The following is a 72,089-nucleotide window of genomic DNA, read 5'->3' as shown; positions in this document are numbered from 1 at the left end:
TTAACATTTTATGTTGCCTTGTTCTTGATTCATAGCATTTGAGAACAAGTCCCCAACATTAGCCTCCTGGGACTAGTAATTGTATCACATTTGAGTCCCAAAGGATCGGGACGCTTCAGGTGGTATCAGAGCCCATAGGACTGGCCGTAGACGACAGCCCTGACCTTAAAAGTTGTCTTAACAAGAAAACACTTCTTACCCCTAAGAAAAACCTTCTCTCCTTTCCCCGATATTAACTGACCCTTCTTTTCTCCTACCAGATGGAAGGCTCTTGGGTCATTAGGACATCCTACTGCTCAGAGGAGGAAGGATTTCCTCACCTTCTACGGAGTTGCGCGCTACGCATGGGGATCCACAAGAAGCCCGAATATGTCTGGAAGGAATACCGTGAAAATGGAATGGAGAAGTGCTCTATGGCGGTCTACCTGGGAGAAAGCCGAAGTTACCCAAACCACCCTCCCTTCCAAGTCACCTTCATCGGGCACCGCTTCCCAGACACTTGCCAAAGTGTGTCCCGAAAAGCCCTTAAACAGCTATGCCAAAACTACAGCAGAGAGATCTTTGAAACCCCCCTTCGTTACTTCCCACCTAGCAACAAAAATACACCCACCTGGAGGAAAAGACTTCAGACCCTGTCAGGGAGAGACCCTACCGAGGATGACCCCACCATCGTCTACATGGCCAGATACCTCCACACTCTTGACAACTACTACGATGACCTTTTCTCCTACTACACCCACCTAAATCCCGGGTGGAAGGCTTAGAGCAGCAGGTCAAGGAACTTAAGAAGGAGAAGGCATCCCTCCAAGAGTGTCTTGATATAGCAGAAGGCGAGGAGGCCAACACCCGTGAAGCCTACCGAACCCTAAAGATGGATTACGATAAGAAGCTGAAGAAGCTCGCCCCCACGAAGAAAATCCAAAAGAAGACCAAGAACCAAGGAGGCCAAGCTGAGCGGAGGAAGAAGGCCCCTCCAGCACCAACTCCCGCCAGGATAGAGAATTTGTCCGACGTCGAGGATATGTCCCTGGCTAGCCTTGATGACCTTCTCAAGGAATTTGGGGACACTTTAGAAAAAGAGTTCAGAAGTACCTCAGGGAACGCTCACGTGTAGTACGACTTGTAGTAGCTGTATGCTTGTAATGTATTGGTGTAATGAATAAAATAACTTGGTTGAAAACAATTTGCATGTGCATAATAGTGACTCTCTCCCCCTGGCAGATGGCTTCGGATAAAACCACGCCTACCGCCTCCGAGATTGGAGCAGGGTTTCCCCTAAGAGCTGAAAGAGAAGCCGGTAGAGAAGAAAGTGAGACCCACCTCCCCGCACCTCCAGAACTACCTCTAGATTTAGCCCAAGTTCTAGCCAACCAAACCCGACTCATCGAGGTCCTCACTCGAAGTCTGGAAAATCAACGCCCGAATGGTGGAAGACCGCAAGACAGGATGGGAGATTTCCTGAGGCTCAAACCTCCCACGTTTGCCGGATCTAGCAACCCCCTCGATGCTGACGATTGGCTGCGCACGATTAAGAGGAAGCTGGAAGCCATTGGATGCCCGAAAAATCAGCGTGTTCAACTGGCTGCCCATCAACTTTCCAGAATGGCCTTAGCCTGGTGGGATACCTTCAATGCTGCCATCAGAGATGCTACCTGGGCAGAGTTTGAAACTGCTTTCCGAGAACACCATGTGCCCCAAGGGATCGTCCAGCTCAAGGAAGATGAATTCCGGGAACTGACTCAAGACGAAAGATCTGTCAGTGAGTACGTGCACAAATTCATGGAGTTGGCCGCTACGCGCCGGATGACGTCAGCATCGAAGTCAAGAAGATGGTCCGCTTCCTAAAGGGGCTCAGATCAGAACTCAAGACCATCCTAGCCAGCCAAGACTTCCTCAGTTTCTCGCACCTCTCCAACAAAGCCATGCAAGTGGAAAGGGCAAAGGAAGAAGAAAAAGGCCATCTCAAGAGGAAATTCCAAGTCCTCCGAGCTCAGCAGCAAGACCGGCACCAGAAAACTCGATCCTTTGGATTTCCACCCAAGGAACCAAGCTTCAGTAGACCAGCTGGACCCACCTCATCACAGTTCAGTCAGCAGAGTCAGAGCTCCTTTCATGCCCCCTCAGTTGCAAGCAACCAACCACCAGCGAATGCGTGTTGGCACTGCGGAGATCCCAGTCACTTCAAGAACAACTGTCCCCAGCTGAAGCCATCGGGACCTGCTTACTCCAACTCGGTGAATGGCCCCAAGAATACCTCAGCATCCGCCCCCAAGGCACCCTCCTCCATCAGCCAGCAGAACAAGAACCAGTATCAAGGAAGGGCACGAGTAAATCACGTCGATGCTCAGGAGGCTCAGCAAGCTCCGGGAGTAGTGCTCGGTGAGTTCCTTGTTGAATTTTCGATTCAGGAGCATCCCATTCTTTTATAGCCACTAGTTTTGTGGAAAAGCATGGCATCCCCTCTACCCCTCTAGAGATTACCCTGGTCACCCGAACCCCAGGGTCAGACCTTCTATGTTAGCTCAAATGCTCCCAAGTCAGAATCCTTTTAAGTGGGGTAGTGTTCTTGGCAGACTTAACTGTCTTGCCATCCCAAGGGATTGATGTGATCTTAGGAATGGATTGGTTGACCAAGCACAAAGGTATCATCAGTTGCGCAAACAAGACAGTCCTTCTCACCGACCACCAGTGAAACTCAGTTTATTGTCAAGCTCAGCCACCCGCCAATGATCCAATGATGTTTAATTTAGCAACAGAAAGCATATCAGTGGTAGAAGAATTCATGGATGTCTTCCCGAAAGAGTTGCCAGGAATGCCACCAGAAAGAGAAGTGGAATTCTACATAGATCTAATTCCTGGAACGGCACCCATCGCAAAGAGACCATACCGCATGGCCCCTACCGAGTTAGCAGAATTGAAGCTCCAAATCACAGATCTTCAACAAAAAGGGTACATTCGTCCCAGCTCATCCCCTTGGGGAGCACCAGTCCTTTTCGTCTCTAAGAAGGATGGAAGTATGAGGATGTGTATTGATTACCGATCGTTAAATGAAGTCACCATCAAGAACAAGTATCCACTCCCTCGGATCGACGACCTCTTCGATCAGCTTCAAGGGGCCAAATACTTCTCCAAGATAGACGTAAGGTCTAGTTATCACCAGCTGAGAATCAAAGAAGCAGATATTCAGAAGACTGCATTTGTCACCCGGTACGGACAGTATGAATTCACAGTGATGCCTTTCGGACTGACAAACGCACCCGCCTTTTTCATGAACTCATGAATAAGTTGTTTATGGAAGAGTTGGATAAATTTGTTGTAGTCTTCATTGACGACATCCTTATCTACTCCAAGAACCGCGAAGACCATAAACGTCACCTCCAGACCGTCCTCGAAAAACTCAGGGCACACCAACTTTATGCCAAGCTCAGTAAATGCGAATTCTGGTTGGAAAAGATAGCCTTCCTTGGGCATATCTTGACTGCAGAAGGAATAGAAGTAGATCCTTCCAAGGTAGAAGCAGTATCAAAATGGAGGCAACCATCCAACGTCAGTGAAGTTCGAAGCTTTCTGGGAATGGCATGATATTACCACCGCTTTATCAAGGGATTCTCCAGCATAGCAAGACCTATGACCGAGCTCCTCAAGAAAGACCATAAGTTTGCGTGGACCCCGAAGTGTGAAGAAAGTTTCCAGATCATAAAGGAGAAGCTCACGACCGCACCCGTTTTGACACTACCGGATATACATCAGGATTTCGTCGTCTTCTGTGATGCCTCGAGGCAAGGCTTAGGGTGCGTGCTGATGCAAAATGAGAAAGTCATTGCTTATGCATCACGCCTACTCAAGCCGCATGAGTGGAATTATCCCACCCATGATTTGGAGTTGGCAGCCATAGTGCATGCCCTGAAGATATGGAGGCACTACCTAATTGGGAACAAATGTCACATCTTCACCGATCACAAGAGTCTGAGGTATATCTTCACGCAGCCAGATCTCAACCTCCGTCAGAGAAGATGGCTGGAACTGATCAAAGATTATGACCTTGAGATTCATTATCACCCCGGTAAGGCCAATGTGGTAGCAGACGCCCTCAGCCGAAAACCCTTCGGGATAAAGGGGACCAACTTTTTAGAAGATTGGAAGAAAGAATCAGCTCAACTGAATGCATGTTTGGGAGACAACGACAGCCTCAAAGTCAAACCAATGCTGGAAGACCCCATATGCAAAGCTCAACGCCTAGACTAAGAGACAACAAGACTTGTGGAAAAAGCTCGCAAAGAACAACTTCCGGACCTCAGGACAGATGAACAAGGAGCCCTTTGGTTCAAGAATCGTCTGTGTGTACCAAAAGGGGAGGCACGAGAAGTCCTGCTCGAGGAAGCTCACAACTCAGCCTACTCCATCCACTCAGGAACTACCAAGATGTACCTAGACCTCAAAGCCATATACTGGTGGAGAGGGATGAAGAAGGAGATAGCATAGTATGTGGCCCGATGTGACACCTGCCAACGAACGAAGGCCGAGCACCAGAAGCCTGCAGGCCTATTGCAACCCCTCCCAGTGCCTGAATGGAAGTGGGAAGAAATAGGCATGGATTTTGTAACCGGACTACCCCGGACGCAAAAAGGGAATGACTCTATCTGGGTAATAATAGACCGTCTTACCAAGGTAGCCCATTTCATCCCAGTGAAAACTACCTTTGGAGGAGCCACCCTTGCCCGAATTTATCTCAAAGAGATAGTCAGACTCTATGGCATTCCAAGAAAGATAGTGTCAGACATAGGAACCCAGTTCACCTCAAAATTCTGGACAAGCCTTCAGAAAGCTATGGGCACCAAGCTAGACTTCAGCACCGCCTATCACCCTCAGACAAATGGGTAGACAGAAAGGGTCAACAAGGTCCTCGAAGATCTATTAAGAGCCTGTGTGTTAACGTTCGATAGAAGTTGGGAATCCAGTTTGCCTTATGCGGAGTTCTCGTATAATAACAGCCATCAGGCCAGCATCAAGATGTCACCGTTCGAATCATTGTATGGACGAAAATGCCAGACCCCTCTCATGTGGTCCAATGTAGGGTAAAAGGCATTGGAAGGACCTGCCTTTGTTAAAGAGGCTGAGGAGAAAGTTGCCCTGATCCGCAGAAGATTACTTGAAGCTCAGAGTCGGCAGAAGAATTATGCGGACAACAGGCGAAGAGAACTCAGATTTGAGGAAGGAGACTTCGTCTACCTCAAGGTCTCCCCGATGCGTGGTGTCAGAAGATTCCAAGTGAAAGGGAAGCTAGCACCGCGATTCGTTGGCCCCTATCCCATCATTGGCAGAGTGGGACCCGCAGCATACCGTCTTGAATTACCAGAATCCATGTCTGATATCCACAATGTGTTTCACGTGTCCCAGCTCCACAAATGCCTGCAAGTACCAGAAAGTCACATCGAAGAAGAGGCAATACAGATTTAGAAAGATCTTCAGTACCGTGAGAAGCCAGTAAAGATTCTTGACTCAGCAGTCCGGAAGACCCGCAACTCAGAAGTGAAACTCTGTAAAGTTCAGTGGAGCAGAGAAGGAGAAGAGGAAGCTACCTGGGTGAGTGAGGACTCTTTGAGGAGGGAATACCCTTATCTTTACTCAAATCCAGTCTAAATCTCGAGGGCGAGATTCCTTTAAGTGGGGTAGGTTTGTAACATCCCAAAATTTCAACCCAAGGTTTGGAACCCTAATCTTCCCCCCTTATCTTACCCCCCCCCCTTATCTTACCCCCCTTAACTCCACCCTTTAGGTCATCTCATCATATGCATACACTTTGATTGTTAGAGCACCTCACATAGATTTTTTTTCCAACACCTAAGATTATTTAGCTAATTGTTTGTCAAAGAAAAAGGAGATAAAAAGAAAATAGAAATAGAAAATAGAAATGAGAAATAGAAAAAGAAAAAGGAAAAACATTTTCTCTCCCCCCCTCGGCTGGGCCGTTTCTGGCCCAAGTCGCGCCCGCGCCCGCTTCCCCCCCTCTCCTCCCACGGCCCAAGCGGCCCAGTTGTGCGCGCCCGCGCCGCGCATGACATCCCGGCCCCACCGGTCAGTGGCTCCTCCCCTCTCCCTCTCACGCTGCTCTCCCGCTGGCAGCCCGAGCCCGCTTGTCAGGTCCCTCATCCCGCCCATGCCTTCACCGGCGCGTTCGCCGCCGACCACCGCCGCCCCGTCTCCTCGCCATTAACGCGCGCACCGGCCTCAGCTACCTCCCTGCCACTGTACCTGAGCCGTCCCCTCACCTCCCGCCTGCCTGAGCCATCCCGTCGCGTTTGCACCATCACTGCCATCATGGCGAGCTCGTCGGCGCTTGCCATCCCCCCTTCATTTCCCCCCGGCCACCTATAAAAGGGACCGCCCGAGCCCCTTGTTCCACCACACAAGACCTCAGCCACTCCACCTCCCTCCCTCGAGCTCAATCGGACTCAGCGTCGTCGTCTCTCCCCTCTCCGGTGAGCTCCGACCTCCTCCCTCTGCTAAGTCCCAGTCCAATTCATATGGTTCTTGAGCTTTGCCACTCCCTCACGAACGCAATGCACCCATCCCCACCTCCTATTGCGCTCGGCTGCCTCGCCGGCGACCTCACCGCCGCGAGCGCCCGCCACCACGCCATGGACCGGCCACCCTAGGCCTCCGCCGGTCAAATTGACCCCACCCCCATGAACCCCTACCCCCACCCGTGCCTCGCCACCACTTCCCCGTGGCGAAACCGGGATCCCAGTGGAGAACCGCCGCGGGCATCACCGGCGGTCGAGCCTACCGGTTCACCCCCCTCCATCGCACGCTCTGCACCGTTAACCCCCCTCCTCCCGCTGACGCGTGGGCCCACGCCCACGGCATCTGCCCGCGCCGCTCCTTCGTGAGCCGGCTGGGCCGAAACCCCCCCCCGGCCCAGCGAGCAGGAAATCCCTTTTCTTTTTATTTTCCCATTTCCTTTTCCCATTTTCATATATATATTAAATGCTGATATTTTATGCACCAAAAATAGTTTAAATAAATTATAGGGCACAAAAATAATAAGGTATAAGAATTAGCACACCCCACTAAAGTCACCATGATTGATGTATTGTTCTTATCTGTGCTTGTTAGCGGAAGAGGGATCCGATCCTCCGGAATTTGTAGCTCCGGAAGAAGGGCAGGAAACCGACCCCTCCGAGATAAATCTTTTGTGCTAGGAAAGCTTCGACGAAGGCAAGTCCATCCTTCCCTTGATGCATAATTTACCTATTCTCTCTACCACTACCTAAGCCGAGATTAAGGGATGGAATCTATTTGGCATGGTGAGCATGAGATAGCCTGCATTAACTAATACTTTTTGATCACAAGATATGGGATGGGCAATGGTTGTAACCAACGATGTTTTCAAAAAATGTGCGATGAAGGGTATTCACCCTCATCACCTGGTGAGTGGGATGATCAGGGACTCCTTGGTTTAGGGGAGGGCCTAAGGTGATGGCTCAGCTGGTTTAGGCATGAGCAGAAGGATTGTCCTCTCATATAAGGACCAGTTTGTCATCCTTCACAACCTATACTCATGAAAAGTACAGCCACTCGAGGCTGTGTGGGCAGTCACTCGATCTGAACTCATACGGTCCAACCCCAGGGTTTTGAAGGCTGGAGAGCAGCGGGAGGATAAGGAGGGGGAATGTTTTGTCCGGTTTGGACATGGTGGTGGCCTGACTCCTTCCGGTATAACCGTTAAGGTTAGGACGTGCGAGGAAGGAAAGAGATTCGGATTCGGATCTCATTGGCCATGAGATCGCAGAGCCGGACTAGTGGGTAAAGTGTACCCCTCTGCGCAGAGTTTAAACCTATTCGAATAGTTCGTGTCCACTGGTATGGACGAGTCTGGTGTGGTATGACAATTAGTGTTTCTACAACATCCGGGAACAGGGAAATACGTGTGTGTGAGTGTGTCTCTGGAAAAGAAAATGGTGCCACGGGAGCGGGAAGCTCAGTGGTGGTTAAGCAACGTGTTATTTCTATTTCTTCAGGAAAACCCTAAAAACAAGTACTGTCTTTCTCTAAGAATAAGAAGAGTGACTTCAACTCCACCATATGAAGCATGTATGATATAGGTCTCTTTCTCTTTACGGGAGCCGGGTGGGCTTGCGGAATACCTAGTGTATTCACCCAGATTTATTTATGTTTTTCAGCAGCTGAAGACTTCTTTTCTGCTATGCTTGATTGAGGGGGTTGTGTCTTCACCTAGTTCTGCCTGTGGCCTGGGCTAGTTTATCTTCCATTGTGTTTTATATTTCTGGCTCTCTCGAGCTTGTACCCTGATATTGTAATAACATTTATTCAAACTCTATACTATTTGAAGTAAAGAATGTGGTTACTAGCCTCCTGGGACTAGTAATTGTATCACATTTGAGTCCCAAAGGATCGGGACGCTTCTCCAAACCTCGGGATAAATCTTGTGTCTCTTGTGTTCTTGTTCATTGTGTTTGTTTGTGTTCTTCGTTCTCTCACTATTTCGTGGAAGAATTGTTCATATCCTTTTTGGTGTGTAGATTTTGGGAAGTTCCCTTCTCAGATCTACTACTTTGAACCTTGTGGATTATTTAGGACATCTCATTTACAATGTTAATTGGGTGAATTTTGAGATCAATTCAGTTTTATATCTCATTCTTTAGTTGAGCTCGTGCAAACCGGTTGAAAAAGTTTCCGCTTACCTATTCACCCCCCTCTAGGCAACTTTCACTGATGGATAGATGCGAGGACTGGGCTTAAGAGGAGCACTAGAGTCTCGAGGACTTGGTCGATCCGATGAGGAGGCTAATGACAGGGTTGTTTTAAACCTTGTTCCAAACCTCTAGAGCTAGTTGTTAGCCATCTAATATGTTGTTTGCTAGTTTTAGCTAGGTTGAGGCAACTAACTAATGGTTATTTGATGGGTATAGCTAATAACTAGCATGATAATTAGTTAATCTGTTCTAAACCTCTCAGCTAATTTTAGTAGCTAGCTATTAGTTTTAGAGGTTTAGAATAGGACCTTAGCCTATCCAAAACTTTTTTTCTACACTTGATAGTAAATAATCATTAGGTACAAGAGGTTATACAAATTTGAGGGAGGGGCATGACCCACTTCCCCCCCCCACCGGGCTCCGCCTCTGGTTTAGATTGTGATAACGAAGATTTCTAATTATTTTGATTTGTAAAATTATTTTAGGAACAAAGACCGTCTTCATGAAGTTGTTGAGTGACGTCATTTTGTCTTAGTGAGGAAAGAAAAACAAGAATATCTACAGCTTATACTACCTCCGTTCACAAATATATGACACCGTTGACTTTTTCGAAAACTTTGACCACTCGTCTTATTCAAAATATTTATTCAAAAATGTAAAATATTAAGTCAAGCATAAACTATCTTAAGTGATAAAACAAATCACAAAAAAAAACAAATGGCAACTCATTATTATTTTTTGAATAAAACGAGTAGTCAAAGTTTTTAAAAAAAAATCAACAATGTTATATATTTATGAACAGTGGGAATAATATTAAAGATAGTGCAATCCTAAACCATAGTAATTGTGTTCCTGCATGTTGGGAAGTCATAATTGCCTTCTATCATGCTTAGGGGCAGATCTAGTAAAGGGACATTGGTGTACCCCCAATAATTTCTAAAAAAGTTAAAAATCACTAGTCATCAAATAGCCAAATAACTTAGGGTCAGAGTTTGAGAACTCGATTGTCTATAAAAAGGTTTGAGAATTTGGTTTTGCATAGCAGACAGAAAAGAGAAGAGCATGGTAATACCAGGTGGGTGCTTTTCTCCGGTGAAGAGACGTGTGAAGGACTAGGGTGGCAATGGCGGCGATAGGCCAGATAACAGAGAGAGCAAGCGGTGTGAAGGTGACGTATGCAGCGGCGTCGGCGAGCGGGATAGAGGAACCTGAGGAGGAAAACGGAAACTAGCTTAGGGAGGTGGAAGATGGTTGTGCTTGATATAAATTTTCTCAATTGCTACTCCATTTTTTTCAAATTGTAAGTAGTTTTCTACGTACTAGCTAGTAGTCATACACGTTTTTATGGTTAATGTCGATATTCATATTTGGCAAAGTTTATTAAAGGGAATCCAAAATATGAGGAGAAAGTTCTTTGGAAAGTCGCCTAGAGGGGGTGAATAGGCGTAATCTGAAATTTACAACTTTAAACACACACTACAAGTCGGGATTAGCGTTAGAACTAAAATCAAGTCCGGGAGAGAGGGGAAAACAAATCAAATGAGAATCAAGCGGATGAACATGGTGATTTGTTTTACCGAGGTTCAGTTCCAAAGAACCTAGTCCCCGTTGATATGGTCATAAAGACCGGGTCTATTTCAACCCTTTCCCTCTCTCAAACGGTCACTTAGACCGAGTGAGCCTTCTTCCTTAATCTCACGGGTCACTAAGACCCCGCAAGGACCACCACACACTTGGTGTCTCTTGCCTCGCTTACAAAGCACTTGAGAGTAAGAATGGAAAAGGATGAGAGGCAATCCAAGAAGCAAGTGCCTCGCTTACAAAGCACTTGAAAGTAAGAATGGGAAAAGAAGAGAGGCAATCCAAAAAGCAAGAGCTCAAATGAACACAAAATATCTCTCTCACAAGTCACTAAGTGTTTGGAATGAATTTGGGACTTAGAGAGGCTTTGATCTTTTGAGTTGTGTCTAGGAGTGAATGCTAGAGCTCTTGTATTGAATATGATCTTCATAAATCTTGGATGCTAAAGGTTGTGGTGGTTGGGGTATTTATAGCCCCTAACCACCAAGGTAGCTGTTGGGAGGCTGCTGGCAATGGGCGCACCGGACAGTCCGGTGCGCCACCGGACAATCCAGTGCGCCACCGTACAGACACTGTTCAGTGTCCAGTGTGCTGCCATGTCACCCAACCGTTAGGGTTCGGAGCCGAGTCGACCGTTGGGGCTTTGTCCTTTTGCGACACCGGACAGTCCGGTGCCCCTCTGACTTCGCTGTTCTGACTTCTGCGCGGCACTGTTGCTCACTGTAGCTCCTGTTAGAGTCGACCGTTGCGCGAGTTAGCCGTTGCTCCGCTGGCACACCGGACAGTCCGGTGAATTATAGCGGAGCGCACCTGCGTTTTCCCAAGCCTGTGGCTGGTTGGAACTTGTACGGCCCAGGTGCACCGGACACTGTCTGGTGGCACACCGGAGAATCCAGTGCGCCAGTCTACAGCACACTCAAGTTCTTTGCTCCGATTCAAATTTAGTCCCTGTCGGTACCCTGAATCAGGGGTACCCCTTACTACACTATGAAGACGCGATGCCCGTACGTCGTTCCCTAGCCACACGGTGAACAGCGCTCGACCCCACCACATGGGCAGCTCAAGGGGCACCATGCGGCAAGGAAAGATGATACGTCCAGGATGTATCAGTCGAGCCGGACCTCCGCGAGGGAGCACCGGACCCCTGTACGCACAACCCGGACCCCCGATTATGGCCCGAGACTCCCGAGTAAGCATGCCGGGTCCCTTGGATGGGGTCCAGATCCCTTCGAGTAAGGTCCGGGCTGCAACAAGGTCCCGGGACACGGGAAACCCTGGCATGAGCAAGGGTCCGGTACTGACACGTGGCCGGGCCTTACTCTGCGCATGCGCTCCCCGCTCAGGCGGAGACCCGATGCGGCCACGTGGCTCGTTGCCCGTGACATAAGCCAGCGGGCGGAGCCTAACGTAAGGCCCCTAGACCGTGCGGACTCTGCATTTATTACGGAAAGGACGCGCCACCTGTCCACCCTGCTGACAGGCGATGTGCCCCCTCAGCATTTATTGTGTCCTATCCACTCCACTGGCAGGCGGCGCCAGGGCCATCCTGCAGACGGCGCACCTGTCCAGTCCGTTGTCAAACAGTACGCATGTGCTGCGCGGCGCACTGATCTCATCATCCCTTGTACGAGAAGCTTCCCCTGCACGCCGATGCTACGCAGATCTCGGATGTCAGGGCACAAGAAGATTGCTCCAGCAACAAACATTAGTAGCTCCAAGTACTACATCTGTTATGTTCCTGGGCCCACATGTCGGGGCTCAACACTCTTGTACATGCCCCCCTTAGCTATAAAAGGGGAGGCATGCAACGTTACAAGGGGAGGACACTTAGACCCAACTTAGACCCTCAATTCTCAAGCTTCCACAGCAATCCAACATACAGTGGAGTAGGGTGTTACGCTCTGGTGGCCCGAACCACTCTAAACTCTCGCGTGTTCATGTGCTTGATGTTCGCTTAGCAAGATAGGCAAAACGCTTAAGCCCCTTCCTCATCTTAGGATTTAGGGCGGGTGCACTCCGCCACCCGGCCGGAGAATTCCCTCTCCGACATTTGGCGCGCCAGGTAGGGGGCTAGGCATTAGGTTTTTGCTTGCATCCTCGCTCAGCATGATGGTGCAAATCGTGGAGCACCGCGCCGAGACATCAACGGATTTCCTGGTGGAGGAAGAAGCTGTTTCTTCCACGCCACACGTTCCCAATCGCCCAGTGCCGGGCACTGCTGCTGTGCACGCTGCACGGCAGCATACAACTGCACAGACATCCCGGACACCGTCGAGGGCAGCTCCGGGAGCGTTTTCAGCAGCCAGGGAGTTGCTGCGACACCCTCCAAGCTCCACGGCCTCACCAGGGGCCATGAAGCAGTGGCGGGACGACGTCAACCGACTGCTCGGCATGGCGCATTCTACCTCGACCAGGTCGAGGTCACGGTCATCCCAGCGCGAACATGAGGCGTCGGCGTCTGTGCGCTCACCCTCAGTAAGGGGCGCACAGACCAACGACCTCCGGGCCGAACTCAACCGCGGGCGCGCGGGAGAGGACGCCCGGATCTCTTTGGAAAGGGCGCGCGAGCACCACCAAAACATCGAGGGCCACAACCTCGATCAAGACTTCGCAGCGGTAGCACCGCAGGCCCCAATGGGCATCCGGTCCCAAGCGGGTGTCCCCTTGGCCGGCGTGGGCTGCGCCGCTCTCGCGGATCATCTCCACGCGGCATCATGGCCACCCAAGTTCCGGCCGCACCATTTTATTTTTCTTCTGCGCCAATTTCCCACCCGAAAGTAAGGTCCCACCATTTTATTTTTCTTCTGCGCCAATTTCCCACCGAATCGTCTCTATCCTAGCCTTCTAGTACCCACCACCTTTTCCTCTCGTTCCCCACATCTTCTCCCGGTGCCGCCAGTGGGCGCTTTGCGCCGCCGCTTCTCTTCGTCGCGACGCCGCGAGTACCCTTCCACAGCCGGTCCCCTTCGCCACTCCCTGTAGATTCTCGCCGCCAGGGCGCCTTCCACAGGTTTCAGGATGTTGCATCCAATAATCCTGCAGCAGTGGTTCAACAGCAAGTAGCGAACAAAGAAACGATGGCGCGAGGCTTCATTGCTGTGGAGTCCTCCGACGACGCAGTGTTTGTACGGGAGTTTATATGCCCAACACAAAGTACGGAGTCCTCCGATTAAATTAAAACAGATGGGCCCCATAAATAAAGTCAAATCAAATTTACCTTCCTATGTATGCCGAACCGTTGGAGACCAATCAATTTTGGACTCCTAAAATTAATATACCAACTTGCTAAACATCTATTTAAAGAGCTATTTTTTAAACAACTATTAGAGTTGCTCTTAGTCACTCAGTCACCCGATCACTTCGCCATTTATGTACTGAGGAATTCAGAACGAATTATAACTCATGCGAATGTGAATGTGAGTTTATATTTTATTGATATTAATGGCAAATAACCATAACCATCAAGAGCATTGTCGGGTACCGTAATTAGGGGTACCCCCAATGCTCCTAAACACGGCCGAAAAACATCTTCAGAACAAACCATACACGACTGATAAAGCACGGTTCAAGTCAAGGCCACGTCTACCAAGGGACGCGACCTCATCCGAGCCCAGCCTCGGACGGGAATAGTAGTCCCGGACAGATTCACGCCTCGTCCGAGGGTCCCCTCAGTCAGGCAGACGCACCCTCGGCTCACCCGAAGCCCAGCTCGGGCAGACTTTGTCGTGCAGCGACCTCGGTCGGATCGCCCTACCGACCGACCGTATCGCATGCGCATTTAATGCGGGGATCGCTTGACACCTTATCCTGACACGCGTGCCTCAGTCGGCAAGGTCGAAGTGACCGCAGTCACTTCGCCCCTTTACTGACCGATTTGACAGGAAAACAGCACTGTTCGCCCCGCTCCGGCTACTGTGCCAACCACCAGGGTAAAACTGAGTCACGATCTCCCACGAGTTTGGCCTCGGGCGCAACAGGGAGCTCCGCCTCGCCCGACCTCAGGCCTCAGCCTTGGCCTCGGGAGAAGGTCTCCACCTCGCCCGACCCCGGGCCTCGGCCTCAGCCTCGACCTCGGGAGAAGGTCTCTACCTCGCCCGACCCCAGGCCTCGACCTCAGTTCGGCCTCGGGAGGAGTCACATCCTCGCCCGACCTCGGCCTCGGCCTCAGGAGAAGTCTCCGCCTCGCCCGACCTCAGCCTCGGACTGACTATGCTACAGGGGAAACATCATTACCCTACCGCTAGCTAGCCATCCTTTGCTATGAAGGAACAAGACTGGAGTCACATCAAACTACTCCGATAGCAGGTAATGATGGTTCCCCGCGTGCATCCATGACGTCGAGGGTTCTCAGCTCCCTACGGAAGCAAGACAACGTCAGCAGGATCCATGCCGCCCGACAGCTGTGCTTCTACAGGGCTCAAGGCACTTCTCCGACGGCCACGTTAGCTCGTGTACAGGGCTCAAGGCGCTTCTCCGCCAGCCACGTTAGCACATAGCTACACCCCATTGTACAACTGGGCATCTCCTTGTATCTATAAAAGGGGATGTCCAGGGCCTTCCTGGAAAAAGGGGACGAGAGAGGAGGAGGTCCACGTTAACACACGTTCAGGTGGACATATGTGGACACACACGTCTAGGCGGGGCAGACGAGACAGGCAGAGACGGGTGCACGCCGGGACTCTCTCTCTCTCTCTCGCTCTCGCCCTCACTCCCTCACGACGCTTGTAACCCCTACTACGAGCACCCCGGTGCGAGATAACATAAGCCTCATTTCCCTCTTGTGTTCCATCTTGCATCAACCCATCTAGGCAGGGACACGCAGCAACAAATTCAATGGTCGGTTGACGGTCCTCGCGGGTCCGAAACGCTGACAGTTGGCGCGCCAGGTAGGGGCTCACTGCGTGTTAACGAACACTTTCCCGTTGAGTTCCAGATGGGTAGCCTCCAGTAGCCTCTTCAGCCGGGGACGGTGCTCTGCTTCGGGAGTCTCAATTTCATGTCCCTTGATGGCAGCTACGACATGGTACTCCTCCCCCCGCAGCGAGACAGCAACGACGGTCGTCGGCTCGCCCGGCAGCGGCAAACTCGACGACGACTCCCCACCGTGGCAGAAGAGGAACACCCGGGTTTGCCCCGCCACCCTCCTCGCCGAAGGAGGAGGAGACGGGGCAACCGTGGCTAGGCAGGAGGCGGCACCTCGTCGGCTGTCGGACCAGAGCGAGTCGACGACACTGGCACCCTTGCGGGGGACATGTCGGGTGTTGTCCTCGCACCTGAGACAACGACGGGTGTCGCTTCCCCAATTGGTAACAGAGCCAGTTTATGCCCAAGATCTTGTGCTACTACCTCGTGTCCGAGTCCATGGCAATGGTTCTGCATGGCGCCGGGGGGAGTTCGGTCTCCATGTCATACCCGGTGCTGTCGCCGGCGAGCTACACGGTGTGGGCGATCAAGGTGGAATCGATCCTCGACGCGCAAGGTCTCTGGGAGGTCGTGTCTCCACCAGATAATGGAGAGGTGAACGCGGTGAAGAACAAGATGGCACGGGCACAGCTTCTCCAAGCTCTGCCTGATGACATCTTGATGTATGTCTCCACCAAGAAAACGACAGCGGAGGTGTGGGCGAGCCTCAAGACTCGTTTCGTCGGGGCGGATCGGGTCAAGACGGCACGCCTCGCCACGCTCAAGGGGGAGTTCGACAAGCTGTACATGGAGGACGGGGAGGCATTGGATGACTATGCAGGCAAAATTAGCGGTATGGCGGCGCGTTACGCCGGGCTTGGCAAGACACTCGACGACGCTGCCATGGTGAAAAAGCTCCTCGACACCGTCCCGGATCGGCTCTTCCCCGCCGTCGCGGGCATCGAGCAATTCTGCGATGTCGAGACGATGGCGTTCGAGGAGGCGCTCGGCAGACTGAAGGCATTCGACGAGCGTTCCCGACGGCGCACCCGTGCTGGCGGCAAACGGCGCGACGACTAGCTCCTTCTCACGGAGGCCGAGTGGAAGGCTCGACAAAAGAAAAAGTCGTCGATCGAGAAGTGTTTCAACTGTGGCAACCGCGGCCAATTCGCATGGGACTGCCCCAAGCCGAAGAAGGAGGAGGCACTATTCGCCAACGCCGACGAGGAGGCGACGCTGTTGTGAGCAGCGGCGCCGGGTTTAAGGGGAGATTATTAGAAATAAACCCGTCGCTTACATGGTCACATTCGTGCGTGATCGTGCCATGAGTTGAGTCTGGTCACTGCATGTGTGTGCATGCGTTGTGTGTCTTGCTTGGCGTGTGCGTCACGTCGAGTTAGTTAGCAGGGAGTGGTTATCCGTTAGCAAGTGACTGGTTGGGCGTGGTCGCGTACGGGCGCGAGCTGCACGCATGGTCGAGTCATGCGGATCATGGCGAGATGGGTGGGATGGAGTTCGTGGCTCCATGTGTCCGGCCTATAAACTTTGATCAGATACACGGCAAGGAATAGAAGGTCCAGTGTGTGTGCGCTGGTGGCGTTCGGCGCCGTATCTCGTTTGTGTCTTCCAACTTTGTGTTCTTAGCGTTCTTCAGAGTGTGAGAGCACTTGAGAGTTCCAACATCCCTGCTACGTGCCAACCCCAAGCGGACTGATGACGCCAGCACCCTCGCGAAGGACTTGCTGGGTGTTAGCCTCGTACCTGAGATAATGGTGCATTCCATCCCCGACGCGACTCCGCCACCGTCCATCGACCAAAAGGTACCGTCCGTTTTCCACCCTGTCCCTTTTAGATTCAGCTTCAATCCACCAAGCGACCCCGCTTCGGTGAGCGCTTTCGCAAGGGCATACCCTGACCTTCCAGGGTATCATATGTGGTCATCTTGGGACCGACCGACGGTCGTCTCAACCTCCGAACCCGCGGGTTCCGAGGAAGACGACGACTCTGACTTCGGTTGGGATTTCTCCAGACTCAGTGATCCCAGTGCCATGCGAGACTTCATGTCCGCATGTGACTGCTGCCTCTCCGGCTGCTCTGACGATGACCACAGCCTCGGCGATGAGGGTTGCGACCCAAGTTGCGAGTGTTTCCACATCGATCAGGGGGATCATGGCGAAGACAACCACCTCAGCATGCCGCAAGATGACAACGCCCCTATGCCTGCGTCTCGCGTTGACATCCCGCGGGAGCTAGCTGTGGTCCCAGTCCTTGCGGGGGTCAGGACACACAGCTCGAGCAATTCCACGAGATGCAGGCCAAGCTCGACGAAGAAGCGGGGTGGCTTGTGCAGCTCCGACAAAACATCGAGCAGGAGTGGGCAGGCCGAGCACTTGCCGGAGGAGCGCGTCATCGAGCCCAAGACGTCCAGCGTCGTATCGTTGATGATGCTAGGGCAGGGCTGCCCCCGGCCTTCAGCGGGGTCAGCCAGAACCTAGCTGCAGCGGCGATGCTACTCCAAGCAATGCCGGAGCCATCCACCACCGAGGGGCGGCGTATCTAGGGCGAACTCAAGGGTCTCCTGGAAGACGCTGCGGTCCGACGAGCCGAGAGCTCTGCTTCCCGAAGGCAAGGGTGCCCCTCGGAGCATCACGCAACGCCCTCCCGACGCATGCGGGAGGCCTCGGTCTGCACCGAGCGCACACGGGACGGGACGCCCGCAGCCCCGGATCGCCTCGGCGACGAGCAGCACCACCGCGACCGTCGAGCGCGCCTCGAAGAGAGGGTGCGCCAAGGCTACCACCCCAGGCATGGAGGATGCTACGACAGTGAGGAGGACCGGAGCCCCTCGCCCAAACCGCCAGGTCCAAGGGTGTTGGGGACTTGTTCTCAAATTCTAAGAGTTAAGAACAAGGCAACATAAAAAGTGTTAAGTGTTAGGGTCCTTCGTCCTTCGAAGCATTATATCCCTTTGGGAAATAATGAGTCTCGGACGAAGGTCATGAGAAACATACCTTCGTAAACATAACAAATAATGACGAAGGACTCACATAAAGCATGAAATATGATATAAGCATCACCAAAGAATCATTTCTATTTTATTAACATGGAAAAACAGAAATGATCCCAAATTACAAATGTACCTTCGATCCTGAGAGAAGGTGGAAAGTACGAGCGTGACGCCAAAAGCAGAATGACAAGTCCGCGTGAACAGTACGGGAGTACTGTTCATCTATTTATAGACGCGGGACGCAGCCCACGTAAAATTACATCCATGTCCATTACATTTGTTAACGGTTTATGGAAATCTATTGAGGACCCCGAAGTCTTTTCATCTTAAGGTCGGTTCCCCCTTGCGCCATCGCGTCGAAGCTTCCCTGCGTACAGCTTCGGCTACCCCCGACCTTCGTCTGGCTCAGCCTTCGTCCTGGTCGTGTTCCATATCCATAATTCTGAATCCGAAAATACCTGTTCATATAATTCACTTGGAAAACATTGTCAAATCATGTTTTTGAGGACCTTCGGAGGACGAAGGCCCCCAACAGTAGCCCCTCGCAATATTAATTTGTAAATAATAAATTCAGATTGCGATATGGACGAAGGCCTTGAGCCGAAGGTCCGAAAAAACACCTTCCCTTTGCTAGAATAGCAACATTCACTGACAAGCGGGGCCTTTTAACTTTTAACGCCCTAGGCGTATAAATAAGAACACATTGTGAATTCATTTGGTACACACGCCTGCCTTTTGCTTCGGCCCACTAAAAATTTTTAGTTCTTGCTCATTGAGATTTGCTGGTCTTTTTGATTTCGAAGCTTCGGCCTCGGGAACAAATTTTTAGTGTTTCCGAAGATGTCTGAAGACAAGAAGATCCCTGCTGAGACGAAGCTGAGTCTCGAGGAGGAGAAGAATCTGGGGTTCCTGATAGCGATGGCAGAGACTAATACAGAGAAAATCACGAAGGAGACTCTCGAAGGTTTGTCCGAAGATACTGATGACAGCGACAGCTATGATGTGGAAAGTGATGGGGAAGAGGCCGAAGATCGACCGTGGCGACCAAGTCACTCAGTTTTTGGGAAAACAACCATCAAGCAGAGTCACATTGATAATATGAGGGGGCGATACTTCCGAGACATATCTATTGTGAGAGCTGATGCCGGGGAAAAGACTTCTCCCACACCTGAAGAAGATGAAGTTGTGATTTTCCGAAGCCTCCTCAAGGCTGGGCTTCGATTCCCCCTGAGCAATTTTGTTGTTGAGGTACTGAAAACATTCCAAATCTACCTTCATCAACTCACTCCCGAAGCTATTATAAGAATGGGGATTTTTGTCTGGGCTGCGAGAAGCCAAGGTTTGGAACCAAACGCTAAAAGCTTCTGCAACATACACGAGTTATTGTACGAGACGAAGCCCTGGGGAAAGGAGCAATACCACAACAACTTTGGGTGCTACAGCTTCGGCGCCCGCTCCGGGTCAAGCTACCCTGTGCCAACCTTTCGGAAGAGGTGGCCCGGAGCCTGGATGTCTGAATGGTTTTATGTGAAAAATGATCTAACAGCGCAAAATAATGTCAAAAGTATCATTATGTACCCAATTTGGCAACGCTTCGGACTTCGAAGGCCGAAGGTTGAAATGGATGAGGCAGCCGAAGAATGCCAAAGAGCCTTCGGCGCAGTCTGCTCCTTCATTGGGACAAGGGACTTGGTCCAGGAGCACATTGCCTTCAGGATATGGCCACTTGCGGAAAAGTGGGAAATGCCGAAAGAAACCATCAAAGAGTCCGACGAAGGCGGACTAGTCAGATTAAAATACACATTCAAATATGCAGATAAATTTATTGAACCTGATGATGACTGGCTGAAAAGCATTGAAACATTAAGTGATGAATTACTTGGGGCATTCTCGAAGGCTGAAAATACTGCACTATCAGCAGCCTTCGGAGGCCGAAAAAAGAAGAGATTGAACCGAGTGTTTGATGCAATCGGGTTCTTCTACCCTGATTATTGTTATCCCGTCCGAAGGCAAAAAAGGAAAAACATAACATCTGAAAAAGAAGAAGCTGGAACTGCTCCTAGCGAGCTAGACCCAAAAGGAAAAAGGTTGAAGGTCTTCACACACCGACCACGCCATATTGAACCAGCTTCGGTGCCTGAGTATACTGGAGGAACTCCTTCGGCCGCTGAAGCTGAACAGCCACTCTTATTGCCAGAAATTGCAGAGATGGCCGAAGCACCATCAACAGAAAAAATGGAAGAAGCGAAAAATCTGACTAAGGAAAAAACCTCAGAAACTTTAAGTCCTGCAATAAATATTGAAGCAGCAAAAATCCAAAAGGCTCCAATGGTGACCCCAAAAAGGAAAAGAATGGTAAATGTACTAGATGTCTTGGAGACAATTAAGTCTTCAAGCACAACTCCAAAAAAGAGTGTTGAAATTGCTGAAGCTTCCTCTGAAGCTCCGACACAACAAACTGAAGCTGAAGCTGGGCCTTCAGAGCCCTTCAGGGAAGAAACTTTGGAAACCGAAGCGATAAAAATACCAGAACCAATTTTAATTGAAGAGGCTGAGACTGCCATCCCCGAAGCGCCTGCCAGCATGTGTGATTACATTATACGACATGCTTCGGGGAAGAAGCTATCTGACGGAGAAATTCATGAAGCTAATCATTATGCAAAGGAGCTAAAATATCCAAAGGGGGCAATAATATTCAATGGGACAAATGAAGATGATTTTTTATACTGCCTACCGGATAATAAGGAACTATCTGTCTGTCGAGAAATGGCCAGGGGCATAGGCTTCCCGAAGCTCGAAGTTGGACTAAGCGCCATGACGAAAGAGGATCTCGCAGACAGCCTTGCGTACAACAGCTTGAAGGTACCGGAACTAAACGCTTGAAAAAACCCCCCCATTATTTTTACGCACATCATTCCTTTTTCCTTATTTGAATTCTTTTTCGTATAGGGCCTGATCCTAAGCAACGCGCTAAGAGCGCAGAAGAGCGCCGAAGATGAAAGTTATGAAATTGCGTTTAATAATTTACGCTCCGAAGTTATCAAGCTGAGAAATGAAGCTTTGGAAAAAGATAAAATTCTGCTTACATTGGTGGATAAAGTGAAAAAAGACGAGGCCGCTTCAAAGGCCCAATCCGAAGCTCAAAAACGCGAGATTGAAGATCTTCGGAAACAACTGGCTAGAGCGAAAGAGGAGCGCGCGCTTGAGGAAACGAATCGTGAACTTAGTGATTTTATGGTCAACAAATTGGAATCAAGAGTTAAGGAGCTTCGCACATCGCAGAGGAAATGCTATGTTAAATCTATAGAATGCGTGAATAAAATTAAAAACAGCTTTGCTAGCGTCGGCGCCTTCTCCAGCGAAGAGAATTTTTCTCGAGGCAATCCCGAAGGTCCGCTGGAATGGATTAGCCACGAAGCAGAGGCCTTCGAAGAAATTCTAAACAGCCGCGGCGACATATGCGCTTTTTCAGGCGCTAGAGGAATTACTTCTGTGTTAGAGAAGAAGGGTTGCGGGCACGTAAAACTTGTAGCTCAGTCCGAAGCTACCTTATGCTCCGAAGATATCAAGGACCCCTCGGCCGAAGCAAGCGTGGTTGCTGGCAAATTTTTTACTGATATCTGGAACGACGGCGGCCGAGGAATGGCACAAGAAATTATCGAAAGGAGCGAAAAAGGCATCCACGAAGCTAGGAAAGTGGCAGAGACTGCCGAAAAGAGTAGGGAGCCCGAAGGACAGTTAGGTACCAACTAGTCGTTCTTGTTGCGCTGTAATTTTCATTTTAAACTTTGCTCGCGATTTGCAAAAGTACTGAAGAAGTGTTCTCTACGCTCAGAAGCTGTTGGACGATCTCCCCACACAAAAGGGGATGAAGAAATTAATCAGATGGCCGAAACTATCATGGACAAGGTCGTTGACCAACTTCTGAATAAAGCCGCCGAAGCAGTATTGAGGGAAGATTAGGTGCTATTTGGAAAAAACATTTAAAGTGTAATCTATGCAACACTTTGTAGATTTGAATGTAATATACAAGTCTCTTTTCATTATTGAATTCTTTACGATGCATGAAACTTTAAATACATACCACTTTTGAGCCTTCGGCGAAAAAACACCTTCCCTTCTTTTCATGCGTCGTGAAGAAGATAGCCTTCGTCAAAATTGTTCTGATGAATGACATCGATGCCTCGTGAAAACATTTTCCGAAGCTATTTTCCGAGGCTATGCAATTTTGATATTGATCTGATAAAGCTCGCCCATGCTTCGTGAAAATATTCCCCGAAACTGTATTCCGAAGCTATACAATTTCAATGTTACTTTTTCAAAGCATCCCTTCGAAGGTTTAGAGTGTCCCCTTCTCTTGCCAAATGCGATATGATGTATGATGCTTATGCTATGCAAAATGATGTGATGATGTTATGTTATGCATGTGACATTTGTTCCGAAGATACACATAAAATATATTCGTAAGCTCTGCATTCCCTTAGGAACGTCTTTGGAGCTTCTTCGTCTTTTACTTAGACGGCATCAGCGTTGACTTTTCGCTGTAAGCCTCCCTTAGGAGCTTCTTCGTCTTTTACTTAGACGGTATCAGCGTTGACTTTTCGCTGTAGGCTCTGCATTCCTTTAGGAACGACTTCTGAGCAGAAAACTTACGCTGCGCTCCCTTTGGAACGACTTTTTGTGACTTTATAAACTTACTCTGCGTTCCTTAGAACGACTTTTTGCTACTCCGAAGGATTTTTAGTCCGAAGGTCCTTCTTGGTAACAGAAGAAATTTTAGGCTTCGGCAACTTAGGCCTGTGAATCAAATAAATTTTTCTCGTGGAAACAACGAAATTATTACATGGAAACTAACAATGTTTTTTGCTTGACAGAAAATAAAACTGAATAGAAAAGACTGCTATCGAAGGTAGGATATGTCAATAAATGTGCTTCGACTCTGGCACAGTGCTGTTAACAGTGCGAGCTTCGGACTGTTCTCTGAAGTCCCTCTGCTGTGGAGCGTATTGACTCCCTTCTGGCTGTTGACCTTGCTGCAATGGAGGCGGAGGTGGAGGCTGCTGCCAGGAAGCTTGAGGTTGACTTGCCGAAGCTACAGAAGCCGCAGGGTGGTTGTCTATGTATTGTGGGACATAAGGCGGATGAAATGAAGCAGTATGCAAAACCTGCTTCGACTGAGCTTGTTGAGATGCAGCTTCGGCTAGTTCCTTTTGCTTCTGTATTGTAACATGGCACGTCCTAGTGGTGTGGCCCTTGCCCTCTCCACAGAATAGGCAAAACAGTCTCCTTGGCTGATCTCCGAATCTTCCGCCGAAGCCCCTGGCGCCTCTGCCTCTTGGAGCTGGTGGCCGAAAGGAAGTTTGTTGTTGCCCCGAAGCCTGTGAGGAGCACTGCGGCCTGTTTTGCTGACTCCCCTTATCATCATTCTGAGTGCTGTGAATGGAACGGACATGCCTCGGGTAATATCTTCCTCCGAAGCCCCTGGTCATCTCAGAAAATCTGAAGGCCTCCTCCCTTCTTTGGCGAAAGTCATTGTCGGCACGAATGTACTCATCCATCTTTTGGAGCAATTTCTCCAAGGTCTGAGGAGGCTTCCGAGCAAAGTATTGAGCTGCAGGTCCAGGACGAAGCCCCTTGATCATGGCTTCGACAACGATTTCATTGGGCACCGTTGGTGCCTGCGCCCTCAATCGTAAGAACCTTCGGACATAAGCCTGAAGGTATTCTTCGTGATCCTGAATACACTGGAAGAGGGCTTGAGCTGTAACCGGCTTCGTTTGAAATCCTTGAAAGCTGGTCAGTAACATATCCTTCAGCTTCTGCCATGAAGTGATTGTTCCTGGCCGAAGGGAGGAATACCAGGTCTGAGCAACATTCCTGACGGCCATGACGAAAGACTTCGCCATGACTGCAGCGTTGCCCCCGTACGAAGACACTGTTGCTTCGTAGCTCATCAAGAATTGCTTCGGGTCGGAGTGGCCGTCAAACATGGGGAGCTGGGGTGGCTTATAGGATGGAGGCCAAGGAGTAGCCTGCAGCTCAGCAGATAGAGGAGAAGCATCATCAAAAACAAAATTTCCCTGATGGAAATTATCATACCAGTCGTCTTCGTTGACGAAGCCCTCCTGATGAAGGTCTTTCTGATGAGGCCTTCTGTTCTGCTCATCGTGAGTGAGATGGCGAACTTCCTCAGAAGCTTCGTCAATTTGCCTTTGCAACTCAGCTAGGCGGGCCATCTTCTCCTTCTTCCTCTGTACTTGTTGATGTAGCATCTCCATCTCTCTGATTTCTTGGTCCAGCTCTTCTTCCTCAAGCGTCGGGCTAACAGCTTTTCTCTTCTGGCTTCTGGCCTCCCGAAGAGAGACGGTCTCCTGGTTGTGGTCCAGCGGTTGTAGTGCTGCAGCCCCAGCCGCTGAAGCTTTCTTCGGCGCCATAGCGAAGGTCTATAGCTTCCGAAGGTGTTCACGAAGACTCGAAGTGGAAGTGAGTTCACCGGAGGTGGGCGCCAATGTTGGGGACTTGTTCTCAAATTCTAAGAGTTAAGAACAAGGCAACATAAAAAGTGTTAAGTGTTAGGGTCCTTCGTCCTTCGAAGCATTATATCCCTTTGGGAAATAATGAGTCTCGGACGAAGGTCATGAGAAACATACCTTCGTAAACATAACAAATAATGACGAAGGACTCACATAAAGCATGAAATATGATATAAGCATCACCAAAGAATCATTTCTATTTTATTAACATGGAAAAACAGAAATGATCCCAAATTACAAATGTACCTTCGATCCTGAGAGAAGGTGGAAAGTACGAGCGTGACGCCAAAAGCAGAATGACAAGTCCGCGTGAACAGTACGGGAGTACTGTTCATCTATTTATAGACGCGGGACGCAGCCCACGTAAAATTACATCCATGTCCATTACATTTGTTAACGGTTTATGGAAATCTATTGAGGACCCCGAAGTCTTTTCATCTTAAGGTCGGTTCCCCCTTGCGCCATCGCGCCGAAGCTTCCCTGCGTACAGCTTCGGCTACCCCCGACCTTCGTCTGGCTCAGCCTTCGTCCTGGTCGTGTTCCATATCCATAATTCTGAATCCGAAAATACCTGTTCATATAATTCACTTGGAAAACATTGTCAAATCATGTTTTTGAGGACCTTCGGAGGACGAAGGCCCCCAACAAAGGGTCTTCAGCCGGGCCATACGACGGGCGCCGTTCCCGGCCCGGTTCTGAGCCCCGACTACCATCACCAAGTACTCAGGGGAGACAAGGCCGAAGTTGTGGCTTGCGGATTACTGACTGGCATGCCAGTTGGGAGGGACGAATTACGACAACCTCATCATCCGCAACCTCCCCCTTTTCCTCTCCGACGCTGCCCGGGCATGGCTGGAGCATCTGGCTCCTGCGCAGATCTCCGACTGGGACGACCTGGTCAAGGCCTTCGTGGGAAACTTCCAAGGTACGTACGTGCGCCCTGGGAACTCATGGGACCTCCGAAGCTACCGCCAGCAGCCAAGGGAATCCCTGCGAGAGTACATCCGACAGTTTTCGAAGCAGCGCACCGAGTTGCCCAACATCACCGACTCGGATGTCATCGGGGCGTTCCTCGGTGCCCGGGACCTGGTGAGCAAACTGGGGCGCAAGACTCCCACCAAGGCGAGCGAATTGATGGACATCGCCACCAAGTTTGCCTCTTGTCAGGAGGCGGTCGAAGCCATCTTCCAGAAGGACAAGCAGCCTCAAGGAAGACAGAAGGAAGACGTCCCCGAGGCGTCCGTCCAGCGTGCCTCGAAAAAGAAGGCCAAGAAGAAGGCGCAAGCAAAACACGATGCCATTGACACGGATCTCGTCGCTGCTGCTGAGCATAGGAATCCTTGGAAGCCTCCCGGAGGAGTCAACACATTTGACAAGATGCTCAAGGAGTCATGCCCCTATCACAGGGGTCCCGTCAAGCACACCCTTGAGGAGTGCGACATGCTCCAGCGTTACTTCATCAAGGCGGGACCCTCGGCAGAAGGTGGCAAGGACCAAGGCAACAACAAGAAGGGGGGCGACAAGGATGAAGAGTTCCCGGAGGTCCGCAACTGCTTCATGATCTACGGCGGACAAGTGGCGAACGCCTCGGCTCGGCACCGCAAGCAGGAGCGCTGGGAGGTCTGCTCGGTGAAGGTAGCAGCGTCGGTCTACCTAGACGGGTCCGACAAGCCCATCATCTTCGACCAAGGCGACCACCCCGACTATGTGCCGAGCCTAGGAAGCTACCCGCTCGTCGTCGACCCCGTCATCGGCAACGCTAGGCTCACCAAGGTCCTCGTGGACGGAGGCAGCAGCCTCAACATCATCTACGCCGAGACCCTAGGGCTCTTGGGGATAGATCTGTCCATGATCTGGGCCGGTGCAGCACCCTTTCACGGGATTGTCCCCGGTAAGCGCGTCCTGCCCCTTGGGCAACTTGATTTGCCTGTCTGCTTCGGAACTCCCTCCAACTTCCACAGGGAAACCCTCACATTCGAGGTGGTTGGGTTCCGAGGAACCTATCACGCGGTGTTGGGAAGACGGTGCTACGCCAAGTTCATGGTCGTCCCCAACTACACGTACCTCAAGCTCAAGATGTCAGGCCCCAACGGAACCATCACTGTCGGATCCACGTACCGCCACGCTTACGAGTGCGACGGGGAATGCGTGGAGTACGTTGAGGCCATCGCCGAGCCCGAGGCCCTCATCGCCGACCTGGATTGCCTCTCCAAGGAGGCGCCTGATGCGAAGCGCCACACCGGCAACTTCGAACCAGCAGAGGTGGTTAAATCCGTCTCTCTCGACACCAACAACGACACCGGTAAGAAAGTCAGGATCGGCTCCGAGCTCGACCCTAAATAGGAAGCAGTGCTCGTCGACTTTCTCCGCGCGAATGCCGAAATTTTTGTGTGGAGTCCCTCGGACATGCCAGACATACCGAGGGATGTCGCCAAGCACTCGCTAGATATCCGAGCCGGTGCCCGGCCCGTGAAGCAGCACCTGCGCCGATTTGATGAAGAGAAGCGCAGGGCCATAGGCGAGGAGGTCCACAAGCTGATGGCTGCAGGGTTCATCAAAGAGGTATTCCATCTCGAATGGTTAGCTAACCCTGTGCTTGTAAAGAAAAAAGGTGGGAAATGGAGGATGTGCGTAGACTACACTGGTTTAAACAAAGCATGTCCAAAGGTTCCCTACCCTCTACCTCGCATCGATCAAATTGTGGACTCCACTGCTGGGTGCGAAACCCTGTCATTCCTCGACGCCTATTCAGGTTATCATCAAATCAAGATGAAAGAATCCGACCAGCTCGCGACTTCTTTCATCACACCCTTTGGCATGTATTGTTATATTACTATGCCATTTGGCTTGAGGAATGCAGATGCAACCTACCAAAGGTGCATGAACCATGTGTTCGGAGAACACATCGGCAGAACGGTCGAGGCTTACGTCGATGACATCGTTGTCAAGACAAGGAAAGCCTCCAACCTCGAAGTGACTTTTGGGTGCCTGCGCGCAAAGGGCGTAAAACTCAATCCCGAAAAATGTGCCTTCAGAGTCCCCCGAGGCATGCTCCTAGGGTTCATCGTCTCCGAGCGAGGCATCGAGGCCAACCCGGAGAAAATCGCGGCCATCACCAACATGGGACCCATCAAGGATTTAAAAGGAGTACAAAGGGTCATGGGATGCCTTGCGGCTCTGAGCCGCTTCATCTCGCGCCTTAGCGACAAAGGATTACCCTTGTACCGCCTCTTAAGGAAGGCCGAGCACTTCACTTGGACCCCCGAGGCCGAGGAAGCACTCGGAAACTTAAAGGCACTCCTTACTAACGCGCCCATCTTGGTGCCCCCCGCTGCGGGAGAAGCCCTCTTGATCTACATAGCCGCAACCACTCAGGTGGTTAGCGCCGCGATCATAGTCGAGAGACGAGAAGAGGGGCATGCACTGCTCGTCCAGAGGCCGGTCCACTTCATCAGTGAGGTGCTATCCGAGACCAAGATCCGCGACCCACAAATCCAGAAGCTACTGTACGCAGTAATTCTGACACGGCGGAAGTTGCGACACTACTTCGAGTCTCATCTGGTGACTGTGGTGTCATCCTTCCCCCTGCGAGAGATCATCCAGTGCCGAGAGGCCTCAGGTAGGATAGCAAAATGGGCAGTGGAACTCATGGGCAAAACAATTTCATTTGCCCCTCGGAAGGCCATAAAATCCCAAGTCTTGGCGGACTTCCTGGCTGAATGGGTCGACACCCAGTTGCCGACAGCTCCAATCCAGGCCGAACTTTGGACCATGTACTTCGACGGGTCGCTAATGAAAACAGGAGCAGGTGCTGGCTTGCTCTTCATCTCACCCCTCGGGAAACATGTGTGCTACGTGCTGCGCCTCCATTTTCCGGCGTCAAACAACGTGGCCGAGTACGAGGCTTTGGTTAATGGGTTGTGCATCGCCGTCGAGCTAGGGGTTCGGCGCCTTGACGCTTGGGGCGACTCGCAGCTTGTCATTGACCAAGTCATGAAGAACTCCCACTGCCACGATCAAAAAATGGAGGCCTATTGCGACGAAGTTCGGCGCTTGGAAGATAAGTTCCACGGGCTGGAACTCAACCATGTTGCTCGACGGTACAACGAGACCACGGATGAGCTGGCTAAAATAGCCTCGGGGCGAACGACGGTTCCCCCGGACGTCTTCTCCAGGGACATATATCAACCATCCGTGAAACTCGACAACGCGCCCGAACCTGACGAGACCTCGGCCCAGCCCGAGGTACCCTCGACCGCCGAGGGTGAGGCCTTGCGCATCGAGGGAGAGCGGAATGGGGTTGCGCCAATCCAAAACTGGCAGACCCCGTACCTGCAATATCTCCTCCGAGGAGAGCTGCCCCTCGACAAGGCCGAAGCTCAGCGACTGGCTCGGCGCGACAAGTCGTTCGTTTTATTAGGTGATGAAAAAGAGTTGTACCACCGCAGCCCCTCAGGCATTCTCCAACGATGCATATCCATCGCCTAAGGACAAGAGCTGTTACAAGAAATACACTCGGTGGCTTGCGGTCACCATGCAGCACCTCGGACCCTCGTGGGAAACGCTTTCCGACAAGGTTTCTACTGGCCGACCGTGGTGGCCGACGCCACTAGGATTGTACGCTCCTGCCGAGGGTGTCAATTCTACGCGAGACAGACGCACCTGCCCGCTCAGACCCTGCAAACAATACCCATCACTTGGTCGTTTGCCGTATGGGGTCTAGACCTCGTCGATCCCTTGCAGAAGGCACCCGAGGGCTTCAAGCACCTGCTGGTCACCATTGACAAATTCTCCAAGTGGATCGAGGTCCGACCCTTAACCAGCATCGGGTCCGAGCAGGTGGTGGCGTTCTTCACAAATATCATCCATCGCTTTGGGGTCCCAAACTCCATCATCACCGACAATGGCACGCAGTTCACTGGGAAAAAGTTCCTGGACTTCTGCGAAGACCACCACATCTGTGTGGACTGGGCCGCCGTAGCTCACCCAATGACAAATGGGCAGGTGGAGCGCGCCAACGGTATGATTTTGTAGGGACCAAAGCCGAGGATCTACAACGACCTCAATAAGTCAGCAAGCGGTGGATAAAGGAGCTACCCTCGATGGTTTGGAGTCTGAGGACGACGTCGAGCCGGGCCACGGGTTTCTCGCCGTTCTTTCTAGTCTATGGGGTCGAGGCCATCCTACCCACGGACTTAGAATACGGTTCCCCGAGGACAAAGGCTTACGACGACCAAAGCAACCAGACCAGCCGAGAAGACTCATTGGACCAGCTGGAAGAGGCTCGGGACGTGGCCTTACTACACTCGGCGCGATATCAGCAGTCTCTGCGACGCTACCACGCCCGAAGGGTTTGGCCCCGAGGCTTCCAAGTGGGAGACTTGGTACTTCGGCTGCGACAAGACGCCCGAGGGCACCACAAACTTACTCCTCCCTAGGAAGGGCCCTTCATCATCGCCAAGATTTTGAAGCCCGGGACATACAAGCTGGCCAACGATCAAGGCGAGGTCTACAGCAACGCTTGGAACATCCAACAGCTACGTCGCTTTTACCCTTAAAATGTTTCAAGTCGTTCATGTATCTCGCTTTCTTTACATGCATAAATAAAGTCTAACCATCAAGGAAGGATCAGCCTTGCCTCGGCAAAGCCCGACCCTCCCTCGGGAGCTAGAAGGGGGGAACCCCCTCTGCGTCAAAAATTTCCTCGGAAAAGTCTTTTACCATAACGTCTTTCGCGCTTTTCGACTGCGTCGATAACAGAATCCTAAGACGAGCGAGAAAGACCTTGAACGGCAAGGCCGATCGAGCCGAGGGACTCCTACGCCTCCGGGATATGGATACCTCACTCATCACCTTCCGCGAAAAGTAACTCACGCTCGGATAAGCGATTCTACTACCGAACAAGTCCTAACGCTCGAAAACTTTTCTGCCAAAACGACTTTCGTGCCTTTTCGACTGCGTCGATAATAGAATCCTAAAAACGATGGGAGAACACGTAAGCGGCAAGGCCGACCGAGCCGAGGGACTCCTACGCCTCCGGGATACGGATACCTCACTCATCACCTTCCGCGAAAAGTAACTCACGCTCGGATAAGCGATTCTGCTACTGAACAAGTCCTAACACACGAAACGAGAGGAAAGAAAACGCAGCTTTATAATCCAACGATTAAAATGTTTAGGCCTCAGCGGCCATGAAAAACACACGCGTACTTCAAAGCAAACTGTTCTTGCAGGCTCAGACAGTGGTAGGGGGAGGAGCGGCACCCTCAGCGTCGTTTCCACCATCGGCAGAATCTGGTCCGGCTCGGACGGCGACACGGGCGGAAGGATCTCCACCTCAAAGGAGGAAGCCAGCGTCGCACTTGGGCCCTCGACAGCCGCGTCAAGCCTCTGGACCTGGGCTAAGGCAGCCTCTTCTTCGTCGGGTAAGCAGTACCCTCGCTAACCCGCTCCAGATCCACGTCGTAGTGGGAAGCGAGTACGGCGAAGGCCCGCCTAACGTCGTGGTGCAGCGCCCCGTGGAGTCTGTTACGCACATGGCCGCCCAAGGCCCACAGATGACTCTGGGGGGAGCTACCCGAGGGGACGCCGTCGAGGCTGAAGGCCTGGCAGAAAGCCGAGATGGCGTCGGACACGGCCACGCGCTCGGCCTCCTTCTGCTCAACCGCCTCGGCAAGCGCCTTGCAGTTCTTGACAGACTCGTTAAGAGCCGCCTCGAACCCTGCAGACAGCAGGACAACATTCTTCAGACGCAAGGAGAAGAATGGAGACAAAAACAAAGTCACAGAGCGAGCAAAACATACCCTCGGCCCGGGCACGCTGCTGTGAGGCCATGGCTCGGGCAGACCGGGCAGACCCGACGACCACGGCCAGACCCTCCGCAAGGGTCCCGGCCCGAGCGGTCGCCCCGGGTCTAGAGAGGGAGAAGCCCCCTCTGCATCAAAATTTTCCTCGAAAAAGTTTTCCGCCAAAACGACTTTCGTGCCTTTCGACTGTGTCGATAGAGGAATCCTAATGACGAGCGAGAGAGACCTTAAGCGGCAAGACCGACCGAGCCAAGGGACTCCTACGCCTCCGGGATACGGATACCTCACTCGTCACCTTCCGCAAAAGGTAGCTTACGCTCGGATAAGTGATTCTGCTACCGACGAACAAGTCCTAATGCTCGAAACAAGAGGAAAGAAGCACGACTTTATACCCAAATGTTCAGGCCTCAGCAGCCACAAAGAACAAACACACGTACTTGGGGTAACAATGGTACCTAGACTTAGACGTCGGCAGCGCCTCGGCGGTCGTCCCGACCTACGGCAGATGTCTTAGTACTTAAAGCTATTACATCTCGCTCTCAAGAGGGTACCATTACAAACGGGACTCCGGGTCCATTCCCGCAGGAATGAACAACCTCCACACCGGAAGGCCTGCGGGATAACAAACTCCAGGTGGCTCGCCGGCGACCACTGCACCAGCAGCGCGACAACGACCTCTGCCTCGGGCGGCTAGACAGCAGCAGCGATGGCCTCAGGTCAAACGCTACTGCTGAAAGGCCCTCGTTCACGTCCCCTCACGGGGGACGAGAACTAGCCATTAAAGCCAAAGAGCCGGAGGTCCCGAGCGCAGGTGGCACTGACGGTCTCGTCGGCAGAGACAACCGCTTCGGCAGAGGAAGCCTCACCTATGGCGACCACCACTTCAGCACCGGCGACAGCAGCCACCTGCGCACGGCACGACCGTCGCCCGAATGGAGGACGGACAGCTGCACCCTGACCAGGCAGCAGCAGTTCACCTTCCCTCGCATGGCTGGAGGACGCCTCCTCCGTAGAGCTGGAGGATGCCCTTCTCCCCCGAATACTGGAGGAAGAAGTGGGTCACCGGCCCACGCGGAGGCAGGCCCCAACTCGGTGTGCCCTTCTCCCCAGCCCGGATGATGAACATCCTTGAAGCTGAGGGCGAGGCAGAGGCCGCAGCCCGACTTGCTTTTCCCCACCACAAGGCTGGTGATCATCCCTACGGATGACCATTGGTGAGGGACTGCAGCCGGGCTGCATGATGAAAATCCTTGAAGCCGAGCGGTGACTGAAGAGCGCCAACCCCCACGGGGTCGCGCTCCTCAAATAGCAGCAAAAAGAAGGCAACGCAGGTGCACCCCATCTAGGGGCTCGGAAGGTGGAAGGGCACGATGAATGCAAGGAGTGTGAAGGCATGGCTACTGCACGGGGGATCGACCCCTTTTTAAAGGTTGATCTCCTCACTCGCACCCCCAAGCGTCACGGGCAAAATCTCCACCGACGCGCTCCAGGGTTCTCACCCTCCGACGCGGGGGCTGGGTCCCACACGTCATGCGAGCTGACCCGAAACGGAAGAAGCCAAATCGCCGCACACGGAGCATGTAACCGCCCCGCGGATATAAGCATTCCCCCATCCTCGTCGAAACCAGTGGTCAAAAGGGCGGACCGCCACGTAGAAAGCATGCAACCGCACCACGGTTGTGCACCCTTTTGGCTTCGTCGCATCCGGCGGTCCAGCATGGAGGCCCGGGCCCGCATGTCATGTAACCGGCGCAATGGTTACTACATGCAAGGAAACTGCACCGCCACTCGCGCCAATGTCGCGTCTTCTCGACTGCAGAACCAGTGCCGCGACTCGAGGCAGCCCTGCGCGTGACCCAACAGTGCCAATTAAGTGCAACGATCACGGGTCAGTCAGCCGAGGGGATAGGCGCGACGGTTGATATGGCCAAAAGCGGACCGGTAGTAACTGCGGCGACAGACGTGCGGAAGCAACGGTCCAATCACCTACAGGCTCGCACCCTCTCCTGAAACGGCAGGGGAGCCCTCTCCCACGGAGTAAAGACGACGCACCCGTGTTCTGTTCCTCGAACGGCTCGCGCACGCGCAACAGACGCCCCACGAATCGCCCGTCCTGTCGCATTAACTCCTTGGCACGGCAAGCGACACCTCCGGCAGGAGAAGCGGGCGCCGTTTCGCCTCCGTCATGATGACCGCGTCAAAAAAGGTGTGCCACCTTATTTAAATTAATGTCCTTTTTCTTTCCCTCTCTCTCTCTCTCTCTCTCTCTCTCTCTCTCTCTCTTGCCACAGGGACCGGGAAAGGAGGTATTTCGAAAAAGGATCCTTCTCAGCGAAGGAAACGGGCCCCGAGCCCTCCTACTGATCAGGGGTTTGAAGGTTGCGCCCTCCGGGGTTCGGCAACCGCCCCAGAGCACTCGGGCTCCGAGCCCATTACTGATTAGGGGTTCAAAGGCTGGCCCCTCGGAAGGGTTCGACAGCCGCCCCAGAGCACGCAGAGTCAGGGATGACCCTGGGTACGTTCGTTACATGGCCGAGGCTCGGGCTACGCTCCCGAGGTACCCTAGGACATTTCCGAGACCAGCAGGAACGATTTGTAACGGAATCCCACCGGAGGGAGGCATCGAGCCCTCGGACCCTATCGAATGGGTCCGGGTCCGGCAAATCACCTGAAGGTACTTTTGGAGCGTGCCTTGGGCCACTAGCCGACCCTTATCGAACGGGGCTCGGGCGTCCACTCGGATCACCCGCTAGCAACTCACTAGAAACACCATGTTCAGTGCCCTCCGAGGGTAACATGGCGCTTTCCCCCACCCCTCCTCCTTGCAGAAAGGCGACGAAGGGGCGTACAATAAAAGTCGAGACGATCCTTAATCGTCCTCTCGCTCCGTGCAGAGGCTCGGGGGCTGCTCTCGCACCAGGCTACGGCCGAACTGTTGACCACGTCAACAAACCAGCATGAAAACTCGAAGCCTGACCGTGCACCCGAGCCACGGCCAGGCCGCATGAGGGAACAACCAGGCCGACCGAGGCATCGCAAAAAGAATTAAGACCTCAGAGGAGTCAAACCACTCCTCCGAGGCCTCGGGGGCTACACCCGGCGGGTGCGCTCGCGCTCACCCACCGGAACAAAATATAACCAAGAAGGGCCGGTCCCTTCACAAAAATCCGGCAGAACCTCCAAGCGAGTGCCCGCACTCCCTTTGAGGCTCGGGGGCTACTGTCGGGCACCGTAATTAGGGGTACCCCCAATGCTCCTAAACACGGCCGAAAAACATCTTCAGAACAAACCATACACGGTTGATAAAGCACGGTTCAAGTCAAGGCCACGTCTACCAAGGGACGCGACCTCATCCGAGCCCAGCCTCGGACGGGAATAGTAGTCCCGGACGGATTCACGCCTCGCCCGAGGGTCCCCTCAGTCAGCAGACGCACCCTCGGCTCACCCGAAGCCCAGCTCGGGCAGACTTTGTCATGCAGCAACCTCGGCCGGATCGCCCTACCGACCGACCGTATCGCATGCGCATTTAATGCGGGGATCGCCTGACACCTTATCCTGACACGCGTGCCTCAGTCGGCAAGGTCGAAGTGACCGTAGTCACTTCGCCCCTTTACTGACCGATTTGACAGGAAAACAGCACTGTTCGCCCCGCTTCGGCTACTGTGCCAACCACCAGGGTAAAACTGAGTCACGATCTCCCACGAGTTTGGCCTCGGGCGCAACAGGGAGCTCCGCCTCACCCGACCTCAGGCCTCAGCCTATGCCTCGGGAGAAGGTCTCCACTTCGCCCGACCCCGGGCCTCAGCCTCATCCTTGGCCTCGGGAGAAGGTCTCCACCTCGCCCGACCCCAGGCCTCGGCCTCAGCTTCGGCCTCGGGAGGAGTCACATCCTCGCCCGACCTCAGCCTCGGCCTCAGGAGAAGTCTCTGCCTCGCCCGACCTCAGCCTCGGACCGACTATGCTACAGGGGAAACATCATTACCCTACCTCTAGCTAGCCATCCTTTGCTACGAAGGAATAAGACCGGAGTCACATCAAACTACTCCGATAGCAGGTAATGATGGTTCCCCGCGTGCATCCATGACGTCGAGGGTGTCACACCCGTGTTTTAGGGGTCCAAAGCCCGGGCGCGAACATAATCACTAGGTGTGCTGGAACCAAGTCTCACACATATGATCAATCATGGCACAAGATCGAATGTCACATCTTTACTATATAATAGGAGTTCTATATAAAATAAATAAGTAATTACATTATAAGGAGACAACAGTCCAGCAACCCAAAGTTGACTGGGAGACGACGACCTAGACCTCTCACGAACACATCGCAGCATCCTCCATGCGCCTCATCCTGCGGTACCTGTTCTTGACCTGTGGGGGGTGTGAGACAGCAAGAGTGAGCTCACATACGTTCATCGCTCAACAAGTTGTGGGGAATAATGTGCATGAACTCGCCAAAGGTGGGAGATCACGTGAAGTGTAAGGCTTACCAAAGAGGATGGTTAGAGCTGAGCATTGCTTTTAGAGTTGGTCAAAATTTTATTAGCAGTTACTAAGTATAAGTAAATACCAACCCAATTAATAAAAGTAATAACATCACCTGCGATGCAATGCATATGACAAATTGAATTTAGTTCCATAAATTAATCATGTGAGGGTCCGAGCTGCTCATGACCGTGAGCACGGCTAGTATACCAGTTTTACACTCTACAGAGGTTGCACATCTTTACCCACAAGTCATGCTACCCATCTGCCAAGGGATCGCGACTTCCCATACACCTCTACCGAGGAGGCGAGACAGGGTAACACTACGAGGCCTTTACAAAGTTCCACTAGCTTCAGAAAACCCGCTACAGTTTATAGGAAGCTCCAATGCAGGGATCCCTCGCCTGACCGCCATCGCAGCAAAATCAACCAAGGACCTCCCCACACTGACCACTCCCCTACTGCCCTTGCCCCTTTCGGGTAAGGTAGTCTTCCACTAGCTTTCCTAATTAATCAGCCAAGGGCGTCCATAAACCCTTGTGGTAGCACTGTTTTCCCGGGTGGTTGCTCCATGTTCCAATTAACATAATGATCTTATCATGAACAGTAAATAACAACTGGTAACAAAAGTATAATCATGAATAATGTGTATCCTTATACCCAAATCCACATATAGCACTAGCAAGTACTACCCAAAAAGTTCAGTGGTGAACAAGGTATAAAGATAGTCAAACTAGGGTAACCTATTAGGTCCCATCAAAATTAACCTATGCAGATCATTATGATTAATTAGAACATGAGTGGGTAAAAGAAGTGATCAAGGGCACAACTTGCCTGGGACTTGAGATTCCAGGTACCAGGATGATCTTCAGGTGACTCATGACCTCACGCTAGTCGTAGCAATACAAACAAACATGGTATAGGCAAAATTAACATCACACCAAACATAAGAACAAGCTGCATAATAATATTCTACGCTGCGTAACGAGATCGTAGAAACAAGAACCACTAAATTCGGAGCTACGGTTATTAAGTTATGAATTTCCGAAATTATTTAGTGCTTAGAATAGATTAATCCAAATAAACAATTTTAATTCAAGTTTTATGGCTAAACAGAGATACTAGGTGATAGATAATATTAAAACAAAATTATTGCAACTGAAATTAATCAATTTGGAGCTAACATGAATTAAATATGAATTTTACAATTTTCTAGTATTGTTTTTGTATTAAAAATCATTTTCTAAAATAAATTCTGAATTTCCTCAGGCTTTTAGACTGCGGACACAATTTTAACAAAGCCCAGGGGGGTTCTGCATAAATTCTAGGACTAAACGGTAAGGGTCTTATAATGGCACGGGATGGCGGGTTGGTTCCTAGGAAGTTCAGGGAATCTTTAGTAAGATGTACCCGCGAAGGGAAACGCAACAGGGACCGTTGGATTGGAAGTATACGATCCCGATTAGATGGCGCAGAGAGGTAAGTGCATACCGATCTGGATCGCCCATCATGTGACCAATGACTCAGATCATCCACACGGGCGCGACACCCATCAGGCATCAGCAAATCCCCACCGTTGGTCACAGCACCATGGCCCAGGCTGATTTTTTTTCTTCCTCCCACGTCGTCTTCTTCCTATCGCCCAGGTCGCGCAAGCGAGGCTGCGAGGGCCACCGGGACAACACCGAGAGGGAGCCTGGCCACGGTTCCGCTCCCCACTGGAGCTAGGCGACGTGCTTGCCCGGACGCACGACCACCACGGCGGATCACTATCTCTCTCCATCACGGCGCCGAGTTTTCTCTCCTCCCACGATTTCTCTCTGGGTCTTCGGTGATATAGCCGCACGACAATGGAGTACGCGATGTGGAATCTTCGCTAGAGCTCGCCTAGCTCCGAGTCGATCGATACAGGACGCCACGAGAGCTGCTAATTATACACCCCCGAGGGCGGAGTCCGTGCGGGGATCACGCCATGGTTACGAAGCTCGGAGTTCACGGCGCGCTGAGCAGAGGTTGTTAAGAGAAGGGAGGTAAGTCTGACGAGTGGGGCCCGCGATACAGTGAAAGGAGATCTCGAGCGCGCGCGGTACCTTGGCTGACGACGTGGGTCCCATCAGTCACTGGCACAGGGCACACAGTCCGTGCGGCGGGGACCTATCCCGTGGGGCCCACCAGGCAGCCGCAGAGGGAGAGAAGCGTGGGAGTTATGTGGGCCGCGCGGTGGTGGAATGGGGCAAGGAGTAGATGGTCCGCGAGTAAGGAAATCGGCCCAAGCGCATAATGGTGTCTTCCTCTTTTTATTTATTTATGCTTTCATTCTATTCCCTGAATTTCAAACTTCATTAAATTTTGGTTTTGGATTTGCGCTCAAATTTTAATGAACAACAAAAGAACTCAGTACGAATGCAAATACATAATTTTATTTATTTATTTTACCATATCTATGTCAAATGATTGTAAATACACCAATTATGCCCACACGTTGTATATTAAGAAACTAATCTTTAATATTTATTATTTTGTTAATAGATACCTTAGCTTAGATATTTTAGAAGATGTTTATAAATGTTTTATTCAATAAATTAACTCATATAAGGATTATATATATTCTCCTTATCTGAATATGCACAACCAAAAGAAAGCTAGATAGTCTCTCAAGGTTCCATAAATTCTCAAACACTAAAAATAATTATTTTTATTTATTTTTCCTGATACAAATTTTGGGCTTTACAGAGGGTTCTCAGCTCCCTACGGAAGCAAGACAACATCAGCAGAATCCATGCCGCCCGACAGTTGTGCTTCTACAGGGCTCAAGGCACTTCTCCGACGGTCATGTTAGCTCGTGTACAGGGCTCAAGGCGCTTCTCCGTCAGCCATGTTAGCATATAGCTACACCTCATTGTACAGCTGGGCATCTCCTTGTATCTATAAAAGGGGATGTCCAGGGCCTTCCTGGAAAAAGGGGACGAGAGAGGAGGAGGTCCACGTTAACACACGTTCAGGTGGACATACGTGGACACACACGTCTAGGCGGGGCAGACGAGACAGGCAGAGACGGGCGCACGCCGGGACTCTCTCTCTCTCTCGCTCTCGCCCTCGCTCCCTCGCGACGCTTGTAACCCCTACTACGAGCACCCCGGTGCGAGATAACATAAGTCTCATTTTTCTCTTGTGTTCCATCTTGCATCAACCCATCTGGGCAGGGACACGCAGCAACAAATTCACTGGTCGGTTGACGGTCCTCACGGGTCCGAAACGTCGACAAGCATCATCCAAAATAACTTCTAAAATATAGTAGTCTAAAATTCTACAATCCACCAAAAATATAGCGTACACTGCGAGAAACATTTTATACACAATATTTGAATATCAATGAAATTTTCTATGGGTGAGTTCGGTATTTCCAACGGTAGAATCGGATACGACTTCATATCCCGTTGTAGCTCAATTATTCGCAAAAATCTGCTTTCACTTATTCACCAATGCCATAATATTTCGGGTGGGTACTGCATCGGCAGGTAGTAACACAATGAAAATTCAGTACTCCATAAAAAATTTGGTGCAGGTGGTTCCGTGGTTGAGGTAGGATGATCTAAACTCCATTGTTTCTGCCAAAAACATGCCTACGCCGTAGGGCTGGACGAAAGGATGATGGCCAGTTGGCTCGTTTGGTTCGTGCTAAGCTTGCATCTGACTTGTTTGAATTTTTTCACGAGCTGATATCCTAGCTCGATTCGTTAATGAACCAGCTCGCAAGCTAAACGAGTACCACATTTCAGCAAAACGAAACTCTGCATATTATTTACGTAATAGTTGATAAACACTTATGATTGATGGACTATATCTATGTGTTAAATTGGTATATAAGAATATAACATGAGTTAAACTTATGAACATCTATGTGTGAATTATTAATTTGGTGTTACATTGACGTGGTATATGAAAGTACGAGTACAATTACTATTTTCTATTGCTAAATTAGTTTGAAATTAAGCAGAAATTGATTATCATATATATTATGTTTTCTACTTAAATGAGTCGAGCTAAACTGACTTTGTGGCTCGTTAGCTTAACAAGCCGAACCGAGCCAACTCTAGCTCAGATGACCGAATTTTTTGTTTTTGAGTCCTTTTTGTGTCAAAAATTTCCAATTAGACCCCCAGAAAACTTAAATGCAATTTTGGACCCATTTCTCGGCGCCATGGGCTATGGCGCCGAGTTTACACATCTCGGCGCCATAGATCTTGGCGCCGAGCTACCTGCCGCGCTGTCGTCCACGAGCTGACGCGGCGTCGACGTGGCACCAAGCTCGGCGCCAAGATCTATGGCGCCGAGCTCGAATATATAACCACAAAGATTGTCTAGCTCAGTTGGCAGAGCGCAAGGCTCTTAACCTTAAGGTCGTGGGTTCGAGCCCCACCGTGAACATATTTTTTTTGTGTTTGTCACTGATTTGTTTTTTATTGTCCAGATTTTTTTGTTTATGCCGCTGATTTGTCCGTGCGTTCAATATTTTTTGTTTTTGTCACTGATTTATTTTTTATTATCCAGATTTTTTTGTTTTTATCGATTTTCCATCGATTTACCTCCGGTAACCTAAAACGGTTTTGTAAACCGTGAACGGCCCTCATCCGATGATACCATCGGAAATTAAAGTAGCTAGCGTTCTGGTCAAGATGCATGCCACGAACTTGCGCCTGAACTCCCCCAGAGATGCTCTGTCTCTTACGGTTTACTTGTTCCAGAAGGTGCATTCCACCAAATAAAAGCGAAAAGAAGCAGCCTGGCCGGCCTCACCTATTAATAAAGCCGGGTGGAATCCATTCTCGCGCACATATATAAACACACTCAACAACATAAATGATTGTACCATTACACCAACATAACGCATCATCTATTAATAACGCAACTTTATTTAATTCTAGAAGCCACTACTACCACACAACCATCAAAGTTAATCAAGGAGATACTCCATCAGGTCATCTTGTTGCATGAGAATTCAGTATTCCATATCACTAAGTTCATTCACTTTTTATTTTTTATTTATTTATTTTGGTTTGTGATGAGCCACAAACCCATATGGCCTTTCAGCCATGCATGCCACTTTGGCCGGAAAGAAAGTGTGTAATATGTATGTATTTCTCCCACGCACCGTCACAAAAAATATTGAACGCACGGACAAATCAGCGGCATAAACAAAAAAATCTGGACAATAAAAAACAAATCAGTGACAAAGACAAAAAAATATGTTCACGGTGGGGCTCGAACCCACGACCTTAAGGTTAAGAGCCTTGCGCTCTGCCAACTGAGCTAGACAGGCTTTGTGGTTATATATTCGAGCTCGGCGCCATAGATCTTGGCGCCGAGCTCGGTGCCACGTCGACGCCGCGTCAGCTCGTGGACGACAGCGCGGCAGGTAGCTCGGCGCCAAGATCTATGGCGCCGAGATGTGTAAACTCGGCGCCATAGCTCATGGCGCCGAGAAATGGGTCCAAAATTGCATTTAAGTTTTCTGGGGGTCTAATTGGAAATTTTTGACACAAAAAGGACTCAAAAACAAAAAATTCGGCTCAGATGAGCCGGCTCAATCTCCCGCCCTACTCCGCCGCTACTGCTGACAGTATGAGCTCTATTAGCAGTCAGTGCTGCGGTTTAAACGGACGACCAAAAAAAAACTTGGCACGTCTCGTGCATCTGACCGCGCTCGAACTTTGGAATTGCATGGAAATTGAAGAGGATTGAAGAGACACATAATGCAAGTTCAAAAGATCTAAGTGTCACTTCAGAGACTCAAATGTCTAATTGGACGTCACGTCGGCATCCAATTTAAATAAAAATAATTTTAAATAGCCGATTAAGTTCAAGGACCTATTTTTTCTGATTTTAAGAGTTTAATGACCAAAGTGACACAACATGATAAATTCAATAACTACTGATGCATTTTACTCAGGAGATAACTAGCTAGTACTGTAAGTATGTTCAATTTAGAAACAGTGACTAATAAAGTGAGAATCATCGACTTATTATCCGCTTGTTGTGAAAGCAGACTGCATCTGTACAATATGGCAAACCTCAGTTTCATGTGAAGTCAAATCCGTGGAGGTAACTCCAAAAGAGGAATAGATGTGAATGTATAACTCAACAAATACGAGCACTTGAATTTATTTGTAGTTGAAATAAGTTTGTAAAGGATTTAGCACTTTATAACAGACATGTAAACATGACAACTGGTACAGGCATTCAATTTTTAACGATCCATAACTGTTAATGAGTCAGCATAACCTTCAAAACAAGAATTTTAGATCCGCATCTACTCTCCTGCTTGTTTACAGCCAACTATGCCACTATCCTAAACAAGACATAACATCTATACTTGTATGATGGTCAAAAGAATGCATAAAGCACCATGTCCGCTCTCTATGTTACCACCTTCAAAGCCAGGATTTCCAGAACAAGACATGTGTTTGGCACACATCATGTGCTCGAGGTGAGATGTCAACCATACTCACAGAAAGGGTGATGCACTTCTGCTAAATCAATGACATCTGTAACGGTGAAATGAGCTAAAGCTCATTTGGTTGCGGAGCTCAGAACGTGGAAGGGAATCAGCCATTGCATCTGGAAAAGACAGGACAAAAGGAAACCATAAGACTGACAACACGACAAACATTTAATATTCCACCCAGTGTCCACAGATGACTTTCTAGGAAGGATACAAAATACACCACAATAATAAACAAATTCAAGCTATTCTGTACTCTACAGAAGTTACAAATAAACCGAAAAGTGAAAACATCCTAAAAGCAAATAAGTGGGAACAGTCAAATTATTACCTTACAGGTCTCAGATACTTCTTAATTTGTGGGTCAGTGGTTGATTTCAAGGTCTTCAGTGCCTCTTCTGCAGCCTGAAACCAAAAGAGTTGGGACAAGAATGAGTAAGAAAGTAAAATATAGTGCTTGATACACATCAGCCTTCCGCAACAATTACTCGCAAAATGACAAATCACCATGTAATTATGCTAACAATTATTTATGTATTTGAGAGAAATTACATTTGTCACCTAGGTACACACAGATGAATATTATATTTTTTTAAGGAAAGAAACACATAGCATGCATCATCCTTTAAAGGCAGGTATCCAGCAAGACTACATTCCACTATAGGTCAAGAAGCCAAATTGACTGGTACTCCCTTCCTTTCCAAATTATAAGGCATTCCAAATTTCTTGGAAAGTCAAAGTATCTTAAGTTTGACCAAAACTATAGAGAAAATTACAAAGATTTATGACGTCAAATAAAGCTTGACTAAAATTGTAGAGAGAATTATAAAGATTTATGACGTCAAATAAAGCTTGACTAAAATTGTAGAGAGAATTATAAAGATTTATGACATCAAATAGGTATTCTATAAAAATATAATTTATGAATATTTTATTATATAAATCTGGTCAAACTTGAGATGGTTTGACTCTGCAAAAAAAATCAAATGACTTATAATTTGAGACGGATGGAGTGACTGGCATGGCATAAACCCAGAACAAACAACTCAAATGAGGTTTCTTATTTTGATTAAATTTTCAGTTGAAACGATTACTGTTCAAACCATGTTTCAGTAATTTGTTTCCAAAGATACAAGCACGGTGGGAAGTAATCTTCCCGTTGCTGCTCTACAGGTATAGTTAGTTTTCATTGTAAATCATATGCATAATTTGTTCCCATTTTGCATATCTTTAGTTTTGGTTTGCGCACCCAAGAAATGACCTAGTCCAGAGAAAAATTTAAGGCTAATTGTTTCGACATGTAAAGAGAACTAACTCCCAATAGAAACATGAAAGTAAGTCTGAGAACTTGTCACGACTCTATCAAATTTGAGGTCTCAATTCCAACAAAACTGTACCATGCTGAGTTTTTACCAAAACAAAATAGCACATTCTTCTTTTGAATAATGTATGTAGCATGTTAGACAGTCCACTCGATTTATTTTTGCTTTTCCAGTCAGTAATGATTTGGGTAATCAATTACCTGCAGAAGTGCATGTAGAATATAGAAACAATTTGAAATTCATAACTATTTAAATGAAAATGAATTTCAATTCTAAAAAAAGTTACACAATATGTTCACATTTCTATATAACTTCGTTTCTCCATTTGATAATGGTTCACATACAGTAACAGAAGACTACTTTCACCTAAACATGTGTACTAATCTCCTCTAAACCAGACAGTTGTTGGTTGGCTACTGTTATGAATTGCATTATATTCAATACGAGGACACTAGGCCTGAATATATACCCAATACAGGATAAATACTGTATAGAACAAAAACTTTGTATATGAGACCGAATACAACAAGGACACATGCATAGACATCTAATAAGAACTCTATATAAGATCGAATACAATGACACATGCATAGGCATTGAACACCTCCCTCAAGCTCAAGGTGGATCAAACACAAAGTTTATAGGTCTGCGCCTTCATGAAGAAATCAGCCAACTGAAGCTCTAAAGACACATACCAAATATCAATCATATCATCCTGAACTTGTGCACGCGTGTAATAGGCATCAACACCTAGTAAGATCATGCTTGACCGGATCATGAGCAAGGAGCAATACTAATAGCACCTATACAGTCAGACAAAAGAGGAGTCGACGTAGAAATTATCAAGCAGACATTGTAACCAAGTAACACAAGAGCCATAGCACGCAACTCAATCTCTACACCCGAATGAGAAACTGCTACACTCGAATGAGAAACTCTATAGTCACAAGAGTTATAGCACACAACCAAGTAATGGGGAACCACCAACATAAACACAATAGGCAGGAAAAGATCGGCGATCAAAGGAATCAATAGCCCAAGTAGCATCACAATAAGCCTAAAGTTGTAAAGAGCTAGAGCATGACAAGAATAGACGTCAAAATATAGTACCACAAAGATATCGTAGGACATGAAGCAAGTGAGTATAGTGGGGTGGGAGTGGAAACAAACTGACTTACAATATATGTACAAAATACGAAATGGCGGGACAAGTGACACCAAGGTAAACAAGACTCCCTACAATGTGACAATAACGAGTAGGGTCCTCAAAAGGTTCACCACCCATGGCACAAAGGTGAACATTGAGTTTTATAGGAGTCCCAATTGTCCACACGCTACCATTTCTAACGAAGGATAGCATCACGATAATAAGTCGCCTAAGAAAGAAAGGTTACAGTAAAACCCGAAGGAGAGTACTAGCCAAGTGGCAGAAGAAAGGGATGACATCGTCTAAGAATTGACCACAGTGAAGAATTAGCAGAAGAAGCTAGCTCAACAAGAGATAGTCTCATCAGATGAAGATGAATCATCACAGGAAGGTAGCGTACCAAAAGAATCTACAACCTAAGGAGTGTAGACATGTGTCATTGAAGGCTTCCTAATGTAGTTAAGAACCAAGGAAGGAGACTCTGAAGAAAACACCAATAGAGGTACCACTGAAGAAGGCACAACTGAAATAGGGAAGGACCCTGTCAAGGGTTGCTCTAAGCATGAGGCAGAGGCAGTAGGAGCAGGAGAATCTAGAGAGAACAGAAAAGAAAGAGGATCAAACAAGGATGATGATGATGCATCAAAAGAAGGACGAAGATAAAAAGGACGAATCTCATCAAAGACAACATCCCAAGAGATTCTCATCATACAAGCAACTGAATCCCAACAACAATATCTATCCCTTATGCTCAGTACTATACCCAAGAAAAACGCACTCAACCGACTGAGCAATCAACTAAGTACACTCACGAGGTGGGAGCGACACATAGCAAACACGGCCAAACAGACGAAAGTCTTGATAATCAAGCATCTTGCCACAAAGACGCTCAAAAGGAATCCTTCCAGAAGAGCTGACGAAGGTTGAATGTTAGTCAAGTAAGTGGCAATAAAAACATCCTCAACCCAAAATTGAGGAGGAACAGAAAAGGCAAGCATAAGAGCACAAGCAATCTCAAGAAGATGATGACGCTTGCGCTCTGCCACATCAATTTGAGCATGAGCGCTAGGACATAACAATTGCACAAGAGTCCCTTGCTCAGAAAATATCTGATGAAGAGATACTCACCTACAAAGTTAGCACGAAAGACACAAACAAAGGTGTAAAAATGAGTGGGAACCATAACAGAGGAAGTCTTATAAATGGATAAAGTTTCACTACGATGTTTCATGAAATATATCCATGTGCGGCAAGAAAAATCTTCTGTAAAAATAATATAGTATTGATAGCCCCTTTAGAAAAAAGGAGCAGGACCCCATATATCAGGGTGAACAAGATCAAAAGGACAATGAGAAACAGACTCACTAGAATGGTAAGAAAGTTGTATCTGCTTTCCTAACCGACAACCCTAACACTGATGTAGAGACTCACAACTTGAAACCAAACCTAAAAACAACTAATCAAACTGGATAATCAGTAACCACAAATATGGGCCATACAATGATGCCACTGAGCAAAAGAAGTCAACGCTGCCAAAACAGACCCAGCAAGACCAACAAACGTAGCGAAAGAAAGACAAAGCCGATCAAGCTCCCAGAGGCGCTGAGAATCACGACAAGGGCCAGTACCAACAAAACAACTCATGTGTCGATCCTAGACATAACAAAAGTCAAGATCAAGAATAACACGACAATCATGATCAGTAATTTAGCCAACAGACAAGAGTTGCATGGTCAGAACATCAGTAACATGAAAAGAGTCAGACACAAGGGTATAATGACCAAAAACATAAAAGGGAGATCTATCAATGGTATGAACATTGAGAGAACGAGATGAAGGATTCATAAACAGAAGACGGGTGCAATGAGGAGACATATGAAAGGAGGCACCAGAGTCTAGAATCCATAGACAAGTACCTAAAGTGTAAGGAGATGGTCCCTTAGTGGAAGACAGAGAACCAACAACAGAACCTGTAGGTGCAGAGGACTGAGTCACAGAACCAGTGAGCAGTGGCTCATATAGGTAGAAGCCATAAGGCGACGAAGCAGCATGAGCAATTGGGCCTCCGTAGTCGCAGCCGAACTCCCCTGAGATCCTACAATACCAGCACCACCACTACCCTGTGAAGAACGGCGAGCCAAAGCCTTCTTAGTGAAACAATAGGCTTCCACATGTCTGTCATGATCACAGTAAGCACAATGAAGGCCACCACGCTCCCCATGCGCAAAGGGAGGCGCAACTGAAGATGACATTGTCAATGGAGTAGCGGGCGATCAAGAAGACGAAGAATGAGTAGCCAAGACCAACAAAGACTGCAACAGGCCAACAACACACAAATGGGTCTCCTCATTACGGACACTAGCAAGAACATCCATCAGAGAGACACAAGGATGACGATGACCAACTGAGCACGAAGGGGCTCAAATTTGTCACAGCCATGTCAAGAAGTTGTAGGTATGTAGAAGCTCAAGTCCGGCCTTTTGACCCTAACAAGCCTGACAAGTATGCGGTGACAACTGGCCAACTGGGGACCAAGAGTATCAAGTTGACGTCAAATAGTATACATCTAAGTGAAGAACTCATCAATTGTAGGATCTCTCTAGCAACAAAACGATCCTCCATGCTAGAGGCAAGAATAGCACGGGCACAGACATCCTCATCCAACCAAGTCCTGTAAGCACTAAACTGAGTCATAACTCATAAGGGGACATTCGATCATCATAGTCTGCAAGCAGCACCTTCTCGTCAGTAGCCTTCTCTGAAATCACAGGTGATGTAGGAGCAATAGGACAAGCAGGAACTCCCAAAAGGCGCAAACCATGCATGTGCATACACATGCGTGGAACCCAACAACGTTAATTGCTGCAATTAAAAAACACCGGACACAGTAGAACTGAAACACCACCAGGCAAACCGGTCAAACATGGGACCCATAGCAGCAGTCTACGGCAACAGTAACTCGAGCACCGCAAGGACGACGGGCACGAGCAAAACTCGACCTCACGCAAGAGGAAAGCGTTGAGCGTCTTTGCGTGAGACCGTAACACGTGTAAATGTGACACGTGAGAAAATAATATAGGGAAGGGAAGAACCCTAACCCTAAAGATTGGCTCTATATACCATGTTATGAATTGCATTGTATTCAATATGACTACCTCCAGCAGACTCGCTATCCTACTCCTTATCTTACTCCCTATTTCAAACTCTACTCTACAAACAGTGCAAAACAGTACTTTATAGATCGTGTAAAACAAGAACTCTATATATAAGACCGAATACAACATGGACACCTGCATAAACATATAACAAGGACTATATATGAGACCGAATGCAATGAAGACACATGCATAGGTATCTAATGGTTACCAATGCAATTCTGAACTGTGATATCGTCTGCATAAAATTTATGCAAAAAAACTATTTGATGTGGCGATGAATGCAGATATACAAGATTTTAAAAAAGGAAACACTAGAAAAGATAGTACCAGAAGCTTCGCGGCCTCTCTGTCCGAACCAACGCCCCTCCCGAGAATCAATCCTGCTAGTTCAACCTTCAAAAAAAGAATATAGGGCTGATTAACAAACCAGCCAAAGGTGTTGGGGCCAAGCTATCCAAACTTGTATCAGTTTCTTAAAAACTGGCAGCAAGTTAAATTTGACTGCAAATATTAAATTCTGAACAGCCGTCAGTAGTCAAGAAAACAGGTGGTAGCCAGCCTGTTCCCAATAATGGTAAGGTTGTTTCAGTTTTTTTTTAAGAAAAACTACACAACTGTTTTTCAATTAGCAAAACCTGGCTGCTCTTATATTTGTTCTTACGCTTATAACCAATAGAGACAAAAGCCAATAACAGTCACAGGTGAGGCTCAAATACGTGTTTTCAAAGTTTAGAACTATACCTTAATGCATATAACGTGGCCACAAGGCCCAGAACTATAAGGTTTAAGAAAAAAGTAAGCATGAACAGTACTGACCTGGAAATGATATTCTTCATTCCTGGCTGGGCTAGAATTCTGGACTTCATCTCGAAATACTACATGTTGGTCCTCCAAGCACTACAATATTAGGTGCAAATTAGCATTCAATGAAGGAAACAAAATTTCAAAAAAGGTACAATGCATCAAGATTATTATGGACAAAAATAATGGCAATAGCAACATAGTCTCCTACATGTTCTCTAATAAGACTCATAATAGACGACAATGTATCCACATTATTTGAATGATCCAATTTCAATGCACTTCCAGAAGGTTCTCGCATAGAGATATCGTTATCTGAACAAGTAGCATCCTCCAGAAAGCCATTACCACTCCTCCCAGGGGACTTCCTTGAATCTTTCTTAGGAACTCCAGCAACTGGAGCACCAGATGACAAATAACTGTCTGCAATTCAATCCATTAAACTATTAGAGCACATAAAACTAGCTGCCAAGTGTTCTCAAACAAAACAAAACAAAAAAACTGGAAAGGAGTTCACAAAGTTCAGTATGCTCATTATTATTTACAAATTTGTACACAGATAGTAATGCAAGGCTGAAAACTCCCAAACATGCCCAGTAAAGAATGACCAAATGTTGTTTCGATGTAAAAGAGTTATCTTTTGTTTCTAAGAAAAGCAGTGTTTTCCTGAACAGTAAATGGTAAGCCATTATTCAGGCTAAACGATCATTTAAACAAGCAAAACCGCTGTTTAAACAGGATAACGGCCAATTGAACAGAAAACGTGGACCGCCATATTTTTCTCAAGTTACTTAACTTTTCAAATAAAATTTCTTAGGGCTAGTTTGGGAAACCCAATTTCCCAAGGGATTTATATTTTCCCAAGGGAAATTAGTTCATTTTCCCATGGGAAAATAGAAATCCCTTGGGAAATTGAGGTTCCCAAACTAGCCCTTATTTTCCCATGGGATTTCCAATTTCCCAAGGGAAAATGAACTAATTTCCCTTGGGAAAACAAAAAACCCTTGGAAAAATAGGGTTTCCAAACTAGCCCTAAAAGGATATTTTTCTCAAGCATGCGAGAGAACTGCACATCTATTTAAATAAGAAAAGAGAAAGAAAAAGTGTTACGAGAAATACCCAGCTAGGTCGGGCCAAAACACTCACATAAAAGGAATATTATATTGCGTCAAAATAACTCAACCCTAAAAGACCCAGCTAAACCCAGGCTGCCCAGCTCCTTGGCTCCATCCAAAGTCCAGCAAGCTTACTCGTCCAGAAATTTCAAATATACTGCGTTATCAAGCACTCTCAGTCAGCTGCTATTCTCATTGATGCTAATTGCCACCAGAAATTTCACAGTACAATGGGTCTCAGTTGTAATATTTGGTTTTGCATTTCCGTGGACAAGGTGATCTGTATGCCCATAATCAGACATGATATTACCAGCTTATGTTATGTGCCTATGTCTGACAAACAGTATGAGTTGATAAAATCCAAAAACCCAATAGATAAGCCAAGATGAAAACTGATTCATCGCATGACAAATCGTAGGCTGTCAAAGCCATAAAACACAATGACAGTAAAGCATTTACAGACCACTTTCATATATTTACCGATACTTAAAAGGACATTTTCTATAAAACTACATGAAAGCATTTTAGGGCTTCCAGGATGCTTGGTGACTATGGTACATCTGTTACAAGTAACTTTTTAAAGTACATAGCAAAGCCTGGTGTACACAGGATGTAGAGGATATATACTCACTCTCCAAATTTTGGAGAGCTTTCTCAGCAGCTTGAACTTGAGCTTCATCTCTTGTTTTTCCGACGCCTATTCCAATTTTTTCATTATTAAACAGAACCTGGAACACAAAATAGATAAGGTGAATGTGAAATGATTAAGCGGAAATTTGGTACTATCACTATATAAATCTAAGAGTAAAATGCACCTGAAGACCTTAAACTTATCATGGATTCTCACCTAGGCCATAAGCTCTCAAAATGAGGATTTAGGTCAATAGGTCGTTAAACCTATTAGGCGATTCACTCAAGAGAAAATCAGGTACATATCGAGCACACTCAAGAAGGATTATGCACTCAGTAATCCTCACTTTGAGAGTTTATGTACCTAGGTGAAAATCTGGGAAAAGTTAAAGGATATTGAGTGCATTTTACCCTAAACCTAAAATGCATAACTAAGCACCACATAAATTTAACCCATAGCAGCTTTCAAGAATCAAGCCTTGTTACATTTAGAGCAGCTGTAGACACTGAGGCTACATGTTTTTTGTCAACTGTAAAATATTTTATTAATCACCACAAAACAAAACTTCTAGAATGAAGATGTTAATGTGCACTCAGGCAGTATGGTAACATAGCTCTTTCAATTCAAGATGGATACAATTGTTGACAAAAGAATATACATTATAAATATTGGTAAGTCTTCAAAACACTAACCTCTACAGAAAATAGCATACTTCTGACACTGCTTACAGTAGATCTAAATTCCACCTGTACTAAGGAGAGTTTGGGATTAATTCAAGGCCAAATAGGAAAACAAATACAAGCTAAAACAATAACATGCCAGAATACCTTGGAGTCGCACAGCCGCCCAATTTCTTGCAACACTGTGACATATACCGAGGGGGTTATTGCTAGCGAGCCCCCATTTGGCTGGATATTCCTAACTCCTCCAGTACCTCGGATAGGCATTCCCTCGTCATCTGGACCGAAGATTCCAGTTAGATACTTAAAAAAGCAGGTACTGATTCTTATACAGCATATGCAACTATGCAAGGTTGTCAGGAATAAGAATCCTAGGTAGGAATGTATTCAGGATGGCATTATTAAGGTCATATGATAACTAACCTCAAATGAGAAAGACAATATGGTCCACCAATTCAAGATTGGAGAATCTGGTATCTCATAATTACATATCTATCCCTAATATTAAAGAGTGAAATGTTTCTTCATCGTTCATTGCTCACAACTGTCTGATGGGGATCAGATCGACTCAGTCTCCTCCATGCATGTACAAGTTAGCGTAGTGTGTCCACGCACAATATGGGGTCCAATTCTAAAACGAATTGTAATACAAAATGTTTCCATGATCAACTACTCTCTCCCATACCCGTATGAGTTAAGTGTTTGGGCATGGTGCAAAGTCTAATGCCATTATGCCAAAACGAATCGTACCTATATGAGTTAGAGCAACATAGTTGAGTTAAGTGTTTGGGCATGGTGCAAAGTCTAATGCCATTATGACAAAACGGATCGTACCTATATGAGTTAGAGCAACACAGGTCCAAGCATAGTACAGAGTTCGATTCCCGGACGAATTGAAACGCATGACGTGATATAGCTAAATAAATCCCCAAGCCGCAAGTCATCCAAGTAACCACACAACAAGCTTAATGTCCCGTTGCAAAGTATGGGTATGTTTGCTAGTGAAATAATAACAATAAAATCTGAGATCCAGACAACCTTGGATAAAAGTCTTAGTACCGATTTAGAAAATGAATAACAGATCATGGGGTCATGGAGGTAAATGAAAGAGCAGCACAATTCCTTCATATGATCAAAGCATGGTCAAGTGACAAAAGAAAACAGACCATTAATAATATTAAGTAAATACGAACCAAGTGCAATGTTCTATCAAGCATAGGACAAGAAAAAAATATTCTAGTGGCAGATGGTTCAAAATTAAAGTTCGCCATGAATAACACGGTAGCATTTCTTTGATAAAGGAAAATGACAGAAAAAAAAGGTCAAATCCTCTTAGCAAGTAAACATGAGAATCCAATCAATGAAACTTTTTGAGCTAATAGACAAAACAAATATATCTGGAGATGCCTAAACATAAAAGGTAACAGGAAATACCAGAAAGAGAAACCAAAAGAGCTAACCAAATTTATGAAATTGAGAGGTACCTGGTGAACGGATTGAAGATGGCATTTGTTGTCCTTCCCTTTGCTCCCACCGATATGACTGGCAAGGAAAATAATTGATCACTCATTCTCTTGAAGTTTATTTCAAACATTAAGAGATTAATAACAAGTTAACCATTAGTCAAGTGAACAGACACAGTGCTTGGGGTTCTAAACTTCATACAGGTGCAGATCCATTCTCAAAAAGAGCAATGTAGTAAAAAGGCATATAGTTATAAATGGCTAAAAGCGGACTGCATGAACCATATGTTGTAATTTAAACAGTGCTGGCTAATATATTCCGAAGGAATAGGGCATTATTTGTCTGCATACTCTTGTTAGATACAAGTAACACGAAGATATAAAAATTCACCTGCCCATTTAATCTCTTCTCTACTTCAGTTCCCCTCATGCCCTCAGGTATAGGAGCCTGATCTTTGTTGCCTGGTACAAAACTGGTATCCTGTAGAGAAATTGGAAGGTAGCATTAAGTTTCAGAAAAAATAAACTTGACTACTTGAGGGAGACCATATTTAGAATATTAATACCTCGCAGACTAAATAGTCACCAACATCTGGAGCATATGGAAGATCCAATAACCCATTTTCATAGTATAGTTCGAACACTTTCCTCAATAGATTCTCATCAAACTCTCTGCAAGAAAAAGAAAAACAGGCCCAGTATTGAAGAAGTAAGAAATATATAATAAAAATACAAAAATTTCATAACACACATTTACCAACCTGAAAAACCCACCACGAACATTGCAAGCAACATTCCTTGCAACACATAGAACTGGAACAGCATTGGCCATCTAAAATTTATAGAAATACATATCATTCCATAATGGGTATATGTTCAACACAAAATACAGAGTAATAAAATAATAAGTACCTCCGCTTGTGGAGCATAGTATGGAATATATGCAGGGACGACATGAACTCTGTGTTGATCTTTATCATCCCAAACATTAAGTCGGTCATCAATTACCATGGCCATCTTTGGATGGCATCTTCTGTCTCGGAAAACATTCTGCAGGGACTTTTTGGAACCTGCCATGCAATAGATGGTTAAACAAAAAATCTGGAGGAAGATCAAATCAGCGTGATAGTAAGGTTAAAAATGAACTGTTCCATCCAACTACAATGTACGCTATTTCATTAACTCCTATATATTACTAAATAGATTCTAGAAGTTCCACTAGGAACAAGTTATTTAGGAATACAAAGGATACTGCATAGATAAATTGGAGCTAAATGCCTTACTCATAAGTGTATGCATAATGACAATATGTTCCAATAGAAGGAGGGCATTGTAATATTAGGAAAGAAAGGGGAAAAAAGAACAATTGGAAGAGTTTGTCAGGATAAATGAAACAAAACAGATACAGGAATCATTGCACAATAGTTGAAACAAGTTCACTTGCCTGACTTTACACAATTTACGCGTTCTGAGAGCTGTTGTGGACTTATTAAGTTGCCTTCTGGATCAAGAAGTCTCCACATTTCAAGAGCATAATCTCTCTCAGCCATTGTACATACATAAACCTCAAATCTTTTTCGTCCCTTTGCAGTTAGGTAACTCCTCAATTCTTCCCAAGCAGGTCTTAGCTTTACAAAAACACTGGTATCACGATTCTGAAAATAATATATCATGTAAATGGTAAGATGATACTAAACAGGAAAAGGTAGAGTAATCAGAGAACAGTAAGTTGAATGAAAGAATTAAATCTCTAGATATCCAAATATCTGTCACCTTCCAAACATAGAAGAATTTATGCTGAGTGCCTCAGTCCAATAGTATTGTATTAAATCTCAAAAAGCTTAGTAGAGTCAATAAATTGTATCCCCAAAGTAGACAAGCCTCTATTGCAGCCCATGAAATGGAATTCACTCTACTAGTTTTGAAACATACCTCTGGATTGATGCGAGTCAAAATTGCATTCCTGTCAGGCAGTCTGATAACTGGACGGAAAACACGCTCCTGACCACCAGACATAGGTTGAACCTCCTCTTTCTGGGTTCCAACTATTTTGCCATTGTCCGTAACTGTATCCATGTCAATGAATTCTTTGAGAAGCTCTTTGTCCTCAATATATCGTTTGATTTCTGCAGACATCCCTGCTATTCTGATAGGATCATCTTCGACATCCATTCTGCGGGAGAGCATCTCGATCCGATCCTCGAAGGACTTCATTGTGTTAGCAACAATAAGGGTCTCATCAAGATCAAACACAATGGCAAGACAGCGCAAGTTGAGCATGCCAACGGACGCTGCATAGAGCCCCGAGCGTGCTGAGCAGCACCAAAAGCATGGCACCTTCCCTGATTTGGTCGGCATTGCCACCAGGTGCAGCTCCTCATCCCCAACTACTACCACAGCACTCTACACAGCCAAATGAGAGGAAGTGTTATACAAATCTTAATGTTCTGTGTAAAGTTGTATTAAGAGAAACAATCCCTGAATCTAACTATATGGAACTCACAAGTCACAACCCATGAAAGCCCAAAATGAAATACGCAAAATGCTTCAGTCTATGAAACTTGTTTCACGATGTACAAGTACCACCTGTCCACCTCAGTAGTTACGTTTTCCGCTTCAATTTGAAATGGACATGGGAATGACATACTCGCATCAAGCCAAAACACCTAAGATGGACCCAGAATGAAATGTGCAAATGCTTCAACTCCTGATACTTCTTCGACGAATTACAAATACAGTGAATAGAAATTCCTAAGAGTTGAAGCTCAAATTGAAATGCGTGCGTTCCTTCTATTTCAAATGTGCATAGAAACTACAGTCTACAGGCATGTGAAGACGAAACCACATATTCGCGGTTGTTCACAAAAATTGGGGACAAACCTTGAACTCGTTGAAACAAGTGAGATACAAGCGCTGGAGGCCCGGGTTGGGAGGCGTAAGCTTGGTCTGCAACTTGCACCGTACGGAGAAGGGCGCGATGGTCTGCAGGATAGCGAGAGGCGGGCACCTCTCGCTCGCCGGCGAGAAGTGGCTGACGCGGATCTCGTTGGTCGGGAAAGGGAGGCCCCCCTCGCCGTCCCGCTTCATCGGGAAGACCTCCATCTCGCCAAGGAACGACTCGCCGTGGAACATCCGCATGCTGACTCCGGCGGGCGCCCCGGCGGCGGGGGCGGCGCCACCGCTGCCACCGACAACGCCTCCCAGGGCCCCCAGCGGCGGGGGTCGAGGCGCGGCCATCGCGAGTGGGGAATCGGAGTGAGAAAAGAGAGGGAGGGGGAGTGTAATTTCGCGCAGCGCGAACAGGTGCCTGCCCCCGCCCGCCTCCCGCTTCGGCGGAGACGCGGAGCCGGGTTTTGGTGTTTGGGGAATGAAGGCGGAGAAGGGGCTTGCAGGCTTGCAGCGCAGGAAGGGGGCCTCGGCTGCGGTTTTATAGAGAACTTTGGGACCGGGCGGCCGGGTGGATGGTTCCGTTGGATCGGTCCGGTCACCGGTCTGGCTGTGGACGCGCGGACCAAAAGTCGAATCCTGAACCGGGGCCGACGCGTCAGTGAGACAGTGACTATCTTTTCGTGTCGCATGATCGCGTCTGGCTCGGTGCGCCGCGTGGGGAGCACCGGCCACTGGGAGTCCGGGATGATCCCCTTTCCTGCTGATTTGGCACGTCTAGGGCTGGTTGTGTGTGCAGTGTGCGTGTCCCATAATTCGTGAGTGAAAGCGGGTTTACTCACAACACATCAATGCGGCGCAGCCCTTAAATTTCCTGCGGGCTAAAGGTCCACTAGTCTGATTTGACGCTAGAAAGACATATTCACTATCTTCTAAAATAAATATTTTTATAATATTTTTATAATATTTTTATCAGTTAAAGATCTCAAATTTGTACTATTAACAATATTTATATTTCTCATATCTATCTATTGATATAAATTATATATTATAAATACTCATATTTTTATATATTTGATTACAGTTAAAAAATGTCAAGCCATCCGGTTAAAGAGGACATCAAAGATTTAAGATCGAAGGGCCATAACCTCGATGTTGACATATGTTATCCACTTATCCTTAGCATGGCAGCAAAGTCAATGGGGGACTCTACCACCATTCCTTGTGTTCTGGTCACCGTCCAAATGGTCAATCCCACTTATCCAATACTCACTCCATTTTAAAATAAATTTTATTTTGGAACGAAGAAAGTATATGATAAGCTATTTTAGGAACAAAGACTATGTTTAAGTGGATGTTCACTATAACTCAACTTTACAAAAACGAGTTTAGCTTCATGAATTTTAGAGTTGGACAGCTTTTTTAAAGTTGTAGAGTTTGCGAAAGTATTTAGCTTACAGACCAGTTTTAGCTTCACTAAAATGATTTTTTTTATTTTTAAAAATCCTTTATACCATTGAAGGATGTATGCGGTCGTTTTGTCTACTAGTTTTTTTCTTGTATGTAGCCTAAAGGGGTGAATATGCTACACTTTAAATTTTTCAACTAAAACTTCAAATTAAGCAATAAAACCAGTTCGATCGTTGCAAGCCGGTTCAACTGCAAAGTTGACACTAAATTTGAATCTAACAACGAAATTGATGAGAGCGACTTAGATCGAACAAATTGCTGAGATAATAGAGGGATAGAAATAGTGAATATGAGTGGAGCAACTCCACACAATCCACACACGCAAAGCAACGTTTGAATCATTGCTTACAACAAGATGAACTATGTGCTCAAACAAGTAAGAACACAAGAATACTTGATTTATCCTGGGCACATCGTAATTGTGCCCTACTCCTCGTTGAGTAGCCTACAAAGGGTCGGGTCTTTTTCAACCATAATCCTCCCTTAGCCGACCATAAAGGTCAAGGTAATCTTTTTCTCAACTTTGCTCAAGAGCGGGTAATACACTCTAGAGAGCGGGTAATATTTTTCAATCTCCAACAATTGTTCTATATCTTGGTTACACTCTAGAGAGCCATTTATGTTTTCTATCTTTGGATAGCGAGAAACCTAGGATAAAATTGGTTATATCTAGATAACTATTTAGATAAGTTGTTGAATTTTTTTGACAAAAAACTATATTCATATTATTTAGAGAGAATATATAGTCTCTTGGACTCACTCTTAGTTGGACTATTAGCTTGTGATGTTTGGATTTATCCAACTAAAAGTAGCTAAGAGATAAACTATTAATTGAGTTGTTTGGATGTCTCTAATTAATATTAACAACTAACTATTAGCTCTAGTGCATTCAAATAGAGCCATAATTGTGGATTCAAACAGAGTATCTACTAAATTTTAGCAATTAACTTTTACCAATGTTAGTAAGAAGATTAGAAAGATATATGAAAGGAACATCAGACGCCTAAGAGAGGAGGTGAATTACGACTTCTAAAATTCTCGCTAATTTAGGCCATAAATAAATCCCTACAACAAAATATATGCAAATAAGTAATTTAGAATGTGCAAACTAGGTTTTATATAAGTGTTGTTATCTCTACCGCAAAAGGAGTTATGCAACCTATGTTCCAGTCCTAAGAAATCTAAACTAAGAATAGAGAGATTGAAACTTAAGTACTTAAAGTAAATGCAAAATCTAAAGAACAAAGATAGAGATGCAAACTCTCGTGGATGATGCCTATATTTTTACCGAGATATCCGAAACCATGCAAGGTCCCGACTAATTCTTGTTGGTGCCCCTACACAAAGGGTAGCCCACGCGAGGGCTAAACACCACGATCGAGCAACTTCGTAGAGAGTCGTGAGCCTTCTCCACACGCAAGTGATGCCCCCGCTTCCGGCTCCTCTCGGATCTCCCCGCCGTCTCCACTATCGAGCTTCCCGTCAAATCACCACAGACCTCGTTCCCTCCGGTACACGGTGGCGGCCACACCACAAACGCGATTGATGTGGTCTCGCAAGACTCTCGCCCTACTCGATATAATTACAATGGCTCGCGCAAGAGCCGAGAGATTTGTTGGCTCTTCTAACCTCACTTACATAACTAGGAACAAACTTAGAGCAAATTGTTGGGGACTTGTTCTCAAGTGCTATGAGTTAAGAACAAGGCAACACAAAATATTAATGGTTAAAGACCTTCGTCCTTCGAAGCATTATCTCCCTAAGGATATAATGATCTTCAGATGAAGGTTATGAAGGACATACCTTCATCATCTCAACACATAATGATGAAAGTAAAGAAGCATATGAAACATGGAAAATAATATGAGCAATTATATTGAATTGTCAGATTATTTATATTCTCATTATCTCATCATGTACAAACATTAATAACAATGAATTGCATTTGTACCTTTGGCTTGACAGAAGGTATGAGTCCAAGAGTGACGCGCGAGTGAATACAAGTCAGCGTGAACAGTACGGTATTAATGTTCATCTATTTATAGGCACATGACACAGTCTGTGTAAAATTACATCCATGCCCTTGATATTTACTATTGACTTAAGGATAATCTATCGAGGACTAGATAGCCTTTTCCTCTTTAAATCGGTTTCATTTTTCACCGCTAAGTCGAAGCTTCTCCACGCGTAGCTTCGGAACCGGTTCATCCTTCTCCCAAACCACGCTTTTCATATCGTGTACACCTTCATTCCGAGGCCGAAGGTCCCTGTGAATGTATTATACTTGGAAAACATGTTAGTTGTGTTTTTGAGGACCTTCGAAAGATGAAGGCCCCCAATAGTAGCCCCTCGCAGTATTAATTTGTTATATCAACGAATTCAGACTGCGACGTGAACGAAGGCCTTAAGCCGAAGGTCCGAAAAAACACCTTCCCTTCGCTAGAATAGCGAAAGTCAATGACAAACGGGGCCCGCCTAGTTGCAAAGCGCTAGGCGTATAAATAGGAACCCACAGCGGCAACATTTGATACGCCATTTCTGTTGTTTGTGTTATTTTCTCAAATTTTAACTCTTGCTTACCAGCTCTTGCTTGATTTTCGAGCTTCGATTTAAAGACGTGCTTGCTTCATATCTAAGGAGATGACTGAGGACAAGAAGATAACTGAGGAGAAGAAGTTGTATGAAGAGAAGAAAGTTGTGGATCCCTTTATTGCTGGGTTTTATGAGTCTATGGCAAAAACGAATATAGAAAAAATTACTAAGGAGATAATGGAGGGTTTGTCTAAAGATTCTGATGACAGTGATAGTTATGATGTGGAAAGTGGAGATGAAGATTCTGAGGATCGGCCCTAGCGGCCAAGCCATAACATCTTCGGAAAATCAACCATTAAACAAAGTCATATTGACGCTATGAGAGGGATGAAAGGGAATTAGGCTTACACCTATTTCCTAAATGATTTTGGTGGTTGAATTGCCCAACACAAATAAATTGGACTAACTAGTTTGCTCTAGTATAAGTTATACAGGTGCTAAAGGTTCACACTTAGCCAATAAAAAGACCAAGTATTGGGTTCAACAAAGGAGCAAAGGGATAACCGAAGTGTGCCCTGGTCTGGCGCACCGGACTGTCCGGTGTGCCACCGGACAGTGTCCGGTGCACCAGGGGACTTCACGCTGAACTCCTCACCTTCGGGAAAATCTAGAGGCGCTCCGCTATAATTCATCGGACTGTCCGGTGTACATCGGACTGTCCGGTGTACATCGGACTGTCCGGTGTACACCGGACAGTGTCCGGTGCCCCAGGGAAGAGCGGCTCTGGAACTCGTCAGTCTTGGGAAATTGCTCCGCTATAATTCACCGGACTGTCCGGTGTACACCGGACTGTCCGGTGAACCAGCAGAGCAACGGCTACTTCGCGCCAACAGTCACCTGCAGGCGCCTTTAATGCGCGCCAGAAGCGCGTAGAAGTCAGGCACGCGCGAGTCGGTGCACCGGACAATCTACAGTACTTGTCCGGTGTACACCGGACAGCCAGGCGGGCCTAGAAGTCAGAAGCTCCAACGGTCGAATCCCAACGGCCTGGTGACGTGGCTGGCGCACCGGACATGTCTGGTGTGCACCGGACTGTCCAGTGCACCATACGACAGTCAGCCATCACCAAACGGCTAGTTTTTTGGTTGGGGCTATAAATACCCCCAACCACCCCACATTCAAATCATCCAAGTTTTCCCACTTCAACTACTTACAAGAGCTCTAGCATTCAATTCTAGACACACCCAAGTGATCAAATCCTCTCCAAACTCCACACAACGCCCTAGTGATTAGTGAGAGAGGTTTGCTTGTGTTCTTTCGAGCTCTTGCGCTTGGATTACTTTCTTCTTTCTTTAATTCTTCATTGCGATCAACTCACTTGTAATTGAGGCAAGAGACACCAATCTTGTGGTGGTCCTTGTAGGAACTTTGTGTTCCAAGTAATTGAGAAGAGAAAGCTCACTCGGTCCGAGGGACCGTTTGAGAGAGGGAAAGGGTTGAAAGAGACCCAGTCTTTGTGACCACCTCAACGGGGAGTAGGTTTGCGAGAACCGAACCTCGGTAAAACAAATTCGCGTGTCACACTCTTTATTTGCTTGTGATTTGTTTTGCACCCTCTCTCGCGGACTCGATTATATTTCTAACGCTAACCCGACTTGTAGTTGTGATTATTTTTGAGAATTTCAGTTTCGCCCTATTCACCCCCCCCCCTCTAGGCGACTTTCAATTGGTATCGGAGCCCGGTGCTTCATTAGAGCCTAACCGCTCGAAGTGATGTCGGGAGATCACGCCAAGAAGGAGATGGAGACCGGCGAAAAGCCCACTACAAGCAACGAGAAAGCCCTATCGGGAGAGTCCCGCAACAAGGAGAAGAGGAAGGAAAAGAAGAAGGAGAAGAAGACTTCCTCCCACAAGTCGCATCGGAGTGGCGACAAGATAAAGAAGATGAGGAAGGTGGTCTACTACGAGACCGACACCTCATCGCCTTCTACCTCCGGCTCCGACGCGCCCTCCATAACTTCTAAGCGCCATGAGCGCAAGAAGTTTAGTAAGATCCCCTTACATTATCCTCGTACCTCTAGACATACTCCATTACTTTCCGTTCCATTAGGCAAACCGCCAACCTTTGACGGTGAAGATTATGCTAGGTGGAGTGATTTAATGAAATTTCATCTAACCTCACTCCACAAAAGTATATGGAATGTTGTTGAGTTTGGAGCACAGGTACCATCCGTAGGGGATGAGGATTATGATGAGGACGAGGTGGCCCAAATCGAGCACTTCAACTCCCAAGCCACAACCATACTCCTCGCCTCTCTAAGTAGGGAGGAGTACAACAAGGTACAAGGACTAAAAAGCGCCAAGGAAGTTTGGGACGTGCTCAAGACGGCGCACGAGGGTGATGAACTCACCAAGATCACCAAGCGGGAAACGATCGAGGGGGAGCTCGGTCGCTTCCGTCTTCGCCAAGGGGAGGAGCCACAAGACATGTACAACCGGCTCAAAACCTTGGTGAACCAAGTGCGCAACCTCGGGAGCAAGAAATGGGATGACCACGAGGTGGTTAAGGTTATTTTAAGATCACTTATTTTCCTTAACCCTACTCAAGTATAATTAATTCGTGGTAATCCTAGATATACACTAATGACTCCTGAGGAAGTAATCGGGAATTTTGTGAGCTTTGAATTTATGATTAAGGGCCGAAAGATCAACGAGCTTGACGGCCCCTCCACATCCGAAGCACAACCGGTCGCATTTAAGGCGACGGAGGAGAAGAAGGAGGAGTCTACACCAAGTAGACAACCAATCGACGCCTCCAAGCTCGACAATGAGGAAATGGCGCTCGTCATCAAGAGCTTCCGCCAAATCCTCAAACAAAGGAGGGGGAAGGACTACAAACCTCGCTCCAAGAAAGTGTGTTACAAATGTGGTAAGCCCAGTCATTTTATTGCAAAATGTCCTATATCTAGTGACAGGGGCGACGACAAGAAGGGGAGAAGAAAGGAGAAGAAGAGATACTACAAGAAGAAGGGCGGCGATGCCCATGTTTGTCGGGAGTGGGACTCCGACGAAAGCTCTAGCGACTCCTCCGACGACGAGGACGCCGCCAACATCGCCGTCACCAAGGGCCTTCTCTTCCCCAACGTCGGCCACAAGTGCCTCATGGCAAAGGACGGCAAAAAGAAGAAGGTTAAATCTAAATCCTCCACTAGATATGAGTCCTCTAGTGATGAAAATACTAGTGATGAGGAAGATAACTTACGCACTCTCTTTGCCAACCTAAACATGCAACAAAAAGAAAAGTTAAATGAATTAATTAGTGCCATCCATGAGAAGGATGACCTCTTGGACACCCAAGAGGACTTCCTAATCAAGGAAAACAAAAAGCATGTTAAGGTTAAAAATGCTTATGCTCTAGAAGTTGAAAAATGTGAAAAATTATCTAGTGAGCTAAGCACTTGCCATGAGACCATTGACAACCTTAGAAATGAAAATGCTAGTTTAAATGCTAAGGTTGATTCTCATGTTTGTAATGTTTCAATTCTCAATCTTAGAAATGATAATGATGATTTACTTGCTAAGATTGAAGAATTAAACATGTCTCTTGCTAGCCTTAGGATTGAAAATGAGAAATTAATTGCTAGGGCTAAAAATTTTGATGTTTGCAATGCAACTATTTCCGATCTTAGAGACAAAAATGATATATTGCGTTCTAAGATTGTTGAACTTAATTCATGCAAACCCTCTACATCTACCGTTGAGCATACTACCATTTGTACTAGATGTAGAAATGTTAACATTGATGCTATACATGATCACATGGCTTTAATTAAACAACAAAATGATCATATAGCAAAATTAGATGCTAAAATTGCCGAGCATAACTTAGAAAACGAGAAATTTAAATTTGCTAGAAGTATGCTCTATAGTGGGAGACGCCCTGGCATCAAGGATGGCATTGGCTTCCAACAGGGAGGCAATGTCAAACTTAGTGCCCCTCCTAAGAAATTGTCCAACTTTGTTAAGGGCAAGGCTCCCATGCCTCAGGATAACGAGGGTTACATTTTATACCCTGCCGGCTACCCTGAGAGCAAAATTAGGAGAATTCATTCTAGGAAGTCTCACTCTGGCCCTAACCATGCTTTCATGTATAAGGGTGAGACATCTAGCTCTAGGCAACCAATCCGTGCTAAGTTGCCTAAGAAGAAAACTCCTAATGCATCAAATGAACATGACATTTCATTTAAAACCTTTGATGCATCTTATGTTTTAACTAACAAATCCGGCAAAGTAGTTGCCAAATATGTTGGGACAAGCACAAGGGGTCAAAGACTTGTGTTTGGGTACCCAAAGTTCTTGTATCTAATGCCAAAGGACCCAAAACCATTTGGGTACCTAAAGTCAAGAACTAAACATGTTTTGTAGGTTTATGCATCCGGGGGCTCAAGTTGGATTATCGACAGCGGGTGCACAAACCACATGACAGGGGAGAAGAAGATGTTCTCCTCCTATGAGAAAAACCAGGATCCCCAACGAGCTATCACATTCGGGGATGGAAACCAAGGTTTGGTCAAAGGTTTGGGTAAAATAGCTATATCCCCTGACCATTCCATTTCCAATGTTTTTCTTGTTGATTCATTAGATTACAATTTGCTTTCCGTATCTCAATTATGTCAAATGGGCTACAACTGTTTATTCACTGATATAGGTGTCACTGTCTTTAGAAGAAGTGATGATTCAGTAGCATTTAAGGGGGTGTTAGAGGGTCAGCTATACCTGGTAGATTTTGATAGAGCTGAACTCGACACTTGCTTAATTGCTAAGACTAACATGGGTTGGCTCTGGCACCGCCGACTAGCCCATGTTGGGATGAAGAATCTTCATAAGCTTCTAAAGGGAGAACACATTTTAGGATTAACAAATGTTCATTTTGAGAAAGACAGGATATGTAGCACATGCCAAGCAGGAAAGCAAGTTGGTGCCCATCATCCACACAAGAACATCATGACGACCGACAGGCCACTGGAGCTCCTACACATGGACCTATTCGGCCCGATCGCTTACATAAGCATCGACGGGAGTAAGTAATGTCTAGTTATTGTGGATGATTACTCTCGCTTCACTTGGGTGTTCTTTTTGCAGGAAAAATCTCATACCCAAGAGACCTTAAAGGGATTCTTGAGACAGGCTCAAAACGAGTTCGGCTTAAGGATCAAGAAAATTAGAAGCGACAACGGGACGGAGTTCAAGAACTCACAAATTGAAGGCTTCCTTGAGGAGGAGGGCATCAAGCATGAGTTCTCTTCTCCCTACACCCCACAACAAAATGGTGTAGTGGAGAGGAAGAATAGAACTCTATTGGACATGGCAAGAACCATGCTTGATGAGTACAAGACTTCGGATCGGTTTTGGGCCGAGGCGGTCAACACCGCCTGCTACGCCATCAACCGGCTATATCTACACCGAATCCTCAAGAAGACATCTTATGAACTCCTAACCAGTAAAAAGCCCAATATTTCATATTTTAGAGTCTTTGGTAGCAAATGCTTTATTCTTGTTAAAAGAGGTAGAAAATCTAAATTTGCTCCTAAGACGGTAGAAGGCTTTTTACTAGGATATGATTTAAACACAAGGGCATATAGAGTCTTTAACAAGTCCTCTGGACAAGTTGAAGTTTCTTGTGACGTTGTGTTTGATGAGACTAACGGCTCTCAAGTAGAGCAAGTTGATCTTGATGAGATAGGTATTGAAGAGGCTCCGTGCATCGCGCTAAGGAACATGTCCATTGGGGATGTGTGTCCTAAGGAATCCAGAGAGCCTCCAAATGCACAAGATCAACAATCCTCATCCACTCAAACATCTCCACCAACTCAAAATGAGGATGAAGCTCAAGTTGATGAAGTAGAAGATCAAGCAAATGAGCCACCTCAAGATGACGACAATGATCAAGGGGGAGATGTAAATGATCAAGACAAGGAGGATGAAGAACAAAGGCCGCCACACCCAAGAGTCCACCAAGCAATCCAACGAGATTGAAAGGGAAATGTGCCCTTGGGCCATTTCTAAGTATTTTGGTGATTGAGTGTCAACACAAGTGCTTAAACGTGAATCAATGCCCATGGATGAACAAAGTGCAAATCTAGAGCAAAGGTATGTTTCTAAGTCTTAGTACATTGGTTTTGTGTACTAATATATTTGTCTAAGTGTTAGAAACAGAGAGAAGAAGAAAAGGAGAATGTTAGCTGTGTACAGCCAACAGGCTGGTTCGGTCTGGGGCACCGGACTGTCCGGTGGTGCACCGGACAGTGTCCGGTGCGCCAGGCTGCCTCGGCCGAAGAGGCCGCTCTCGGGAATTCGCCGACGGCGTACGGCTAAAATTCACCGGACTGTCCGGTGTGCACCGGACTGTCCGGTGAGCCAACGGTCGGCCAGGGCCAACGGTCGGCCACAGATTCTGCGCGTGACACGTGGTCTGGCCAACGGTCGGAAGGAGGCACCGGACTGTCCGGTGTGCACCGGACTGTCCGGTGCGCCAGATCTGCAACGGTCGGCAACGGTCGGCTGAGCTGTTTATGGAAATAAATCGGGCACCGGACAGTGTCCGGTGTGCACCGGACTGTCCGGTGCGCCCGACGACAGAAGGCAAGATTGGCCTTCTGGATTTGCTCTCAACGGCTCCTAGCTGCCTTGGGGCTATAAAAGGGACCCCTAGGCGCATGGAGGAGACAACCAAGCAACTTTAGAGCATTCTTGATCATCCACACTCAGTCTTTGCGCATCCGATTGTCATTCTAAGTGATTTGAGCTCCGTTCTTGTGAGAACCTTGAGATAGTCTTTTGAGCTCAACTCTTGGCCGTGTGTGTGCGCGTTTTGCTGTGGATTTGTGTGTGTTGCTTCCCTCCCTTACTTCGTATTTCTTTGTGAATCTCAAGTGTAAGGGCGAGAGACTCCAAGTTGTGGAGATTCCTCGCAAACGGGATATTGAAAGAAAAGCATAACACTGTGGTATTCAAGTTGATCATTGGATCACTTGAGAGGAGTTGAGTGCAACTCTCGTCCGTTGGGACGCCACAACGTGGAGTAGGCAAGTTTTGTACTTGGCCGAACCACGGGATAAATCACTGTGTCTTCTCTGTGTTGAACTCCTTGTGATTATCATATTGTGCAAGAACTTCTCTCTAGCCACTTGGCATTAACTGTACTAACACTTAATCAAAGTTTTGTGGCTTAAGTTTTGAAGTCTACAGGATCACCTATTCACCCCCCCTCTAGGTGCTCTCAATTGGTATCAGAGCCGTTCTCTTCAAGAAAGGGACTAATCGCCCGAAGAGATGGATCCTAAGGGGAAGGGAATCGTGATCAACGACAAGGAAAAGGAGTCTTTCGTCAACGAGCCAAAAGATGACAAATTCAACGACTCTGGCTCGGGCCACAAGCGCAAAGATGGGAAGAAGAAGAAGACAAGGCGCATCAAGGAGATCGTCTACTACGACAGCGACGAATCCTCTTCTTCCCAAAAGGACGACGACAACGACTATAGGAAGACGGTCAATTCAAACTTTTCATTTGATTATTCTCGTATTCCACATAGTTCAAATTCGCATTTGCTTTCCATTCCTCTTGGCAAACCTCCACACTTTGATGGGGAGGACTACGGATTTTGGAGTCACAAAATGCGTAGTCATTTATTCTCTCTCCATCCAAGCATATGGGAGATCGTAGAGAATGGAATGAAATTTGATAGCTCGGATAGCCCTATGTTTATTAATGAACAAATTCACAAAAATGCACAAGCTACTACTGTGTTGCTAGCCTCCTTGTGCAGGGACGAGTACAATAAGGTGAGCGGCTTGGACAATGCCAAGCAAATATGGGACACCCTCAAGATTTCTCACGAGGGGAACGACATCACCATGCTCACTAAAATGGAATTGGTGGAGGGCGAGCTTGGAAGGTTTGCAATGATAAGGGGCGAGGAGCCAACCCAAACATACAACCGGCTCAAGACCCTTATCAACAAAATAAGGAGTTATGGAAGCACGCGATGGACGGACCATGACGTCGTCCGACTATTACTAAGGTCCTTTACCATTCTTGATCCTCATTTGGTGAATAATATTCGTGAGAATCCCAGGTACACCAAAATGTCGCCCGAAGAAGTCCTAGGAAAATTCGTCAGCGGGCGAATGATGATTAAGGAAGCAAGGTACGTGGACGACGCTTTAAATGGACCAATCAACGAGCCGCAACCTCTTGCTCTCAAAGCAACAAGAAGCAAGGAGGCGCTACCTAGCAAGGTGGCACAAATTGAGGCGGTCGGACTTAATGATGAAGAGATGGCTCTCATCATCAAACGCTTCAAGACGGTGCTAAGAGGTCACAAGGGGCAGCCAAGCAAGACCAAGACAAAGGGGAAGCGCTCATGCTTCAAGTGCGGTAAGATTGGTCATTTTATCGCTAACTGCCCCGATAACGATAGTGACCAGGAACAGGGGAACAAGAGGGAAAAGAAGAAGCATTACAAGAAGGCAAAGGGCGAGGCACATCTAGGCAAGGAGTGGGACTCGGATTGCTCCTCTTCCGACTCCGACAATGAAGGACTCGCCGCCACCGCCTTCAACAAATCAACCCTCTTCCCCAACGAGCGTCACACATGCCTTATGGCAAGGGAGAAGAAGGTATGTACTCGCAACTCTACCTATGCTTCTTCAAGTGAGGACGAATCTAGTGATGAGGATGAAGTAGATTATTCATGTTTGTTCAAGGGCTTAGATAGATCTAAGATAGACAAAATTAATGAATTAATTGATGCCTTGAATGAAAAGAATATACTTTTAGAAAAGCAAGAGGATTTGTTGTATGAAGAACATGATAAGTTTGTAGAGGCTCAAAAATCCCTTGCATTAGAAATTAAAAGGAATGAAATGCTTGCTTGTGAAGTGTCAACATGCCATGACTCTATTTCTAACTTAAAGAGCATAAACGATGATTTAAATGCTAAACTAGTAGAAGCAAATAAATCCAACTCTTGTGTTGAATATGTTGAAATTTGTACTAGGTGTAAGGATATTGATATTAATGCTTGTAGCGAACACTTAGTTTCTATTTCAAAATTGAATGATGAATTAGCTAGTCTTAATGCTCAACTTAAGGCTAGCAAAAGCGAATTTGATAAGCTAAAATTTGCAAGGGATGCCTACACGATTGGTAGACACCCCTCAATTAAGGATGGACTTGGCTTCAAAAGGGAAGCCAAGAACTTAACAAGCCATAAGGCTCCCATTCCCGTTAAGGAGAAAGGGAAGGCCCCTATGGCTACTAGTGCTAAAAAGAACCATGCCTTTTTGTATCATGATAGGAAAAATTCTAGAAATGTTTTTAGAAATTATGATGCTTTTGATTCACATGCTTATGATTCTTATGCCATGACTGCTTCTAGTTCTTCCTATATGCATGGTAGAGAGATGACTAGGAGAAATGTTATTCATCATGTGCCTAGAAAGAATACTATTCATGCTCCTAGGAAAGTAGTAGATGAACCTTCTACAATTTATTGTGCTTTAAATACTTCCTTTGCTATTTGTAGAAAGGATAGGAAGATAGTTGCTAGGAAATTAGGGGCAAAATACAAGGGAGACAAAACTTGCATTTGGGTCCCTAAGGAAATTGTGACTAACCTTGTAGGACCCAACAAGAGTTGGGTACCTAAGTCCCAAGCCTAAATTTGCCTTGCAGGTTTATGCATCCGGGGGTTCAAGCTGGATTATTGATAGCGGATGCACAAACCATATGACGGGGGAGAAGAAAATGTTCACCTCCTACGTCAAGAATAAGGATTCCCAAGATTCAATTATATTCGGTGATGGGAATCAAGGCAAGGTAAAAGGATTAGGTAAAATTGCAATCTCAAATGAGCACTCAATTTCTAATGTGTTTTTAGTTGAGTCTTTGGGATATAATTTATTATCTGTAAGTCAATTATGCAATATGGGATATAATTGTCTTTTTACAAATGTAGATGTGTCTGTCTTTAGAAGAAGTGATGGTTCACTAGCTTTTAAGGGTGTATTAGACGGCAAACTTTATTTAGTTGATTTTGCAAAAGAAGAGGCCGGTCTAGATGCATGCTTAATAGCTAAGACTAGCATGGGCTGGCTGTGGCATCGCCGCTTGGCACATGTGGGGATGAAGAACCTTCACAAGCTTCTAAAGGGAGAACACGTGATAGGTTTGACTAACGTGCAATTCGAAAAAGATAGACCTTGTGCAGCTTGTCAAGCAGGTAAACAAGTGAGAGGAGCACATCACAGCAAGAATGTGATGACCACTTCAAGACCCCTGGAGCTGCTGCATATGGACCTCTTCGGACTCGTCGCCTATCTGAGCATAGGAGGGAGTAAGTATGGTCTAGTTATTGTTGATGACTTTTCCCGCTTCACTTGGGTGTTCTTTTTGCAGGATAAGTCTGAAACCCAAGGGACCCTCAAGCGCTTCCTCAGGAGAGCTCAAAATGAGTTTGAGCTCAAAGTGAAGAAGATAAGGAGCGACAACGGGTCCGAGTTCAAGAACCTTCAAGTGGAGGAGTTCCTTGAGGAGGAAGGGATCAAGCATGAGTTCTCCGCTCCCTACACACCACAGCAAAACGGTGTGGTAGAGAGGAAGAACAGGACGCTAATCGACATGGCTAGGACTATGCTTGGAGAGTTCAAGACCCCCGAGCGTTTTTGGTCGGAAGCCGTGAACACGGCTTGCCACGCCATCAACAGGGTCTACCTTCACCGCCTCCTCAAGAAGACGTCGTATGAACTTCTAACCGGTAACAAACCCAATGTATCTTACTTTCGTGTATTTGGGAGCAAGTGCTACATTCTAGTGAAGAAGGGTAGAAATTCTAAGTTTGCTCCCAAAGCAGTAGAAGGGTTTTTGTTAGGTTATGACTCAAATACAAAGGCGTATAGAGTCTTCAACAAATCATCGGGTTTAGTTGAAGTCTCTAGCGACGTTGTATTTGATGAGACTAATGGCTCTCCAAGAGAGCAAGTTGTTGATTGTGATGATGTAGATGAAGAAGATGTTCCGACGGCAGCTATACGAACCATGGCGATTGGGGAAGTACGGCCACAGGAACAAGATGAACGAGATCAACCATCTTCCTCAACTACGGTGCTACCCCCAACTCAAGACGATGAACAGGTTCATCAACAGGAGGCGGATGATCAAGGGGGAGCACAAGATGATCATGTGATGGAGGAAGATGCGCAACCGGCACCTCCAACCCAAGTTCGAGCGATGATTCAAAGGGATCATCCCGTCGATCAAATTCTGGGTGACATTAGCAAGGGAGTAACTACTCGATCTCGATTAGTTAATTTTTGTGAGCATTACTCCTTTGTCTCTTCTATTGAGCCTTTCAGGGTAGAGGAGGCCTTGCTAGATCCGGACTGGGTGCTGGCCATGCAGGAGGAACTCAACAATTTCAAGCGCAATGAAGTTTGGACACTGGTGCCACGTCCGAAGCAAAATGTTGTGGGAACCAAGTGGGTGTTCCGCAACAAACAGGACGAGCACGGGGTGGTGACGAGAAACAAGGCTCGACTTGTGGCAAAAGGTTATGCCCAAGTCGCAGGTTTGGATTTCGAGGAGACTTTTGCTCCTGTGGCTAGGCTAGAGTCAATTCGAATCTTGCTAGCATATGCCGCTCACCATTCTTTCAGGTTGTACCAAATGGATGTGAAGAGCGCTTTTCTCAACGGGCCGATCAAGGAGGAGGTGTACGTAGAGCAACCCCCTGGCTTCGAGGATGATTGGTTCCCCGACCATGTGTGTAAGCTCTCTAAGGCGCTCTATGGACTTAAGCAAGCCCCAAGAGCATGGTATGAATGCCTTAGAGATTTCTTAGTTGCTAATGATTTCAAGGTTGGGAAAGCCGATCCAACTCTTTTTACTAAGACTTGTAACGGTGATTTGTTTGTATGCCAAATTTATGTCGATGACATAATATTTGGTTCTACTAACCAAAAGTCTTGTGAAGAGTTTAGCAGGGTGATGACGCAAAAATTCGAGATGTCGATGATGGGCGAGTTGAACTACTTCCTTGGGTTCCAAGTGAAGCAACTCAAGGACGGCACCTTTATCTCCCAAACGAAGTACACGCAAGACTTGCTAAAGCGGTTTGGGATGAAGGACGACAAGCCCGCAAAGACGCCGATGGGAACCGACGGACACAAAGACCTCAACAAAGGAGGTAAGTCCGTTGATCAAAAAGCATACCGGTCCATGATAGGTTCCTTGCTTTACTTATGTGCTAGTAGACCGGATATTATGCTTAGCGTATGCATGTGTGCTAGATTT

The 72,089-nt window shown here is 47.2% G+C and overlaps 1 protein-coding gene across 2 annotated transcripts; it reads right to left on the bottom strand.

The window, feature by feature from the left end:
- Window positions 1-42,162: 42,162 nt before the first annotated feature.
- On the bottom strand, window positions 42,163-56,244 carry LOC100382420 (RNA polymerase II C-terminal domain phosphatase-like 2). Of its 2 annotated transcripts, XM_008674910.3 has the most exons (16): window positions 55,730-56,244; window positions 54,782-55,252; window positions 54,294-54,504; window positions 53,762-53,919; window positions 53,611-53,681; window positions 53,416-53,521; window positions 53,241-53,330; window positions 52,871-52,928; window positions 51,534-51,664; window positions 51,399-51,452; window positions 50,707-50,803; window positions 49,172-49,383; window positions 48,976-49,056; window positions 48,487-48,552; window positions 42,864-42,937; window positions 42,163-42,648 (listed from the first exon to the last, which is right to left on the bottom strand). In XM_008674910.3, exons 1-16 carry the CDS (start codon window positions 56,084-56,086, stop codon window positions 42,636-42,638), a joined length of 2,250 nt encoding a protein of 749 aa, XP_008673132.1. In that variant the 5' UTR covers window positions 56,087-56,244; the 3' UTR covers window positions 42,163-42,635. The 2 variants fall into 2 exon arrangements, with proteins under 2 accessions (XP_008673132.1, NP_001168634.1); NM_001175163.1 differs by lacking the exons at window positions 42,163-42,648; window positions 42,864-42,937; window positions 48,487-48,552; window positions 48,976-49,056; window positions 49,172-49,383 and having other exon boundaries at window positions 50,431-50,803; window positions 55,730-56,235.
- Between the last annotated feature and the right edge of the window lie 15,845 nt (window positions 56,245-72,089).

This window comes from Zea mays, chromosome 3, assembly GCF_902167145.1.
Source record: "Zea mays cultivar B73 chromosome 3, Zm-B73-REFERENCE-NAM-5.0, whole genome shotgun sequence".
NCBI lineage: Eukaryota > Viridiplantae > Streptophyta > Magnoliopsida > Poales > Poaceae > Zea > Zea mays.
This window is presented reverse-complemented; position numbering and strand designations above follow the sequence as displayed.

What these genes read in the sequence shown, in the direction of transcription:
- LOC100382420 (XM_008674910.3), bottom strand. Translation starts at nt 56,086, where the DNA reads ATGGCCGCGCCTCGACCCCCGCCGCTGGGGGCCCTGGGAGGCGTTGTC. An exon ending in ATCTTCAATCCGTTCACCAG is followed by an intron (nt 51,665 to 52,870) that starts GTACCTCTCAAT and finishes TCTTCGGTCCAG; the next exon opens with ATGACGAGGGAATGCCTATC. An exon ending in AGCTCTCCAAAATTTGGAGA is followed by an intron (nt 49,384 to 50,706) that starts GTGAGTATATAT and finishes ATTGAATTGCAG; the next exon opens with ACAGTTATTTGTCATCTGGT.